This window comes from Nyctibius grandis, chromosome Z (genome assembly GCF_013368605.1).
Source record: "Nyctibius grandis isolate bNycGra1 chromosome Z, bNycGra1.pri, whole genome shotgun sequence".
In the NCBI taxonomy this organism is placed as follows: domain Eukaryota; kingdom Metazoa; phylum Chordata; class Aves; order Nyctibiiformes; family Nyctibiidae; genus Nyctibius; species Nyctibius grandis.
Window position 1 is genome coordinate 43,197,033 of NC_090695.1, and position 72,089 is coordinate 43,269,121.

Genomic DNA, 72,089 nt, shown 5'->3' on the forward strand with positions numbered 1-72,089 from the left:
TATATGAAAATCCCCAAATAAAACCTAGAATTTGTAACTCAGTGTGGCTGGTGTTTGGGCTGGGGGCTATAGTTATTTTAGTTCTATAGAATTGAGCTGAAGCCATCTGCATGTTAAAAACACTAAAAACACTGAGAAAATGCCTTCCTAAAAAGTCCTGAAAAGATTCCATCTGCTGGAAGACCGGAAAAATTTTACTGTTTATCACCTTGACTGAACACCTAAGTATCTCCACTTGTTCTGAACTGAGACAGTGGAGGGGGAAAAAAAAAGCACACTTAGCTGGCTTTGGTTACAAATCTGGTTCCATGATGTTATAGTGATTACAGCATTAAAAAAAAAAAGCCAAAAAAAAAAACCAACCAAAAAAAAAAAACCCCACAAACCCTGAGATTTAAAGGAAGCAAAAACAAGAAGACTACATAGTTTCCAAAAAATGCGTTTTGAAAATTCTTTCCTAATAGGCCAAGATTTGTGGCTGCCTGCAGCTGGAGAAACCTAACAAGACATGTTCTTGCTGGCTTTTACAGATGGATGGGGCCATGCACAGTCCAGACTCAAGGGTATCCATTTAGGTAAACACAGCAATCACTCATGGATTTTTTAACATTTTCTAGAGTTTTCTGAAGTTTTCTAATGATGGGGACATTCAAGATTGACTACCTTCTAATTAACAAGAACATGACATTTTGACAGCAGTCACATGAGAACAGATTTTATTTATGTCTGCAGATCCTCAGCTAAGATAAATCTTTGTATCTCTGCTGACTTCAGTGAAATTGCTTGTATGGCATTTAAAAACACTCTATCAATATGTCATAATAGTTTTAAGACATAGCCATCTATACTCTCATCAGATACACATCCCTCAAATTTAACCCAGTGGCCTAAATACAGTTGTCAGAGGAATCTTAAACTGATTTGGTATTTAACTGTGATATGAACTGATTCAACTCCTCAGTTCAGCTCGTACCTTTGACATTCTCAAAGGAGATTTACAAGAAAGAAAGGCTGAAAATTCAATTCTACTACAATTGTGGTGGAAGCAAACACAGAGTACAAACAAAAGTAAAAAAGTAAGGATATGCCAGTTATAGCAGGCATCCAAAACAATTTCTGACAAATCTTAAACTTTCTGACAGCTCCTTTATAAATCACACACAGCTTTAATGTCAAACTTAAAGTTTATTAGATGCAGAGGAATATAGTACACAGACTTACATATTAAACTTTTAAAGCTTCTTAAAACTTTCATAACAACTTCTTTGACCACGCTAATTTTTGCCCACAAGGAGAAGAGTATGAGAAGGTGAAATATTTCTGTCTGTATAAACCTTTCTTCTCTCATCACAGAGAACATACCATACTCAAGTTGGAAGGGATGTCAGAAGTCCAGCCTCCTGTTCAAAGCAGGGTCAATATTGAATTCAGATTGGAATGCTCTGGGCTTTGTTTAGTTCGGTTTTTAAAACCTCCTGAGATGGAGATACCATAACCTCTCTGGGAAACCTGTTCTACTACTTCATTATCCTCCATAGTGACTTTTTTTCCATATATCCAGTTAGAACCTTCCCTGTTTTAGTTTACAATCACTATCTCCTGCTGTGCATGTCAGCAAAGGGTGCAGCTCTGTCTTCTCAGTAACCTCCTCCTCAGCATTGGAAGGCTGCCATTTCGTCCCCAAAAGCCACCTTTTCTCTAAGCTGGACAAACCCATCTCCCTCATCCCCTCCTCCCAGAGTCTGTGCTTCAGCCCCCGACCATCTTGGTGGCCCTTGCTCTATTCTGGTTCATCAGCATCTTTGTTATACTGGGGGCTCAAAACTGAATGCAGTTGTCTCACAGACTCTAGGTGAGCCACCATATATAAGACAATATACCTTAAGTTCAGTTGATCAAGTGCCCCTCAGGGATCATGGGACTATCCCTTTCTGCCATTTTAACAGTCATTGACAATCAAGATGGAAAGCTGCAGAATTATCTAAAGCTGTCAAAGTTAGTAATTCATGGTCTTCAGTAGGCCAATACAGGTACTCTGGCTCATTGTGATCTGTCACCAAGCTTTAGTTTGCATCATGAATCCCCAAAAGGCCACCTGTATGAATTAAATCAGAAAGAGCCTTCTGTTTTCTGTTACTGCTTTTTGAATATATATATACATCATTTTCTTAAGAAGGCAGTGCACAGAGATAAAATACAGATTTTACTTGTTCTTTGACACCTAAAGTAATGATTAATGCGGTTGAACAGCTAGGCCAAGATAGTCCAAAATGTTTGCCACTTAGACTTTCAAATAGATACCAAAAAGCCATTTAGTGTTCCTCAGGTCAGTACCTGAAGTACAGTCATTTGGACATAAAACATATTGTATGGGTAGTAGATGTTTGTATTAAATAAAAATGCAGTGTAGGGGAAACCTTCCTCCCTCCCCTCACAAAAATCAGACAAAGGTCTAAAAGTAGTTTGTTGGATTCATTTTCCCCTTGTACATTCTCTCATGAGTTGTAGAAACCTTGATTTTGTCCCAGCTTAATTGCACATAGATTTAGTCTTGCTTATCCATTTTTACTTTGACAGGTAGCTTACCACAAGATGAGGAAATCTGAACGACCATAATGATGATATGGGTCAGAGAAAAAAGTGTAATTAGATGGAAAGTTTCTCTGGGATATTGCTGAGGACAAGGTCAATATCTAACCTTTTTAATTAGTGTTAAACTCTTTGCTTCTGGTGGCACTAGCACGTATTTACCACTATCTGTTTTATCAGCAGGAACTGCTTTATTCAAGAGTGTGCAACAGCCTGTATGTTTTCAGTCCTACCTGCCATTTCTTAAGTCCTGTATTTCCAGTGTATTTCCAGAGATGCCTGAAAACTGTTCTCCAACATTTGTCGACTGAAAAATCACAAAAAAGGAGGATAAGTGGGACACAGTTCTTATTTTACTCAAGGTTTCAATTGCATAGGGAACCACTGGTCACTCATGTCTTTATGCACACAGGAAACAATGTAATCTCAGTCATTACAGCATCTGTTTCATTATTTAAAAAATATCTGAACAATAATTTTATTTACTAATGCTGATTTTAATTTCTTTTTCCTAGCCAGAGAGACGATGTAGTTGATGAACTGTGTGGAAACAGACTGCCCATGCAAGATTTACCACAAACATCCAGTTAAAGTCCTAAGGGACTGCAGGTCATACACTGCTCCATTTCTACAGCTGAGCATTGGATTTATTATCCACTGCTACTTACCTGGAAATCAATCACTACACAAAATTGATTCAACAAAATTAAGCTGACTAAGCTTTCTGTGCTTGTGAGAAAGCAGGTGGTGATGAGTCTGTTTCATTAATTACAGACTTTTGGGACATATACTCATTTGTTACTACAAAATACCATAAGAAAGTGGCTTTTGCCAAAATCTCCCTCCTTTCTCTCTCACTGTATCACCCATTTATATGAGGGTGATGATAAGCTATATATCTCTTTTTGAGAGAGTTGTCTGTACATCCTCATTTATCAGAGGCAAATTAGCAGGATGATCTCTCAGAAGGCAGCGTGCATTTTTATAAACCAGCTGTACTGTTCTTTGGAAGAGAAATCATATTCAGATGCAATGTCAAGATTATGTTAAGCAATGCTATTAACTAGGTTTTTTTTTTGTCTGGATTTCTTTAAGTATGTATTATTTGGAGGTGGCATAAAGGTGGGAAAGGAAAGAAAGAGTAAGAATAAAGTGCTAGAGGTAAGTCACCAATATGGCATTAGCCATGGTAGAGAGGGATATTAATAGTTGTTCAGCGTAGGCACCTGAACTATGCAAAAAGGGGGTTCAACACAAACTCCTTTCAAAATTGAGTAAGTTGACCTATGTGTTTTAGATTTAGAACCCCCTAAATGACTGATTTTGGTGAGATATGTATAAATTTTAAATAACAGATCAGTAGTACCTTAAAGAGGCTTACATTACCTACATCAGTGATACCACAAAGCTACAGCCCTGCATACAAATGGTCTTATGTGGGTAAAGAGCAACCATACAAGCAGTGCCTCTGCTCTCCAGAGTAGGCTATACCTCACCATGGTAAAAATGTTGAGAATGACATTGCTGGATTTGGGGAATAGAACAAAATGTTGAAAATAATCCTGAAGTATAACTAATTACTTCTCAGGAGTTCAGATGCATGTATATCTTCCATCAAAAGTTTAAAAGATCCAGCATTTAAAATGTCCCAAAATAAGTTAGAAATCCTAGATTTCATACCAAGATTTAAACAGACATCACCATTAGTATTCTTTATTTCAATGTTATGACAGTGCTTTCGGATTTACAGACAATAGCATTTATTTTTATTACGGCTATATTTTATTTTTATTATAGCTATACTTTTATACTGTCACAATAACATATAGTAGTAGGTCTTTTACATTTAGACTAGCAGAAGTTTTTACCAGTATGGGTATGTAGTCACCCTTAAGTATTATATTGTGCAATCAATAGATTTGCAAATAGCACACTGACAGCTCTTTACCTAAATGACAATGGTTTCAAGGCAAAGAAGAAAAATAAAACTCACTTTTATTTGCAAAATGCAATATAAGGTACTATGTCATCACTGGCAAGAGTTGCACTAGGACATCTGATTACTGACACCCAGTTATGAAGTTTGGGTATCCTCAAACCACATCCGCACCAAAAGATCAAAGGAGAACAAAACAAAGGAGTAAAATACATACACAGGCCCTCTCTCTGCAATCTACATCTTGTGCTCTAGCATCTAACTTTTCATTTAAACTGCCTTTCTATATTTCACCTATGCTTTTCTAGCTGAAGTATCAGAGAGAAGCAGTTTGGAACTCAACATCGTTGCTCTTTTTCCAGTCTTGGAAGGGAAACTTACACATACCGACAACAAAGAGCAGATTACAAAGCAGTTTGAACTACACTGTGTCAAACTTTGCTATAATCTTTCCAAACTTGTTCTTCTGCACTGGATATCTTCCACCACACAGTTCTGTAATGCTCTTTACCTGAAAGAATAAAAATGAAAATCATGAATATTTTAGAGTGTTATGGATGACATCCTGAGAAAACAGCTCCACAGTCTGAAAGACATTCTGTCAATTTTCTTGAAAATCAATTGCTACTAGTTTAAGTTTCCAGACTTACTGCATTCCATCCGGTATGAAGAAATGTTTAAACAGTAAATGATCAATGATAGGAAACTGATCTGAATCAAACATATTTACAGGAATTCGTTAGAGGAGCACATTATTTCCTGCATTCAAGGAAGGTTGTTGCTGAAGACTTAATAATATGTATCTGTCACAAAATATTGCTCCTTCTGCCACAGCTAAAAAGGGTACAAAAACCAGCAAAACAAATTAATAAGTACCACCTTCAGCATGCATTATCTCACTTGTTATTTAAATATATCTTTGTTTTTCAACAATCCCTCTTCCCAATTGATATATATAGAAAACTTTTACCTAAAATCACACAGATTAAATTTTAACCATATTTGTATCATATAATGCTACGCATATTTTCAGGCCATACACCATTCTCACCCACATCAGGCCCCCTCCATCAGTAGGGCTTTAGGTCAGGGGTTAAAGGTCTGGATTCATCAGTGGAAAATTCTAAACATGAAGTCCTTCAAACATTGGATTGAAGGGGCTGTTTCAGTTCATCATGCTACAAATTATAATTTCAGTTCAGAGTTCTATAACACACTCAGAGATAAATGCTCATTATGCTATCAGAAATACCACATTGGAAGTTTTCTTTCATTTAGCATGGACTTTTGGAACTCTTCAATATGACTTCCTTATATTCCATAGTGATAAAGCCTGAGAAAGAAGCAATTGATATGTGATGATCTAAGTCTATAAGAAAGCAGAAGAAAACACACTTATCTTGTGGTGAAGTAATCTAAACTCTGGTGGAGTTTTTATGGAAAATGTTATTTTATGGAAAAGAACTATTTTTGTAATTTTGTCACCTTTCCTGAAAAAGAGGATCTATACTTCTTTATAAAGAATGCTGGAGAAATGGGCTGACAGGAACCTCATGAAGTTCAACAAGAACTGCACAGCCCTGCACCTGGGGAGGCACAACGCCACGCGCCAGTAAATGCCGGGGGCTGCCCAGCTGGAAAGCAGCTTGGCAGAAAAGGAACTTGGGGTCCTGGTGGACACCAAGTTGTCTATGAGCCAGCAATGTGCCCTTGTGGCAAAAAAAAAAAAAAAAAGCCAACAGCATCCTGGGCTTCACTAGGAGGAATGTTGCCAGCAGGTCAGGGGAGGTGATCCTTCCTCTCTACTCAGCACGGGTGAGGCCACACCTGCAGTCCTGTGTCCAGTTCTGGACTTCCCAGTACAAGAAAGACATGGACATACTGGAGAGAGACCAGCAATGGGCCACAGAGATGACGAAGGGACTGCAGCATCTCTCCTATGAGGAGAGGCTGAGAGAGCTGGACTGTTCAGCCTGGAGCAGAGAAGGCTCGAGGGGGTCTTATTAATGTCTTCGAATAACTGCAGGGAGAGTGCAAAGAGGACGGAGCCAGACTCTTTTCAGTGGTGCCCAGTGACAGGACAAGAGTCAGTGGGCACAAACTGAAACACAGGAGGTTCCCTCAGGAGGTTTCCAGCAGGAAACACTTTCCACCATGAGGGTGACTGAGCACTGGCACAGATTGCCAAGGAAGGTTATGGAGTCTCCATCCCTGGAGATATTCAAAAGCTGTCTGGACCTGGTCCTGGACAACTGGCTGTAGGTGTCCTTGGCTGAGCATCAGGTTGGACCAGCTCACCTTCAGAGGTCCCTTCCAACTTCAACCAGTCTGTGATTCTGTGAATACCAGCAAGCAGCTAACTGTCAGGCCATGAGTTCAAAAATACAAGCTTCTGTACACAAGAAAGCATGGGGAGTTTATTTTAGCCATAGTGCTATGGTGACTATGCTACTTTCTGCAATGGTGTAAACTAAAGTTTCCAGCGGAAGGTTCTTGAATGCGCAATGGTACCACAACAGCCCCTAAAACACATGCTACAACCCACCCCTTTGTCATTCATTGCACCCTTCTTACCTTCTCACACTAGTGTGGCTGCTGTGAGATCACTGTTTCTGGGCCAGCCCTCCACAACTATACGTGGCTTTTTACCCACAGTGCTTCTCCTTCCCGAAGACCCAGCTCAATATTAACGCATCAAATTCAGTTGTTATTTCAAGTGAAGACCACCGGGGAACAGTGGCAGACTCAGGCCTACTCAGTATGGCATTCATAACTGTTAACCGAAAACTCATCTGCATTTTCAGACATAGGTGAATATTCCCTAACAAACATACAGTTCCTAAACACATGAGGAAAGCAGTATTTCAGAAACCATCTTTATCACCATTTCATCTATTAGTAAATAAGCCTACAATCAAATCTATTTGGTGCAGAAAAATGTGCAAGAAATTGTTTCAATACAGGGGAGGCCCTGAGCAATATGCAAAATATTGTGTATTTTTCTGTCTCTTTGTTTTTGTTTTAAGACTAGGATTCAAATTATTCAAACATCAAATACTACCTGTAAATCAACAGGTCGTATCCCAGAGAACATTCTCATTAAGAAGAGTGTATTTCAGCCACTGCATTTTCTTAGCACAACAACATAGAGGAATCTATCTACAACCAAAGCTTCACGCCAAGGTAGGTCAAGTCTCTACAGGCATCAGCAACAAGGTTTTATTACACCCCCTGGTGTCTGAGGACAGACTTCTGGGTGTTTAAAAGTTACTATCTGGTAATCGTTCGAATAATTTTCCAGCAGCCACAGCCAAACTCAGGACATTATAATAAAATATGTGAAGTGCAAGTGCTTTTTACTGTAAAAGCCTTTTCATATTTCACTTTTTTTTTTCAGACTGTATTAAAATAGCATTTCGTCCTTTCACTGCAAGATTGAAGCCTTGAGTGACTGCTTCTGAAAGTATGCATTGAGAAGTTACTCCAAAAACCACAACTTCATAATACTGTTAAGCCTAAACCCAAAAAGGTTTGGAAAATGAGGTTAAGGTCTAATATAAATCAATTTTCTACCGTTGCAGTAAGAACTGCTGTTCCAATAGAACATAGACGCATGGTGTCTTCTTTTTCATGTTTAGAAATGGCAGCATATTACTGGGATTTAACAAAGAAGGAATGCAGGAATTGCTACACATCAGAAATTTACGTGCTATGTCTGTTTGCCCTGGACTTCAGAAACTTTTAATCTCTCCCTTCTGCAATGAGTATTAAATGCTCTTTCTACAAGTCAGATGATTCAATATGAAATGCAGCTTTGTCAGCCCTGCCTGAGAAGTGAAGTCAGAACAACTGTGCCACCATCTCAATTAATGATGAAACAAAACAAAAGAGCTCCTCCATTATATTTTACCACCACTCACATATTCTGCAAATCTGCTGAGGGTGCACTCAATCCCTACGTCTAGATCATCTATAAAGATATTGAACATATGACAGTGCTGCTAGATCAGTAGAGAGTGGTTTTAAGCTCATATTGTCCAGTATTTCAAGCAGTCACTTACAGCATTCTTTTGAAGTATGAAACCTTTTCACATCAAGTAGCAGTGGCTGTGTTTTATGTTCATGTTACACAGGTTCAGTGCAACATGGAATCAGACACTTCGGATAGCTCTTGGACCTACTGCAGATTTACCATTATTCTTCATATTTACTATGTTACTATTCTATGTGACAGCTATAACATTTAGATAAACATAAGCAAACCCAAACACATTAAGTCATATTACTACAAAAGAAGAGATAGGCCCTATTCTCACATGTAACTGAATTTAAGTTTGCATCCACGTAAGTGTAAATGGAATTGGGTTTGTGACTACAAGTTGGAGGATGGGTTACACAATCCCACACACAGCTGATGTAAAACTGTAATCTGTTCTCCTTGATTCTATTCTAAAGAGTGCTTTTCAGTTTTGTTTTTTGTAGAAAACGCTTCAGAAATTGTGCAAGCCTGATATTTCTTGTGTTAACATATTTCAGATATAAGAATGTTTCTAAAAATAAAAACATCATCAAATAATATACCTTTGTAGGCAACTGAATAAAAATGATAGCTAGTTTATTTAAAGATATATAGAAGAGAGATTTCTTGCCTAGCAAGAAATAAAAAATGCATAGTTGATATAGAAACAGCACATGTTTTACTTTAGACTTAGTCTGCTGAAGTAGTTTTGTTTCGTTATTAAAAGGGTGTCTAATAGAGCTCTACCAGCTTTTGACCCTTATTTCACTCAGCTTAGGAGATCCACAGAGTAACTCAGAACAAAAAAAAAAAAACAGGAGACACTCTCAGGGGGTTGTTGTCTTGGAAACTGCAGCACAGCCAACTACAGTTTCTTGCAGAAAGATTCCTATACAAATACCTTTGTTCCATTAATTGTTTAGCATAACTGCATTTTATTTCTCTCCATACTATATCCTATGAGCAGAGAGGTCTGCTTAGCCAGCATAGAGTGATGTAGACCTATTCCTCATGTTGCCTTAATGGCATTCCTATATGCCAGCAGATCTGACCCAGAAAATGTACAGCTGTGTCTGCTATATTTAAAAATCTTATTTTTGTGTTTTCTGTACACATCACGTGATTATTCACAGAGTGAATATATCTTTAGTCTTTTATGTAAAGAGGAAAAGCTGCTTAGTTTAATGGAAATTAATTTGCATTTAACTTTCTCAATGGAAAGTGTACATTTAAATGCTGTGTTTGTTGAATAAACTCAACCTAAAGGCCATGAAGATGCATGTTTCGCTAATCAAAGTTGGAAGCAGGCCTCACAGATGTGTGCACTTAAATTTCTGAGCTATAACAAAGGAGAAGGCACAATTACTTACCCCCTGTGTATTTCCTTGTATCAAATAAGGCCAGCATAAGTTCTTTGAATCCAAAGGAATCTCATTTATATCCTAGTCTTTGGGATCAGCCTCTTGGTGCCAAGGCAAGGCAAGGCAAGGCAAAAGGAAAAAAAAAAAGTACAAGTCACATTTTTGGAAAGCCAGAACAAGCCATTCTCCAGTTTCAGGACCAAGGTTAAAAACTAATCTTATTTTTAATACTATTGCCCTACTCTCTCTCTGCTACCACCTTGAGTTCGGATGATGTTTGCAGTTGCATCTCAGAGAGTGGTGGTGAATGGGGCAAAGTGCAACTGGCGGCCGGTCACTAGCGGTGTTCCCCAGGGCTCAGTTCTGGGGCCGGTGCTGTTCAATATCTTTATAGATGATCTAGACGTAGGGATTGAGTGCACCCTCAGCAGATTTGCAGATGACACCAAGCTGGGTGGGAGTGTCGATCTGCTGGAGGGTAGGAAGGCCCTACAGAGGGATCTGGACAGGTTAGATAGATGGGCTGAGACTAACGGCATGAAGTTCAACAAGAACAAGTGCCGAGTCTTACACTTCGGCCACAACAACCCCATGCAGCTCTACAGGCTGGGGGAAGAGTGGTTAGAAAGCGGTCTGGCGGAAAGAGACTTGAGGGTGCTGATCGACAGCCGGCTAAACATGAGCCAGCAGTGTGCCCAGGTGGTCAAGAAGGCCAATGGCATCCTGGCCTCTATTAGAAATAGTGTAGCCAGCCGGTCTAGGGAAGTGATCTTCCCTCTGTACTCGGCGGTGGTGAGGCCACACCTTGAATCCTGTGTCCAGTTGTGGGCCCCGCACTTCAAGAAAGATGTTGAGGTGTTGGAGCGATACTCCCACCCAGCTTGGTGTCATCTGCAAATCTGCTGAGGGTGCACTCAATCCCTACGTCTAGATCATCTATAAAGATATTGAACAGCACTGGCCCCAGAACTGAGCCCTGGGGAACACCACTAGTGACCGGCCACCAGTTGGACTTTGCCCCATTCACCACCACTCTCTGGGCTCGGCCATCCAGCCAGTTTTTAACACATTGAAGAGTCCACCCATCCAAGCCCCGGGCAGCCAGTTTGTCTAGGAGGATGCTGTGGGAGACAGTGTCGAATGCCATACTGAAGTCTAGATGGACTACATCCACAGCCCTGCCCTCATCTACTAAGTGGGTCACTTTGTCATAGAAGGAGATCAGGTTGGTCAAGCAGGACCTGCCTTTCATGAATCCATGTTGGTTGGCCCCGATGCCCCAATTGTCCTGCATGTGCCGTGTAATGGCACTCAGGATGATCTGTTCCATCACCTTGCCTGGCACCGAGGTCAGGCTGACAGGCCTATAGTTCCCTGGATCATCCTTCTGACCCTTCTTGTAGATGGGTGTTACATTTGCTAATTTCCAGTCAGCTGGACCTTCTCCAGTTAACCAGGACTGCCGGTAGATAATAGAGGGTGGTTTGGCAAGTTCATTTGCCAGTTCCTTCATTACTCTGGGGTGAATCCCATCCGGGCCCATAGCCTTGTGGGTGTCCAACTGGCACAGCAGGTCACTAACCATCTCCTCCTGGATTATGGGGGGGTCTACACAGCCCCCCGTCCCTAACTTCAGGCTCTGGGGACCGAGTCTCCTGAGGACAACCGGTCTTGACATTAAAGACCGAGGCAAAGAAGGCATTGAGCACCTCTGCCTTTTCCTCATCCCCTGACACTACACTACGCTCCTCATTCAGCAAGCGGTGGAGGCTCTCCTTGACGCTCCTTTTGCTGTTAATGTATTTGTTGAAGCTTTTTTTGTTATCTTTGACCATAACAGCCAAATCAAGCTCTAATTGAGCTTTGGCCCTTCTAATCTTCTCCCTACACAACCTGGCAACATCCCTATAGACCTCCCAAGTTACCTGACCCTTCCAGAGCAAGTAGGCTCTCTTTTTTTCCTTAAGTTCTAGCCTAAGTTCTTTGTTTAACCAGGCTGGTCTTTTTCCCCGACGGCTTGTCTTCCTACACACCGGGACAGCCTGCTCCTGAATATTTAGCAATTCCTTTTTAAAGCACGTCCAGCCTTCCTGGACTCCTTTGCCCTTCAGGACCGACTCCCAAGGGACTCTGTCTACCAACCTCTTAAACAGGCTAAAGTCTGCCCGGCAGAAATCTAAGGCAGAAGTTCTGCTCTTACCCCTCCTTACTTCCCCAACTATCGAAAACTCTAACATTTCATGGTCACTATTCCCAAGACGGCCACCGACCCTCACATCTCCCACTAGTCCTTCTCTGTTCACAAACAAAAGGTCAAGCAGGGCCCCTCCTCTAGTGGGCTCATTTACCTCTTGCATGAAGTTGTCCTCCACACATTCGAGGAACCTTCTAGATTGCTTCCTCTCTGCCATGTTGTATTTCCAGCAGACATCCGGCAAGTTGAAGTCGCCCACGAGTACAAGGGCCGGTGACCGGGCGGCTTCTGACAGCCGCTTGTAAAACACCTTGTCCACCTGCTCATCCTGGTTGGGTGGTCTATAACAGACTCCCACCGTAATGTCTGCCCTGACAACCTTCCCCCTGATCTTTACCCATAGACATTCAACCTTGTCATCCTCACCATCTTCCTCAATTTCAACACAGTCCAAGCACTCCCTAACATATTGCACTACCCCACTGCCTCTCCTGCTTCGCCTGTCCCTCTTAAATAGCTTATAGCTATCCATAGCAGCACTCCAGTCATGAGAGTCATCCCACCACGTTTCTGTGATGGCAACCACATCATAACCTTCCTGCTGTACAGTGGCTTCTAGCTCTTCCTGTTTGTTGCCCATACTGCGTGCATTGGTGTAAATGCACTTCATCTGGGCTAGCGGCCTTGCCCCCAACGCAGGCCTGTCACCCCTAGGTTTATATGTGGCTGCCCTGGTCTTATCCCCCTCCCCCATCGAACCTATTTTAAAGAGCTCATGATCAGCCCTGCCAACTTCTGGGCCATAACCCTTTTCCCCTTCTGATTCAGCTGTTCCCCATCCAGCATAAGCAGGCCTGATGCCATGAAAGCCGCCCCGTGGTCAAAGAACCCAGAATCCCACCTATGGCACCAGTCTCTTGGCCACGTATTAATCTTGTATTTTCATAGTCCTTTCCCTATTTTCACCTAACACCGAAGGAACTGAAGAGAATATAACCTGCGCACCTACCCCCTTCACCAAACGCCCCAGGGCCCTGAAGTCCCTTTTGATTGCCCTGGGACTCCTCCCTTCAATCTCATCCCTGCCCACCTGGAATACTAATAGTGGGTAGTAGTCAGAGGGCCTCACCAGTTGAGGAATCCTCCTGATAACACCCCTTACCCGAGCCCCAGGGAGGCAGCAGACTTCCCTGTGAGTTGGGTCTGGCCTGCATATGGGGCCCTCCGTTCCCCTTAGCAGGGAGTCACCTATAACAATTACTTTTCTCCTTTTTGGAGCTGGTTGCAACCCTCCTACTTGGTTGCTTCTGTTTACGTAGCCCCTTAGAAGGTCCTTTACCTAGATTTGTATCTTCCTGACGCTCAGGAAGACGCTCAGGCTCTAGCACCTCATACCTATTTTTCAGGGGCACGCGGGGAGGGGAGGAAGGTCGGGATGGGAAGTCAATATATTTTGAAAAGCTTAGAGGGGTAACCTTAGCCCAGGAGGGGGAAGTGAGGAAGTACTTAAAAAAAATCCTGGAATAAGCTTTATTTGTAGTCACTGAAAAGCAAGTTCCTGAACCACAAGTATTTAGTTTACATATAACATCGTTTTCTTCCACTCTTGAGAATTTAATTTGAACAGCATTATCTGACTTCTGAGAGCTGTGGATTCACAAGTTGAAGCCTTGATCTTAAAAAAAAGATCTTTTGCTCAGAACAGGATAGATGGTACCCAAGTACCTCTCAACCTGTTTGGTAACTGCACTGGAGGTCAAATTCCATTTAAAAATTGGAATTATTTGGAACATTTTATTAAAACAGTTCAAGAAGCCAAAGCAAATGAATTATTATGCACTGAAAAAAACACATTTGGAGTACTGTGTACAGCTTTGCGCTCCCCAGAACAAGAAAGATACTGACATACCGGAGAGTCCATGGGAGGTCACCAAGGTGGTCAAGGCCTAGAACACATGACGTGTGAGCACAGGCTGTATGTATCGCTGTCGTCTGAATATACGCCCAAACCTACAGAATGCAAAAAGCAGAGGGTTTAAGTCCCAGAAGTCTTAAAGTGCCAGAAAAAGAAGTCTTGTGTCAACTCTCCCTAATAACAGCAGATAAAAATCCCCACTCACTTTTTCATTGAGTGACCTGATTTCTACCTGTTGAGAGCAGAGCTTTTCTACTGAAAGCAGAGCAGTACCCCAGATCATTTGAGATACTTAACCTTGGGCAGCCACATCAGTCACTTGTATCAAAAAACACACACCCCCTAAAATGTTCATCTTAATTCCTATCTCCTCTGAACTTACATACCTTTACTGCTGACTGATATGTTACAATGAATCCGTTACTTTTAGTGTAATGACACTCATAATTCAGAAAATCATGATGCTAGCATCAAAAATTACAGTGAGTCAACAACTTACTCTTCACATTTTATCTAATTCACATATCTCTTCTGTAAACAAGAGAACCTGAACTTGTCTTATACAAACAAAAGCACAGCTATTTGTATTTTCAAAAAGTGTATTTAACAAAGGTAGGAGTGAGGAACTCAGCTGCGTGAGGAGTCTCATCTTTAATTCTGTGCCTGTTATGACATTGCAACTGATCTAGCAAATGTCAATAATGTTAATTAGATTTCACCCCTTCCTCCTCTAGACAGGTAAACAGGTAAAACTATCAAACTGCTAATTAATGATCCATTCCTAGTTATGCTTTCACTTTTTTTCTTTTTAAACAGCTTTGACAAAAAAAAAAGAAACACTGCAACAGCTTTTGATAGTGGGAAGGATGCAAGACAACTTTCCTAATCCCTTGGGCAAAGAAGGACTGTTCGTTTGCCCACAAAATTTATACACATAGGTACACGTACTGATTTAGAAAGGGGAGAAAAAGCCAGGAATGGAGGATGATGCAAAATTGCACATTTCAGAAGATCTGTGCAGCTGAAGACTGCCAGAATCCAGTAACTGACACAGTGTAAGCTCAATGGTATAGCCTCATTTGTTCCTCCCATCCAATACTGAGTTACTAAACCTCCTGGAAAAGAGAAATCAGAGACTACCCTCATCCAGGTAGAGATGACAAAGAATTTACACAGGTTCGAGGGAAGACTCAAGGGATTTTAACGAGATCTTCTGAGGGTTACTAACAAAACAAACTACATGGAGCTGAGGAATAGTCAGAAGCTAAGAGAGTACTCTAACAGGGGAAGAAGACAGAGGTGAGTATCACACGCACAAGCTCCTTTTAGTCCTCCCTGGATATTCATCTGTGACCTCTGATCAGTGACACACTCTTGGAGTCACAGTCGCTTGGTCTGAACCAGTAGATTTACTCCTACCTCTTGATTTTTAGCTATGTAGGCAAAAATGGGATTGTCTCATCTTTGGGGAGACTTAACGCAGCTTTGTGCTTACTACCCATAGCAACAATTCCAGCTCCATGGAAGAGGTACAACTGGTAAACAATTTCAGAGAAGAGTTGATCTCATCATGACTATACTTTAACTGCTGGAGGAGGGTACTGGTTCATGAACAGTATTTCTAAGATAAAAATAGCACCACATCTTCCCAGCACACACTCCAGAGGCATTAATCACCTGCAGAATCCCAGCTTAATCAGCAGCATGACCACGGTCAACACAGCAATGTAACCACCTTGTCATGTTTCAGGGACAGGGCTGCGTAGCACGTGTTATTTCTTTTTTAAGTACAACAGGAAAAAAAAAAGGAAGAGAAACTGACAGGTATATTCCAAGTCTCCTAAATTATAACAACTCTAGTGTTTAATCACAAATCTGGATCTCTAAAGCATGAGTTTGCATTAAGTTTTGTGTCACTGCTCAGCCTTTTCATATCTGTTTTTTATATTTGGAATGAAACAACTAAGAATATTCTCGCAGAATTTTCGTTTAACTAAAGCCAGAAAACATAGGCTTATCATTGCTTTCAACATCTGCAGGCCTTGGGAATGAGCAAGGGCTTCTGGAAAACTGTTCTGGTGTCTGTCAACATTAATTGAGCAGAACTCATCTACAGGAGATATTTCAATCAAGAAACACAGAGCTTTCATTCTTGTTAGCAGCAGGTAACTCTAAGAGCATTCAGACATTAAAATAAGGATAGGAATAGAAAACCATTGGAAGAAAATAAAGCAGGGCATTATGTTCAGAAAGGCAAAGTTGTTGTCATTTATAATACCTAATATTTCCGAAATGGTTTAACAAGCAAGGTTCCTGGTCATGCAGTGAAACCACGACATTGTAAGTTATTAAAAGAAGTTGCCTACATACTATTTGATCAAATTGTCATTAAAAAGCAGTAACAACTGAATTTTACATATAATCAGAGGACAGATATTTATCCTTGTCAGGACAACTGCATATGACAGGAAATACTGTTGTTCAAACCAGGATCCAAGGCCAGAATGCAATGCCAGACAATACTAAGAACTAGAAAGATGAAAGCTATGCTGTATACTTAATGCTTCTTCACCATAATGTTCGAGGATAACACACTAGGCCACCATCCAGTGAATATATAATTTTTGTATACATGCAAACTGACACAAGTGTCCTTAGTTAGCCAGGGCTTTTATACTTATATTTCCTTCTGGCAACATCTCAACTGTATATTAAAGAAACTAATCATATGTACCAGTAACTTCTTGAAAGTTTGGACTCAAGAGTACAGCACCATTTTAAACACTATGTAAAAGAAACACAAACAGACATATTTTGAAGCAAGATGCCTTCTATCTGAAAAAAACCAACCCAAAACCAAGTAACATTATTTTCAGACTTACAGCTCTTTATTTAACTTGACAATCAGGCTTGATTTCTTATCTGTTTAGTGAGCGATGAGCTAACAAGGTTGTCATACTTTGCGCAAAAATTTTATGTGCTAGTGATTCTTCATTCTAATAGCTAAATAAGAACTTGAAAATTACTTTATACATGGCGTGAATGAACTGGAAACAAGTCTGTTTTCTTAATATTTTACTAATTGCCTGAAGAACTACAAGTCAAAACGTTTCAAAATATGCAGAGCTACCAAGAGAATGTACATTTTACATATGTAGCTCCTTACATTCACTTACCTTATTTTACATGCATGCAAAACAAACCGTAAGATTTATATTAGAAGCAGCAGTTCATTTTTGCGCACATTTACAGAAGCTTTGCCAGTAAATTTCAGATTTTTTCATTTTGTTGGAGCCTACCATTACAAGCACTACTAGTCTCTTAGCAAAGAGACAATGACACCCCAGATTCGTGTAGCAGACATATAACCTTGGATTTTCAATTTGAACTGTGTTTCATGAGAATAATTGATATCGCTTATACTCTAAGAAGCAATGTTTACCTCCATGGATATGTAATTTCAGTGGATGCTAAATATGATTCCTATTATCTAGAAAGTTTTGAATATAGAATTGTCTCAACATAAGAACTGTAAGAAATCACAAGTATTAGTATGGGCCAAGAAAATATTTAAGAGATAAGATTTAAGAGTTAGATTAAGCAGGGCAAAATACCTGAATTTGGGACATGGAAGAAAAGGGTATTTCCTTTGAAATGTGTGAGACTCCTTATGTATCCAGTTCTCTGAATGCTTACTTCCTTCCATTTATCATTAAGCAGGATTGAGACTGGAAAAAACACCCTAGGGTGAGGAAGAAATTGAGAAAGTAGATAGGTGGACTGCCAGTACCAGTCTGGACTAAGAGAACACATTCAGTAGCGCTGGGATAGGCTAGCATTAGGCTTTGTGGACAGGGCGAGGATTCAGACTAAAAATTGTTAACACACAAATTCAGGAGAAGAAGACCAGTTAAACTAATTGTTGCTGTTACCATCACTCACTGGGCTACTACAGTTTACGGTTCAACCAAGAGATGTAAGATGCAATCATCACAAGAAGACAAGGAATCCTAAAAAGCTGATGAGACAAACTGACAGTTGCAACCAGCATGAGTCACTGGGATATTACAAACACTGCTGTCAGTTTGCCTCACATCTTGAGATCAGTGGCAGCAATTAAAGGTTAAGACTATAACTACTGTTTGGGTTTATATGATGCGGGGTAGTCACATTGGCCCAGAGAAAGGTCAGTTCTAATCTGAATTGTGGGCTGTGCTACAAGAACCCTGTGAACTAGCTTTTTTCAGTTCCAGCTGTAACATGTGAGGAATGGCAGCAAAAGAATTCAGAAGGTGTTGCCATGTAGTGAGTACCCCTGCAAGCACAGTGCATGACTAAACTTAAATGTGGTGTGGCCGGTTGTTGCAAAATCAGAGCTAAGGAGAAGGCCCATATATGGATTTAGGTCTGGGAGTCAGTTCAAAGCAAAGAGCTAAAGAAGAGGATCAAGAAAATCTGGCAGAGTAACAAGGAAACTAGCACAGGCATTAGGAAAAAAAAAAAACACACAACCCCCAAACAACAAGAAAAAATCACTAGTCTAAAGCTGCAAACACCTGGACTTCACCTTATCCTATATAGAGAGCAAGTTCTTGTGCAAGACCAGTGACATTTGACTAATTCAGCTTAAGTCCCCAGATCAGTCAAGTCGCTGTTATAAAGCACAGCGAGGGACTCTCCCTGCGGGACCCAAGGAGGCTCCTGCCTGGACTACACTTCTCAGCACGCCACACGGTACCCACTGCAGTGGTAACTGGCATTAAAAGTAGCAAAACCTTACCTTCCCCTTAAAACTGCTGGGCTAAAGCTATAAATACACTCCATTATAAGATCTCTAGAGCAGAACAGTACCATTTGTTATCGAATGATCACTTTTCAGAATGGAATGCTTCTTTAAAGACATATGTACATGTTTTAACTATGTTAATATACAGTTTGCCACACTTATAATTGCCAAGAGGACAGTTTTAAGCTGTCGTGTGGTTTCAGCACATGCATCAGCCTTTACAGATGGCTGAATCCAGCTGCACAATTATTCTTCTTTGCAATTACACTCAGGTCCCAAATGGATCCTGATATTCTTTAAGTCTTGAGCTTTCAGAAAAAAAAACAGTTAACATTTACAGAGAAAATAATGGATTACATGCCAATACCATTCCAAACTTTTGTTAACTTCTTTTTTCCCCAAATTGTTTATGTTTTCATTCTATTAAAAGGCAACTTAAACTGAATATAACTAACTGAGGAAGCTCCAGTCTTAGTGATGATACTAACTTCTGCCATTCTCAATACAGCAAAAAAGATGCAGTCATGCAGTCTCTGTACAAACAACTCCAGGATTCCTTGTATTATTTTATTTTTCTAGCTTTACAATTAAATACTGCGCTAATATGCTAATATGTTGTATTAGCATAATATATGCTAATATATGAAGGGCAAACCCAGTCTTTGTGTTCACTTCATTTGATGTAAAAGATAGAAACAGTATCTTAGGAAATTTTTTACACTAGACCAAGAGGTAAGGTTAAGGCTTTACTAAATGAAAATTTACTTAGTTTTTCTACTACCTAACAAGGTTTTAAACTTACTTTTATAATTTGTAAATGTATGTAAATTTATGCAGATTTTCTGAAACAGTCTAAAAACTCATCAACAGACATACTTTCAGAGCTACTGTGGATTCCACTTAATTCAGCAACACACATCATACACACTTCCAAGCTGATCATTCTATAATATTTATTACAAAGTTGAATTGGGAGAAAAATATTTTACGACTAAGAAAATCCATTCAATTAAACACTAGATCATTGTAAACAGTTAATTTTTTTTCTTTACTTTTGCAGTCCTTATCTAGCAGTCCATGACACACCCATTGACATCAGCAAGGAATTTGTTTCTTATCCCTTCAGTTTTCAGATGAAGGACACAAGGCTTTTTAATTTAAATCAGTGAAGAATCAGGACCACCGTAACTGATTCACTTACTTGTTTATATCACAAGACTGCTGTGAAGAAGCATTAGTTAAAATATGTAAATATACACCAAAAGGAAATCGAGTGATCACAGAATTCCATTCTCTACCATCCTTATCCTAGACGAAAATTAATGCTATTATATAGAAAATCAAGGCTTTTACATATAAGGAAATACTCTTGAGGCTGACCTTTGTCCTTCCCTAGCAAATGAGAAAGCATTCTCAAAAGTAGTCTAAGGTGGCACTTAGCAATAAGCACAAACATTTCAAGATATTCTAAACACAACACAAAATAGGCTCATTTACAAAAACAATCATCCCACCCTCATATTACAATAGGAAGGAAAACAAAATTGTCACATTTATTACTTCTCTGTATCAGTCCTTAGTGATTGTAAGCAAAATCATACTGAAACTAGAGGTAGGCTATACAGCTATTTACATAGGGAAAGAGTTCCAACACAGGTTTGCTGATATGGAACCTGTAAAGAAATCTTCATCTTAGCTAACATTGGACTGACAGTATGCATCTAGCATTAAAAACAATTATTTTCCCTTTAGAGAAATTACAATAAATAAATAAATTACATTTAAAAAGAGGAAAAATAAGGTGACAGACTTAGAATAATAATTCTGTTGATTGTGCATTGTTTGCTGATTCAAGTGCATATTGTAAACAATTTCTGCTAAAAAACATCTCACTATGTAGATAGGGTAGGTGTACTCAAACCACTTGGTAGCATACATATATAAGTGCTTCTGGAACTGCTCCAGACCAAATGCAGATCTTAATGAAAATAAATATACAATTTCCTTTTAAGAAAAATTTTGACTTTACTTCATGTATCAGGAACACTTTCTCTCTATTAAATATGTATTAATAAAACACAAGTGTAAGTTTTTATCAATATAACATTTTTTTCTTAAGGTTACTCTAGAATTAAAACCAAAGCAGCTTCAATTGTTACGCAACTTCACTATGCAACAAAAGAGAATGAATAATTCAGCACATGTGAGATAATTTTTTCTTGGCACATCAATTGCATTTACTTCTCATAAGAAGGGAAGATAATTAATTTGGAAAAACAGAGACAAACTAATATCCACAAATGAAGTCCATTATACCTAAACTGTAGAAAGTATGGGATGTTTCTCAGAAACTTTTCATCCAAAATTTTTCAGCAGGTTTCAGGGTGATGTTTGCTTCTATTACTTTTCACTTTCATCCATTTGATGACCATGTTTGCACTGTCCCTCAATGATGCTGTCTCCACTAGCCCACTGATGTTCATTGACCACATGATGAACTAAGCCACACCACATTTCCTACAACATTAAGAAACCATTATAATAAAACATAATTTATTGCCATTTTTAGTTTCGTCTAGCTCTAGCTCAGACAGGTATTGTGATTTTGGCTCAGAGCATTAGTTCCTGATGAGATGTGACTTAGCACAAATTCACAAGATGTGCACAACAGGGTTGATTTCAGTCAGGCCTATTTGTCAGTGATGCCTGAAGCAAAGTACTGTTAACTCAGTCAGAGTGGGTGCACCCATCACAAACAGATGGTGACAATCTTTCTGTTTGCTAGCCTGAAAAGCAAATGTATGCAGAACTACTAAGTATAAAACTATATATAGACACACCGTATTTTTTGATGTTAAAGAAACATCACTGAAAAATCTGAAGACTGATGTTTTCTGTTTTATGAAAAAAATGTGCTGTGCCTTCCTGCATTGGTACCACAGCTGTCAAATTCACAAATGATCTTTGTAATAAACACCAAAGCAAGGACAGTGGTGAAGCAATTCTCCTCCTGTTGGCCGTGCATTGTGGCCTATGGAGAAAAATCTTAGGCCATGGGAAATCACTAAGACTGCTATTCTCATTTCTCAGTGTGCTTGTATCCACCCTCCCAAAGTGGAGGACAATTAGTACCAACTGTGAGGGGTTTTCACACAAAATATGATACTTAAATCAACAGCATTAAAGTCAATTGGACTTGTCCATAAAGCTGTAACAAATTACAATAGCTGAGGGGCACAGAACGAACCAAGACCATCACGTGTATTTTGCAAAGGTGGCCATGAAGGCATTAATAATTATATTTCACACTTGGTGAATTGGACCTAAACTGAAAGAATGTAACCTTTTAGTTATTTATTAAGGCAAGCTTAATGTAATAGAAGTTTGTTATAGCAATTTAGATAGCTACAAAGATATATTATTCTGTACTCATCACAGAAGAACTACTTCAATCAAACTATTTCCAAGATTTCTGACACCTCCCCAGATGTCATAGGGATGGATTACCCAGGGAAATTTCTTTTCTGTGGATAACAGATATGTAATTCTTATATTATTTAATCATGATATATTTTCTACTGTTTATTCTTATGCCCTATGTGAAATTCAACGAAAGATATTTTCTGAAATATTTTATTGAAATTACCCCAAAATTACAGCAAGTAAGTATGTTTGGCTGACAACTGAAGAATCATTCACAAAAGCTACTGTACGCTATCATGTACAATATTAATACCAATGCTTGCCTTATAAGCTTTGACAATGAGTGTAAGTACCTAAGGTGTACGTAACAAAGCAGATGATGATGACGACATTGCAAGCTTTCAAATGAGAGACAACTAATTATGCATAGTTAATACTTTGTAAAACAGCTTGTTTTGGTATAATACATTAATTTGTAAATGACAACCAAATATAGCAATTATGGTTCACAATTATAATTGGCACTTCACATTCAGCCAGCAGAGAAGCACATCCATCTCTTTGGAGTCAGGGGAAGCTTTACATGCGCCCTTATGCTTTAAAGCTAGGCATAACGTCTAGAATGAACATTAAAATAACAAAGGCATAAACTGGTCATTTCATATATAAATTAACTATTGCTGCTGTGTTTGCTTGTTTACCTGTCAAATAAGGGAACGGCAGACGGAAAGCAAGTGCCATTTGAGTGTGACAGGACACCGCGACGCGGGGGTGCTTCTCTCAGATGTAACCGTGTCGGAGCCGCTCCCGGCGCTCCCAGCCCTGTCCCGGCCTCTCTGAACTGCATCACGAGGCACCTTCCCCGAACTCCGACAGGTGAGACCCCGGAGGGAGGAGGGCGCGGGCCCTACATCTCCTCCTCGTCAGCTGGGGCCGAGCCCTCCCGTGTGCGGCTACCGGCCATCAGGTTCATAACGACTCGCACCCGCGGCAGGAAAGCCCCTACGCTTCAGCGCATGGCCAGGGTCACCTTACAACCGCCACCTCCGCCGCCGCCTGCTCCTGGGCCTGGCCGACACTGGCTCGGAGGGAGAAGGCGGGGCCGCCGGTGCTCCCCACCCGCAGGAAGGGGCTGAGGCGGGGGGGAGGCCGGGCCCGCCCCGCCCCGCCCCTCCGCCCCGCCCTCGCGTTACCCGCGGCTCCCCGCGGGCCGCTGACCCGGAAGTGCTCTGCCCGCCCGGCGCGGCGCGGCGGGGCAGGCTGCGGCGGTGGAAGATGGCTGAGTCGCCGGAGGAGGTGGCGGTGCTGGTGCAGCGGGTGGTGAAGGACATTCGCAACGCCTTCCAGCGGAACCCTCATATGTGAGTGGGGCGGGGGCCGGCGGCGGCCGCGGCAGCGCGGCCCGCCCTCAGCCCTCTGCGTGCTCCTCGGCCGGCGGCGGCCCCGCTTCCTCGCCTTCGGGTGTGGGGTCCCCGGCGGAGGCGGGCCGGGCAGCCCGGCGCGCAGCGGTGCCTGTCAGGGCCCCGGGCCGGGCCCAAGGTCACGCCGCCGGGGACCGCGGGGACCGGCCGGGTTTTCGCACGCGGCGCAGGGGCTTCAGCGCGGCACCTCCCCGCGGCGCGCCCGCCTACGAGCGGGAGGGCCGGCGCCAGGCGGCTTCCCTGGCTCCTGCGCTTCGTCGGAGCAGGTCGCTGCTGCCACATGTCTTCTGTGCTCTCCTGCTGCCTCGTCTTTTTCTGGACAACGCCACGTACCTGCTCTGGGGGTTTGAGTAACTGCTGGGGACTCCGTGTGGCCGGCCGGCAGGGGAGGGCTCCATGTGGCCGGCTGGGAGAGGGGCTGCGGCAGCACCCCCGCTGCTGGTGAGCCCTGTGGCTGCTTCATCAGCCTGGCGGCAGAAACAGCCCTGTCAGTAAAAAGGAGCTAGCTGTGGAAAGTGGCAATGGTTCTAAAATCTGGAGGTGATGAGTATCCTCTTAACGACAAGCTCTTAGATGAACTCTACTTGAATTTGAGGTTTGGCAGTGTTAAACTCGTAGCGTAGCCGAGATGGGATTGACATTTGCCTGCGGCTGGGCTATGCGTGCGGAGCCCACGGAAGGCAGAGGGGTCTGTGTCTGTCTGAGGCAAAGTGTTAGCGCTGGTGGAAACAGATCTCAGGATGGAAGCCTACTGAATTGCACCCCTGTACAAATAGCGCAGTTTGGTGAATGCCGCCTTCAAATCTGTATCTGTTAATACAGATGCCAGTGCTTTTTGTTGTGTGATGTGTTGAAGGAGACAAACAGAATGACTGTGTAAATACAAACTACAGTTACTGCTATCTTGTGAGAATCAGGTTTATCTAAGAATCCGGGGGTCAGATGGTCTGTTTTATTTTCAGCTCCACTGCTGACCAGCTCAGAGACCCTGATTTAGAGACCTCCTTTATCTCTTTTTACTTCCTCATCCTTCATTGTTTTAGGACACAAACTGTTTAGGGAAGCATCTTTCTATCTATTTATGTAAACTCCATATTGGTTATGGCAAATGAGGTAGCATATAATGGATAACAACTTGATAATGTAAGTACGGTGTATTTGTGTCAGTCAGAAACACTGCAGTCTCTGAGGTGGTGGCCTATTAATCTGTTCCAGAAAATGGTATGCTAAGCAACTACGTAGGAAAATTTTACGGGCAGTTAATTTATCCCTTTGCTTAAAAGAGAGGATTAGAACGAATACCCTTATGTTTCTATAAATGTAGCAAGCAATTTGAGTGGGTGGCCAGGTTTTAAAATACGGCGTATGGATGCTCTCTAAAAAAGAACTGTGTTTTGCCATGAAGCTTCATTTTTAGGTTGTGAGGCATAATGTGCTGTAAACAGCCAGTATTTGTGAATGAACGTTCTGATTCTTCTTAGTTCCTACTCCTGCTTCTTATTGGTAGCAAGCTTCGAGCTTGTGTTTTTGAAGAATATGCTGCTGTTGCCATTTTCTTTCACAGATGCAATGTCAGAGATGAAAGTAGGCTAAGAGAGTTGTGTACTCTGAGACTGATGCACTGTGTCATGCTTTGAGTGAGGAAGCATGAGGTACTACTGCTAGTTTATACTCTAAAGTAGAAAAGGTGGCAATTCTGCCTCCTAGATTTCTGAACTGCAGTACTTGAAATGGAACTATGCATGGCCAGTGTAGACTGTGGGGCCTTTGCTATTATGCTTCTCTGCCTCCAGAGCACTAGGCTGCAGCCATGCTGGCCAGACGTTTTAATGTGTCTTGGAGACATCTTGTGTCCCTGATGGTGGCCAAGACAGTTGTAAACAGCTGCAGTCCCTGACAGATGTTATCTTTGTGAATTGAGGAGCCTGTTCATATCACAGATCCAGGTTTTAATTCTTCTACATGGCATCCATCTGGCTTCTCTGAAAAGAAGGGATCTGCCACGTGCATGATGTTCCTATTCACATCTCATACTTTTGTCCCCTACTCGTCTCTCTTCCAGCATTTATTGTCCCTTGTCTTTGACTGTTCGCTTTCCCCTTTGCATCTGTCAGAATGGGTGTTTTGGTCTGGCAGGTTTGTGGTTTTGTAGGTTTTAAAGGCGGTGTTGTCTCTGGTCAACGCTAAAAAGCACATAAAAATACAGTTTTAGACTAAGTAGTACATTGTATTGTTGTTTCTCTTTTTTTGCTTTAAATTAAATTTGTAGCAAGACTGCATCTTTTTAAGTGGAGCTTTCTTCTAACTAAATATACAACACAAAATTCTTTTTGCCTTGTCTCTCTGATAGCTCCATTTTCTTCAGTTGGGTAACTCTCAGCATGCTAGTTTTCAATTTTGTAAGGCCATGAAATTTACTGGAAGATATTTTTACCTAGTCCTACAAGCATAGGTCCTGATAAAGTCACGTAGTGAGCTATCCCAGTGCAACTGAATGGATCACTGACAGTGACCAGATCAATGTATACTTTCGTTTTGAACTTCACTGTTCTTTTGCATGTAAAGTCAAACAGAAATAGACTCACTTGTCAAGAAAAAGTACGTGAATTTGATGAGCGTAATTGGAAGGGTAAACTCTTAGATGTTAGCCCAGCATTTGTGTACAAAACCTGAGGATGCTATTTATGGTTTGCCAAGAATCATTTATGTCACTGTAGCTCAGATAACTTTTTCTGTCTCAATTCATCACATTCTTAATGTAGTAAAAATACCACTCTTCATTTTGTTAGATTTGAAATTCTGAACTGAGGTTTCTCCTGGTGTGATTGCAAATTTCTCTGCAGGGCATTCAGAAAGAAACATACTTCCTTAAGTCTACTGTAACTGAGTATGAAATATGTCTTTCCAATGTTCTTTTCATTAGATTATTTAATACCTTTGTGCAGCGTTGATGCTTCCAAATATACCAATAGTAAAAATAATTTGCTTGTAATGCTTAGTGAGGGGGGTCATCAGTGCAGAACTTTTGTTATTGCAGCGGAAGTTTCCAATGAGTGTGAGAGCAAACAAAAGGAAACTGTTAGAGAGTGGAAGTGTCACATTTTGCTTTAGAAGCAAATATTGGCTAGAAGGACTTTGGATTTCAGTAATGTATTACTGTTCTTTCATTTATGAAAGATTTTTGTTGTACCACTGAGATAATGACTAATCATAACATGCAAATTTATTTATTATTTGAAATTCTAAAAAACAATCGTGCATACGATGCACTACACAATAAGGAAAAAAAAAAGTTTCAGCTCTTGGATTTAGGCTCCCGATTCCCTGCCTTTCAAATGTTGTAAATTCATTTGCCGTGTAGTTATTTCATGAGACTTATTTTAATGTAAAAATATGCACCTTTCAAGTCTCCGTGCTCTGAATTGTCTTCCAGTATTAAAAACTTTTTATAATTGTGGAAATTTTCAACTACTTACATCCAGTCTTTATCGTTAGTAGAATCATGGTTGCATCGTATCCACTGATTGTACCTCATTCAGATCTCCCAGCCATTATTTAATATCCTCTGCCTAATTCCGTGGGAAAAGGTTGGGTTATTTTAAAGATGATCTTCCAGAACAAAAATCAGAGAAGGTCCCTTCACATGGCGTACCTAAAGCTGAAGACCCGTCACGGTAGCATCACAAGAAATGCCTCCTTCTCTAGCAGTACTGTGGTATTGTGGTTTTCTGAAGGAGGGAACTCTTTTGTATCATCATAGTTTTAAAAGTTTAGAGTAGGTTGGCTAGGGTTTATTACGGTGAGGGCCATTGAATGGCTGAGTCAACAGACTGAGGCTCTTGAAGCAGGTTCTGCAATCACTTGTCAGTACTGTTCTGCCACAGTGGAAGTTTGCACTATGACCAGGTCTGGATTGTGCAGCTGCACAGTCTCCCGGGTCTCATCTTGCACATCTTCTCCAGTCTCGGCACAGGTTGAAGAAGCTCTATAATGGCTGCAGACTTCATGACAACCCAGCTAAAATCTTCTGCTAAGTTCTGGCTGCTTCCACAGTATATTTTAGGAATGTGAACTAGCACGGTATCTTGTAAATACAGAGATAATTCATACAGTTTTTGGAACGTGACTGTGGTGCTTGATTTGAGAAAAAGAAATGCAAAAGCACCAAATAACTCCTAAAATTCACGAGGCGGTATTGGAAAACAGGGAACTCTAGGGAGAGTGATTAAGTCTTACTTTCATAGTAGATGGTGCTTCTGATAGTACAAAATACTGACAAACAGGAGCCCTCGATTAGTGTCTCCTTCAGTATTGTGAGCATCTTGCACCTGTTACTTGACCAGGAGGCATCCTCCATCTGTCAATGAGCTTGGGCAATCCTGTCATATGAACAGGCAGGTCTTCTGTCACGTGGCCAGGGACAGTTTGTGGAAGATGAAGGGTACTTCAGTCACTTCATTTTATAAGCACTAATTCAGTGGTGCCTGCATGCGAGTCCTGCTGCAGAAGCTTTCTTCAGGTACATGATGGACCAGAGGCTGCAGGCATTCTCAAGCAGTGTCTCCTGGTCTGACAGACCTGCCCTGTTACTTGCTCCTTCTGCAGATCTGAGGAGCCTTCAGGAGGAGAAATAGATGGTGGTTTGAATTAATTGTTTGCGCTGCGAGACAGGCACCCCACCTTAGATAAATATGCCTTCCTGGTATTTTGCATCATGAATTCTCTTCCTTCTCAGGAACTGAATGCAACATACAATTTCTGAACCACATGGATCATCAAAAACAATACCAAGGTGTTGGAGGCAACATTTCTACCACATGGCAAGTCCTAGTTTGCATCTTAGCAAAAACTGAGTAGTTACCAGATAAACCATTTTTTGTGTTGCACTGTATCTTGGTGAATTTCACTATGCCGTGGTCTAGTCCTCTGCCGATTTCAGCTAGCTTTCTGGAGTTGGGGGATTTCAGGCTGACTTGTCAGCTCTGTGCAAACCCTACCTGTCTGTCATTTTGACATGTTTAAAGCAGTGTTGTGAAACTTAGCTCATCTGAGTCAGACTTTTTGTATTTGGTAGTAAGTGAAGGTGTGGATGTATGGGTTGTTGTTTTTTTTTTTCCTCTCCTTGCTGTTTACCTTTGGTGTACTGTTTGTAAGCAACAGGAGGTAAATTCTTGGGGTTATTCACAGAGTTAATTAGCAAAGCTGTGGGTGACTGCATCTTCATTGCAGGTGGGGACTTGTATGTCCCTATATGCAAGGCCAGGCAAAGTTTGGCCAAGGACTGGGCTTAATGTTCATAAAAGAAAGGAGCCAGCAGTGAGTACAAACTTCAGGCTATAAGGTTAAGGTGCCGTGTTGAAAGAAGCAGACCGGAGTGTCTTTTTAGGTCTAATCTGACTAGTTTCCTGAAGAGCTTAACTTGTGTTGAGTGGAGCAGCAGAGAGGAGGATCTTGCTTTGATACCCATTGCTTGCGATTGGTGGGATAGGAAAATGCTAGTTTTCCTCTCTGTGTTCTCAGATGACCAGGGAGGGGTAAGGGTCCTGGGTATGTCTTTGGAGACAGAGCCAAGTGATTTGCAAACATCTGCTTTGAGTTACTTGTGCTCTTTGTGGCTTGTGATGTACGGAAGATTAAATCGGTTTTCTGAATAAGCAAATATATTCTTAAACAAGCACATGGTGTCATTTTTGATTACTTTAGTAATAATCCAGTGAGGACACAGAACTAAATTGGTATGCTCATATTGTCCAGTAACAAAATTACCTTAAGATAATTGAGTTGAGGTTGCGGGGTTGACACTTGGAGTGTATCTGTAGACCTTGTACTGGGAAAATCTAAGGTGGAGATTTCGCTTTCTATCTGAGATCACAAGAGATCTTTTTTTCCCACCTGAGATCTAAGGATCTCCTGCCCAGCAACAAAATTTTCCACTGAGCAGGAGTTGGTGGAGAAATCATGCATAATGGAAGGTATAAAATAATGTTGCTTTCTGTCCAAACAAGTGTGAATGTTGACAACCTGTGTTTGTTTTTAAGAAGCTGTTAAAGCTACTCTTCCAACATCTCTACACACTAGAGAAAGCTGAGGAAAAAAAAAATATGGTATGGCCCTTTGAAACTAAACAGCTGAATCTTTTCCACTTTGTTTGCTGGTATGAATTTTTGTGGCCATCAATATTCTTTTAAAGTCTTGACTGAAGCCTCTCATACAAAGTTGCTGTTTAATCAGACTGGCCTCTGTGTCTCAGATCTCCCCTGTTCAGCAGTCTGCCTTGCTTAGGAGAAGGAGAAAAGGGACACATGGAAATGTACATGTAGAAATGTGCACATTGCTGTCTATGTGACTTTCTTTTGCAGATCTGTGATTTCAGAGCACCTGGTCATGCTGCTGCAGGGCACACCTGGGTACCTTTAGGTCAGTCAGGTGCCTGTACTGGTTAAGGTGTTTTTGTTTCCCTTGCTTTAGCAGTTATTACAGCTCCCTTGCATCTCCATCACAAAGCCAGGGGTACTTATGTTAATTCAACTGAGTTAAACTGCTTAGGTGATAATCTAAAAATATAAAAAAAGGGACCTTACTCATTTAGGATCTTTGGGAAAGTTTAATAAAACTTTTCCAATTATGTTAAGGTGAGAAGAACCAGAATCACCAAAAGGAATCTTACTAGAGAACATTTAAAGGATTTTGAATTCACTTTGGCTCATCTAATCATGGCTGCTACTTCCAGAGTCTTCAGCAAGTCTTAAAATATTTCTGGTTTTCTATCACTACAGCACTGGGGAACTAATACAAAATTTTTGTGGTGGCTCTTAACTCAGAATCACAACTGGCATTTATATTGTGTCTGAATAAATTGTACAGAGGTAAAATACATTTACTTTTTCTGCTCAACATAAATCTTCATGCCTTAAAACATGTTTGAATCATTTATTTGCCAAGTTAATATACTGCATGAGTTTTGAAGGGGATGGCTTTATGAAAATGCATTTTAACATACGTGCAGTCCAGCAAGAATCAAGAAGGTGAATGAGGATAATGAGTACAGATTTTGGTAAAAACAGGGAAAAAGGTAATAGACTGACTGGGTGGGAAGCGTTGTCAGTCTGCTCTATTGAGAAAAATAATTAACATCTACTGGAATTAAGTTTAATTATTATTCTTTCTGTTTTTAAGAGATGAAATTGGATTAATACCCTGCCCTGAAGCCAGGTATAACCGGAGCCCTATCGTCCTGGTAGAAAACAAGCTTGGTGTGGAGAGCTGGTGTGTCAAGTTTCTTTTGCCATATGTCCATGATAAACTTCTCCTCTACAGAGAAAGAAAACAATGGCTGAACAAAGATGGTAAGTTACCCAGTTGGAGAACCATATCTTATGTGATTCTTAATGCACATTTTTTATTTGTCATAGAATCATTTATGTTGGAAAAGACTCGTAAGATCATAGAGTCCAATTGTAAACCTAACACCGCCAAGTCCACCACTAAACCATGTCCCTAAGCACCACATCTACATGTCTTTTAAATACTCCCAGGGTTGGTGACTCAACCACTTCTTAACCACAGCTTATTCCAACATTTGACAACCCTTTTGGTGAAAGAGTTTTTCCTGATATCCAATCTAAACCTTCCCTGGCACAACTCGAGGACGTTTCCTCTCATCCTGTCACTTGTTACTTGGGAGAAGAGACCAACACCCACCTTGCTACAGCCTCCTTTCAGGTAGTTGTAGAGAGTGATAAGCTCTCCCCTGAGCCTGCTTTTCTCCAGGCTAAGCAACCCAGTTCCCTCAGCTGCTCCTCATAAGGCTTGTGCTCTAGACCCTTCACCAGCTTTGTTGCCATTCTTTGGACTTGCTCGAGCACCTCAATGTCTTTCTTGTAGTGAGGGGCCCAAAACTGAACACAATATTTGAGGTGCGGCTTCACCAGTGCCAAGCATAGGGAGGACAATCACTTCCCTAGTCCTGCTGGCCACACTATTTCTGATATAAGCCAGGATGCTGTTGGCCTTCTTGGCTACCTGGGCTCACTGCTGGCTCATATTCAGCTGGCTGTCAACCAACACCCCCAGGTCCTTTCCTGCTGGGCAGCTTTCCAGCCACTCTTCTCCAAGCCTGTAGCATTGGATGCAGTTGTTTTGACTCAAGTGCAGGACCCGACACTCAGCCTTGTTTAACCTCATACAGTTGGCCTCGGCCCATCAATCCAGCCTGTCGAGATCCCTCTGCAGAGCCTTCCTACCCTCAAGCAGATCAACACTCCCACCCAACTTGGTGTCATCTGCAAACTTACTGAGGGTGCACTTGGTCCCCTCATCCAGTTCATTTACCTTTTTTGACACTACACTGGCTGTTTTTTAAAGCCAGTTTAACCTGTTCTGAAAGAATTGAGTGTTACTGTGGGGGAGGGCAGGCTTTGGATTGTGCTTCTTGGCAACCTAAACAAATTGTAGTGTTGCTTAGTTGCCTGAGCTGGAACGGTTAGAGAGAGAAGACTTATTTTGGTGAGTGATTTAGGGAAGTGATGTTAATCTTTACAGAATTAATTTTGTCCTGCTTTCCTGAGTCAGAAGGAAAACTGTGGTGATGTATGGATCTAAAGTAAGAAACAAGTGCAGTGTTTTTCAGATGTAGGGGTACCATAAATCATTAGTCCATACAACTCGGCAGTTGTAAAGCTTTGTTTCCTTCCTCATCTCTTTGCTTTGGTTTGGTTTTTAGTTTTACTTGCATGAAAAATACTTTAGTATATGTTGTCTATTTTGAATTTTTTTAAAGAATTATAAACAGATGTGACATGGGAGATATTTGACTGCTTACAAAGTGTTCTGTTCAGAGTAAGAATGAAAAAGGGTAACTGTAGTTTAAGAAACTTTTTTTTTTGTTCATGGTTTCAGGTCTCTTCTAAATAGCAGTCAGCATAAAAAATGTTCTTATTCTAGGCTTATCTCAGTGTCTTATTTCTGGTCTTTATTCATATTCTTTTTGAGGCTTCTTTCTAATATCTATGGCATTCTTCACCTTTTTTTGTCCCAGAAGGAGGGATATCTTTTCTGTGGAAGAATACGCCATGACAGGTCACCGAGCTCACATTGTTAGTATTTCACATGCACCTGGGTTTCAGTTTGAGGCTGCTAACTATATTTTAATTTTTTTCTGTTTGCAAGAAACTATCCTGATCCATAAAGCACTCACTGGCTGTGTCAGTTGTGCTTTTAAATGACTGTCTTGTACTGTCTTCCCCTCCTGGAACATACCGAACAGCCACCATCCTTTGGGTTGTGTTGATTGCAGCTATAGCAAAGGCAGTCCCCCTGGTTTCTTGACAAACTAGTGAGTTAAATGATAATGTTTTAAGTAATGGGATGCTAGCAGACATCTGATGCAAACTCTAGAGTCTAGTCATTGTATATGCTGTACCATCTTGAACAGATAGGTTTTGAGAGTAGGTCTGTGTAGATCAGGAAAGAGATCTGGTTAGTAACATCTCTTTCTTGATATAACTGCCATTTGCTTTTCTTTTCTTTAATTTTTTATTACTATAGTCTGTTTCACTTTAAAATGGATGAAGCCAGCTGTGCACTTACTGTCATTGAAATGTAGGGTAAGGGATGGTCAGGTGGTGTTAGTTAAGTCTATAAATGTGCACTTGAGCTTTTGCATTCAGGGACGATGTGGAGAAAGAAGACTGAGGTCTTCAGTGAATCTTGGCAAGGGAGCGTTCTTAAGGCAATGAATGTTGCCTGCATTTGTTTGCCTGAGGGCAGGGTCTAGAGTTATTAAACAGACTTCAATGCCTTATTACAAACACATGGATATATAATGCAAGCATTTTGAAAGGCGTTAAATGACAGAGAAGGTTCGTAATGTGAGCATGAATGTGCTTGCCTTCTAGTGGGTAGGGAGAGGTCACACACAGGAACCTTTTACCTCTTTGGAAACCAGATCATGATAAAGAGGAATCCATTCCACTGGCAACATACAGTCTTCCAGTGCTGGCTTGTGTACCTTGGGTGGTGTTAGAGTAACAAAGCACTGGCTCGATACTTGGAGTTAATTCTCCTTTCAAAAGAGTAGTTTAAGAAAGTTGAAGTGTTTTCATGTGTTGCTGGGTATGACTGACCTCTTGATTGTATTTTATTTTTGTCTAACAGATTTTTTTGTGTGTGTATGTTTCTGCACCCCCCCCAAAAGAAGGCTGATGTCATGTCACTATGTGATTATCTAGGAAAAGTGTTTTACGGACTTTCTAAATTTTACATTGCCATTTATTTTCTTGAATAATCTTTCTCGTTACAGACATCTTTAAAAGACTTTTATTCCTAGGGGTTATGTATTTCTAACATAAGTACCTTCCATTTCTTACTTGATCTCTGTGGTTTATGATTGGACCTAGTAAGACCTGGATCTTCTTGATAGCTGCTACTAAGTTGCTGCTGGTGCATTCAGTTCTAATAGAAGCCAGTGATTGTGATCTGAGTGCAAATTCAGAATTTATAATGCGGATGATTATGAAATTCAATAAAAAGAGCTTTAATATAAGGAATATAAGTAATGTTGACTCTGACATGTAGCCAAAAACAAATTTTAGCATTTAAAGAGATGAATCTGCTAGCACAGGCAGTCGTAGCAAGACCAGTAGTTCTCATTGCAGTGTTTTTTTCAGGTCTGAGGTAGGAGTTTGTGAGGTGTATTTTGATTATGCTGCAGATCTTCTGCAGGGAGACTTTTGGTTTTGGTCTCAAGTGTTACAGAGAAGTCTTCCCCTATAAACTGCCATGCAGACAAAAACTTGTTGTTTCAAGCCAGTATACAAACCACTGGGATTTGTGTTGCCCTTGCACTGGGAGGCTGGAGACCACTGATAGCTTTTAGCTAAAGGGCAGCTGGGTGCTAGTGTGTTGGCACCCTGCTCTGTTCACACCGGTCCAGGCGCTTCGTTGCAGTGACACTGTGGCATGTGCATGTTCTGCCAGGATGGTACAGTTCACTGACTGCTTGAGGAGTGTCTCTGCTTCCCTCCCAGATGAAGCCTTGCAGAACCCTTTTTCTCAAAATGCAGATCATAAAGCTGTGTCGATAAATACTGGAGTGGCATGAGAATTTAGATTACTGCCTGTTTGTTGAGCCTCACTTGGTTTTCTTCTTTTGAAAATGTAACTCTCTTCTCCTTTGTTTTTTCAATTACAAAAGTCAGTTTAAAATGTGTGAGAAGGTGATCTACAGCGTTTTCATGTCTGTTGAGGTTCTGTGTCACTACTGTAAATATGATCAGGACCTCCATGTTAATAACTTGTTTGTAAAGCAAGGTACAGCTTATGGAGTTTAGTATGTGTAACCATAATTGAGTTTCACATTTGATAGGATATTTTAGCAGAAACTGAACTGCAGTGGTGGAGGGAATGAAAGCGGAAGTCTTTCCTAGGTGGACTTACAGAATTGTTTCTAATGTGGCGTAAGCAGGCATACTCTATTAAGAGATGTTACATTTTCTGTACATTTGAAATATCCTCAGGGATTTTCCTCCAAATTCCTTTTAGTAGACAAAAGTGCATGCTTGGAATTTGGCAAGGTAGTTGTTTTCTTCTGAATGTAGAGAAGGGATAGCTTTGTTTATTACTGCTGCAAAACTCAATTGCATATTACGTTGATGCTTGTAATAAACAGTGATTGCAAATGTGGTCTCTTGTTACCTCTTTTGTGTTGTTTGAATTACTGTAAGCCATTTTAAATAGAACAGAGGAGAAAAACAGGGTGCTGATTCAACTGTCTGCTTTCAGATGTGGTGTCTGATATTTTTCTGGCAGGATCCTGGAGAAGGAAGTGCTTTTTAGTCAGTCATTGATAGCTTACTCTGACTGATGTTTAATTGAGTTATGGTTTTGGATACTTGGAATCCAGAATCATGACTAGTTCTCTTCTTGCTATTGTTCCAGTTTAGAAATCCTAATTTTACAATCTGTTTTTATCCTTTCTCCAATACTTTTTAAATTTATGCATGCATATTATTTTTATTATCACAAGATGGTTTTCTGAAATTGCTACAAACTACTTCTCCTTTTATGCAAAGTATTGTTGTGCATACTCCCAGAATATCCTCACTTCCCATAAATCTATGTTTCCACTTTTACAACGCTCTTCTGAAAAGCACATCTTAGTGTGATACACTTAGAAAAATAAAAATCTGGATACAGCCATATTTAAAAAGAAAATGAGCTAAAAACATATTGTCATATTTGTCCTTTTGCAGCTGGGGAGACTTTCATGTACAAAAGGACATGTATGTTGTGAGCACCTGTGATGGTATAGTTTGCTTAAAAAGTATCCAGCAGAAAGTACTTTTAAATTGTAAGTAAACTACATTGTTTTTTGTTACTGACACAGAGAAAACTAGCTGGCAACTATTATCAGTGTGTGGCAGATCTGCCGTAACACTTTCTATTGAAAAATGGCTCAGAGGTTACTAAAATTTTGTCATTTGACATCTCTCGCTCCATGAAACCTTCATCTGTTACTTGTTGCACAAAGCTGCACAGAGCATCAAAGAACACTGACATGAAAGAACTGGGTATTGCTTTGAGATTTTCCTTTTGTCTGCTGCTTTCCTTTGATAATGTTCAAGATGCAGTGAACCTCTGTAAGGGGAAAATGGACAAAACGGTAGACGAGCTTCTGTTTAAGTTGGGTTTGATTTGGTGCTGTTCCAGACCTTTGACATTACCAGAGTAGTCATGTTTACTGGAAATCATGACATGGTAGGATAAACAAACTATATTGTTCTAAGTAAAGTCATGTAGACTATGAAAACAGTTTCTAAAAAGTATTCAAAACACTAGGCTGTAATAAGCTTTTGCTTAATGTGTCTTGTCAACTATAGCATATACAGTGGTAGTACCTAATAATTGCTAAAACCATTATTGTATTTAGAAAATCCAGCACTCTAAAGGTCAGAATTTTTTATGACTTAATTCAGAACTGCCTCTTAATCCTGTTCTTTGTTGCGGCATTTTGCTGTGTCTCTATTTGTCTTCTTATCCTGCACTGCACACTTTCATTTACCTTTCCTTCCTGTAGCAAATGAAAAAGTCCTGCAGACATCTCCTTTATTGCACAGTCCTGTTGCATCAATACTTACCATGGTTGAGCATTGGAGCTTTTAGATGCAGCCTGCTGACCTCCTGGCAAAGTGATAAGCAGGTGAAAATAAAGTTCACCATAGGAAGTGTCAGTCAACCTAGATCTGGTGCACTGAACTCTTCATAATATGTTTCAAAAATTATACTAAGCCAACAATTTGCTGGCAGTGTAGGTTAAATATAACTTAAACAAGTTTAAAATATATATGTGACTTTTGTCTAGGGGAGAAGCTACTATTAAAGTTTTTTATGTTTGGGTTTTGTTTGTTTGTTGGGGTTTTTGTTGTTGTTTGTTTGTTTTTGTAAATAACCACCAGTTGGAGAGAAAGTTGGCTGGATGGGGTAAAAATGCAATTAACCGAATAAAAGTAGTTAGCCTTGCTTTGTGTTACTGAGAAAGCTTGTAATTCCTTTTTTTTTTCCTTGAAGAAACTCTCAGTTGCCATGTAGTAGATATAAAACATAGATATTTGACATAAAGAAGATCTATGTTACCTTGGAAGAGTTATTATTAGTTCTTGGCCTATTGCATTTTGAAAAGCAATTTGTGTCTATTGTTTATGACACAAGGTAATAATAGCAGAAAAATCAGCACATTTAATTATGTATATTCATGATATGTAAAATTGAGAGATTTTTAAAATATAGAATAACTACTAATATTTTGTGAAGGTAAAACGGAAAATCTACATGAAACAATGACAGCTCACAATTTTAACTATAGATCCTTATATAACTGGTGTTTTTTTAAATGTTGCCAATAAAGTTTTTGAATGTAAAATTGAAACATTAGCCAGCAAAACACTTGGCAGGTGTTTAATTTTACATATGTACATAACCCTGGATATTTCAATTGGGCAGTTAACCTGTCTAAAATTGAATAGGTGTTGAAATACTTTGTTGGTTCAGGGAGGGATCGGTAAGTCAAAGAAAAAGCATTGTACATTTAGGTGGCAAATTAGGAAGATGCTTTGTGCATATGAGAAATATTCATTCCCTGGCAACAGAGGGGTTTGAAAGGAAGTCTTTCATTAAAGAAAAAAAAAATCGCAGCTAAAACTCATGAAAATAGAAAGTTAAGTTAGTTTCTTGAGGTAATTTTTAAAATATCACCATAACAGCTTTGTGCAAAATCGACAGCATACAGTATAGAATTTTTTTTTCCTCCTGAATTATATGACGGCATAACATGTTCCTCGTAAGCAGGAACATCGTGGGAAACACAGAATTACTTTGGACATAAGTGAACGAGCAGTCATACAGTGATATACAAAGGTGTTTCACTCATTGACCCACTTAAGTATTAACTTCTCTCAAAGTCTTGGTTCAAAGATACGTGAAGCCGTGTTCCTTTGCATTTTGAATCAATATGTTCCATTATTATTGCATTTCATCAGTGACTTTTTAAAATTTCATTTTACAGTTACATTAGCTGCACTAACCAGAGATCTAGTTCCATGAGGTACCCTCTTTTCCCTTTTCCTTTTTTTCCTTAAAAAGTAGTAAAGTGCCTCTTATTGCTGGAAATCACCTGGAGTACAACCTGTTTAGTATGTTAAATGCAGGGTGATTAGGAGAGAATGTGGCCAAACTTTCTTGGCAGTAAAAGCCTGGATACTCATGTTCAGTTTTCAAGCAAGTTTCTTCTTCTTACTCAGTTGCAAAATTACCATGTAAATTTAAGAATTATGATTGAAGGACAGGTTAACTGATCTGATGCTGTGTCTCTTGAGAGCAGAGGTTAACGGAGCCAATGCAGTGACAGTCCTTAGTATCTCAAGCTTAAGTGGAGATGCCTCATGAATCTCCACTGTTACCCTGGTGGGACTCAAAACTGCTCGTTTGGTGCAGTGGAGTATGTGTATTTTTTGTAACAGTACAGTATATGGCGCATATATATATATGTATATATATGTGTGTGTATATATATATGCAGCTCAGACTTGTACTGAAATAGTAGGGTATATTTTTAATGGTACTATCTTATTTTAAAATTGGTGGATCTTCTTTGAAGAATTCTCTGTTTATATTATATACAGTGTGTCTGCAATTTAAACTAAATACTCAAGGATTCTATGTAATGGCTGTCCCTCGCTGAGGACATACTGTATGTTTGGTTACAGCAGTACAGGTAGAGGTCAGAAATTTCCAGCTGCAAATTTCTTAGGTGTGAGTTGTTAGCAAGACAGCAGTCCATTATTTTAAATAATGAAAACTGAGGATATAGCAGATTTTGCTCCCTCCTAAATGAAGCTAGCATTCCTCCTGGAATGAGATGGAGCAGTGCTTTGCAGAGGTGGGCATCCATAGGTACAGCAGCCTGCGGAGAAGAGACTTTGAGGAAGGACAGGGCATATGGGAGTGCAAGAAGAACACTGCTGTGCCTGAATCATTACTAATCTTTGTCTCTTGTTCAATCGTTTTAGAGCTGATAGATATCACGTGTACGCTGCTGCTGCTGAACCCCGACTTCACCACTGCTTGGAACGTGAGGTATGTTGTACTCAGCGAATGACGGTCAGAAAGACCTGGGCCTTATGTCAGAGTCAGCTGTAAGCTTTTTTTAAGTGGTAATCAGTGACACAGCAAAAGCTTTTCACCTAAAGAGTGCTGAAGGAATGTTAAAAATCACTTGTATCCTGTATGCCTTGCAGATATTTCAGACTGCCTTTTTTTTTTTTTCTTTTGTAGTGCAGGCTACAGATTACACTGCTGCATGTGAAGGCACGTGTTTGACCTACATTTTTGGGGGATGTAAGTCCCATTGAACTGCCACTCCTTTTTAATTCTGTCAATTAAGGAAGGCCATGTGTAACTTTTAGATGGGCATATCCTTTTCTCTGAGTCACATAGTGTCCAGCTAATATCTGCTGTCTGTCTTCACTTTTTTTCATTTTACCACTCTTTGAATGTTGTACCTGAGTCCTTTTGAGATAGAGTTCAATTTGCTGCCATTACCAGTGCAGCTCATCAAAGCTGAATAGCCCTCAATAGATACACTGCAAGAGAAGGGGAGGAAGACAGCTATCCTTTATTCTGGACATATTCTTCCCTCACCCTGCTTTTTTCTTGTGCCTGTTGGGATTAGTCTAGCTTCACCATTGGTCATGCTGCAGCACCTGCCCAGGAGTCATTGCAGAGGAGGAACAGGAATTTATCTCCTTGCTCTTAATGGAGCCCAGAAGCAACAGTTCTTTACAACTGTAATCTGATAATTTTTGTGTAAATCCCAGAGGTGGAGGAATATTCTCTTTCTGCTGCCTAGGTAAGAGTGCAGACAGTCTTAAAGGAATAGTTTTAGAAGGGCTGGAGGGCTGCCAGAAAATTGTTAGTGTCTAGGAGGGCTCTCATTAAAAATAGGACTTTTGTAGTTAAGATGCATTATTGCAGTAGGAAAAATTAACAAAATTACCTAGAAAGATGATGGCTGCGCATAGCTGTCAGCCCTAGCTATGGCAAATTCAGCTTTTTTTTTTTTCTTCTTTCATTGCTGGTGTAGTTCTGAAGGATTCTGCTGTGATCTGTGTCTTTCTAGCGTCTCAGGTCTAAGAAAAGGGGATAAAAGTGATAGTAAAGGGCTTACTGTCATGAAAATGTATAGCTTGAGTAGCTTTCAAGTGATAAAATGGAATTAGCAGCATGTGTAAATACTAGAGCTGCTACAGTAATGTAATCTTGTGGTACTTAAAACTGAATTCAGGTTTTTGTTTTAGGTTTTGTGGGATTTTTTTTAATGCAAATGCACCCATCCTTATCAGTCTGGCTTTTTTCTACCTGACAGCTGGAAGGGTGTGCTCTTGTGTGCATGAGAGGAGTAGTTCAAAGTTGTAAATGGAATTAAAAATGTTAAGGAATATGGATGAGGATTTTTTTCTTTTATGACGTTTATGTTTTACCCAATTATACAAATTACTAGGAAAAAGTGGCCTTGCTCCCCAAATTCTTGGCCACTGGCCTGGTTGGCGATCTGTTTTTGAAGCTCCGTTTAACATTCAGAGAGAAGCTGCTGTTGTACCAGCCAGTCAATAGGTGTGGAGTGTGCCACCAAGCTGCTCGAGGCAAGGGACTGCTTTGCTGAATCTGACCCTATGTTGTTTTAGGTTGCTGCTCTTTTGAAGAGTAGGAACTTAATTGGCACAACATTTCAGCTTCTCTTCTATTCTGTGAAATTCCTACTTCAGTAAATTACAGGTCAAGCTAGACAGGCATGTGGCGTATACAGTCACAGAGTAGAGGACAGACTGTGTTCTGCACAGATGCTGGCGGAAAATCCTTATTCTGAGCTAGTATAAATTGGGCACTAATTGTGTAGGACTTGCACTCTGCAGAACATGGTGGATCTGCCATGGTGTGATTGTTTTCATCTTGCTCAAAGGATATTTGTCACGCCAGATTAATCTTATGTTCTCCACACACAAGTTCACTCATTTATTTAAAGGGAAAAAAGAGTCAGAGACTGAGTAGCCTAAAAATAAATAGTGTAATAGTTATTTACTGAATAGCAGCCCTGCATATAGAGTGTTTCCTGTAGAATTTAATGACTCTCTCACTTTAGGCTGGGATAATCCCTTTTTCCTATGTTGAACTCTCCGCTGAGAGCTTCAGAAATAGTGGTTGACTCAATAGCACTGTATTTGAAGATACAGGAAGAGGGTTGTTCTTTGAGTGTGAAAAGGACATCTCTGAAAGGAGACAGGACTTGGCAGAGCAAGAAGGCTGGAGTGGCGGTGTGGAAGGCTAATGAGCATTTCAGCTCAGCTGACAATTGTAGAAGGTTGTATCAGGTTAGTGAAGCACAGGAGAACATAAAATTTCAAATGTGTTACCTGCTAGGAAGAGATAGATAATCTGTCTTGACTTTGGAGCTATTCTAAGCAATTGTAATATGCCTGCATAGGTTTGTCTTTTATTTATTTATTTTAATTAGAAGTGGCTGGGAAGGTACAGAAGGGCAAGGACTATAACCTAAATCATGAGAACTGAGCAAGAGCTAATTGTATGGTTTAGGAAGGCAGGAATAGGAGACATATCGCTTCTTAGAACTCGAAGGGAAATCCCTGTTATACTGAAGGGCCAACAAGACATCTCCAGTTGTTAATCATCATTTCAGTTATCCTGTGTTTTTAGAAGTTGAAAAATCTTTGAAGTTAAAACTACCAAAATCTTTCTGTAAGTAATTGTAAAGGAATTGTCATAGGTGTTTTTGTTCTTGCTGATATACTTGCTGGCACGTACAATTGATTGAAAGTCAAAAGACATCAGGTAACAAGATGCTCTGAAAAGTCACACTTTTTCCTATCAGATATCAATGATTTCACAGGTGTCAGCAAAAACGTAAGACAAGTCAGAATCATTTCAGATTACCTTTTATGAGAGCTAGGATTCTGAAAGCTGAAAAATTATCTATGGTCCACATGGCAAGAAAATGAGCTAGAAATTATCTATCGCAAGTTGGATGTTTGCTGAAAGAGCTTGAAAGAGGTGTATCTGGGAGTATATGATCCTTTAATCATACTTGGGATTGAAGTCCCTTACTTGTGAATGGGAGGATCTCTCATTTGAAAATCTATGAAGCTAAAACTGCTTTTCTACCACAGCAGTGAAAGTGAATCTTGTCTGTAATGTTCCTCAACTTCACAAAAGAGTAAGTTTACTTTAAGAGTAAGTATGTGTGAGCCTACTTATTTACAGTTAATGCTTTAATATAGAAAGAGGAATTTCTTCACCAAGAGTTTAGGTTTTGGGAGGTAGGTGGCCTGGTAGTCTAAATCTTTGTTAAATATGTACATGCATTTCTTCTGAGTGTTAGACTGATCTAGGCTGCTTTTTCACTGTCCATATGGTAAGTGATTTTTACCAAAATGTCACCTTTTGCATTGCAGCAATGGGGCAATTATTCCACCTACTCCAGTGCTGACATTCCCTGAATCTTTTTCTTGTCTCCTTTGTAAAAGTCAACACACTGGCACTGAACAGTCTGGTCAGTCTGCCACTCCTGGCTGGTATACCTGGATTTCCTGTTGAGCTGAAAGCATCCAGTCTGAAGCATGCTGGAACTTGATTCAGATAAAAATAAATGTCCCAGTAGCTATGTTTCTGATCTCTGCAAACTGTTCTCTACTGACTTCACTAGATATGAGGAGGAAAGCTTCCTTAAGGATTTGTTCAACTGTTGGTTCAGTAGCAAAAGAAGAGTCTAGGCTAGTGCTTACATGTATACATCTCACCATTTTTCTTGTATTTGAAATAGTATGTTGCTTGCTGTTAATGTTGCCACCATTAGCTTCTGACTGTGGGTATATAGTTCAATTAAAGCAACACAAAGCCAGCTACCACGTGGAGTCAGTTTCCCACTGAAAACTTCCAAAACAGACAGAAAAATGACAATAAGTGCTCCCGCTAAAGGAATATGTCAGTTTGTTTGTGAGACTTGGGCCATAACTTTAAAACCACATTATGTGTTCTGTGTCAGACTGCAAGGAGGTTTTACCTTCTCACTGGACAGCAGAGTGTATTTCCTTCCTGTCCCCTTCGCTATGTTTTTTTTTTTGTCAGAAAATGGATCATCTCCTCTTCACCTACTAGTGCTCTTCTTGCCAAACCTGGTGCCATGTGTATCTTTATGATGAACCATGAATTATTAAAAATACCCCAAAACAAAAAAAAAAAAAAACAAGACAAAACAAACCAAAAAAAAAAGTCCACAACCCCCCCCAAAAAAACCCCACACCAAACCCATGCCAAAATTGCTTCTACTTCTTGCATTCTCGGTTTTTAATTGTGACTTCTGGAGGTTCTGGGAAATGCATGTTTCTTGTCTGCAAATGGTAAATTTGGAACTTACTGTATCTTTACTTCAAAGCCGCTATCTACTAGATTGGAGAATAGGATATGGAGACTAATGTCCTGGGAGTAAACGGTGACGGGGTGTTGTCCGCAAACATGCTTGGGACAGGCAGTAAGAGTTACAAAGCTAGAAAGAATAGTGTATGGGGCAGGGAATTGTGTGCAAAGAGGGTGAGAAAGATAAATACGGACTTTCACTTTGCTCTGTCTGTGTCAGAGGTACTCTGGGAAGGGTTAAGTTGGATGAACATTAAGTTTTGTTTGGGCAAATTCTTTTATTTTTTTAAACCAAAGGTTGTTTTACACATAAGTAGTTTAGCGGTTTCAGCCTTTCTGTTAAGTTTGAAAACCATTCTACACACAAAGAGTATTTTCCATTTCTTTCTAAATTTAGGGATCCTTGATACTATGTCTTAAACCATATTTAAAAACTAAAAGTAAGTGTTGCAGGGGGTGGGGGAGGCTGTGTGGAAGAATAACTGTGTTTTCAGGTGTACAGGATGAACTAAGGGCTTAATTTCAAGAAGGAATGTTTAGTCATTATGTAACCCTGTTGGCAGACCTTATATCAAAGAAAAAACAAACTAAAAAAAAAGCTGCTTGTGTTAAGATTCTTCTAGAGTGTGCAAATGAAAGCAACATTCTCAACAGGCATTACATATAGCCCAAACTCCTTGATTTTCTGATTAGTAGCAGAAAATGTGATGGAGAGCCACACTCACATACAGTTGACTCAGTGATTTCTGGGTAGGTTTGGGAACCAATGGGTTGTATGTGTTCAGATTAAGATGAAGTTCTTTAATCTGGATTTATTTTATTGGGCCTGGTTGAATAGGGTACACATATATATAGCAGAGCGCAATGGGTTAATCCACCAAAGGCTTTTTAAACTGTAGTTTGACAGTGAAATTCTATTATGAGACAAAGGAAATGCCATGCTATTTGTTATTGCGATTTGTGTTCTGTTTTCAGGTTACTTCTTTTATTCATACAAATTTATTTTATCTTTTGTAGGAAAGAATTAATACTGTCTGGCACTTTAAATCCACTTAAAGATTTGCATCTTGGAAAACTGGCGTTAACCAAGTTTCCAAAGAGTCCAGAAACATGGATTCACAGGTTTGTTTCACTTGCCTTCTGTTGCCTCCCCAAACTTAAATGTTTTTCTTAGGGCGGTTTTTTCCTGTGCTTGGTTTAAGGAGAGCCATAGATGAAGGAGGACATCTAGAAATATATCAGATTCTTTGAGCAAGTCATTGTAAAATACCATGCTTTGTCTTTTGAAGACACCTGCCTATATTTTACACTTAAAACTAAAATCATATGCACCTCTTTTGCTGCATATATTGCGGTTTGTCATGGTTTAACCTTTCCTACATGGGAGCTAACACTGGAAAACTGTGATTTTTTGCATGTAACTAGTGCCAAACCTGGTGCCATCCTTATCATTATGATGGTCAATACATTTTTATGAAATTAGTCAGAATGGTAGGTTCTTAATATTTATTTACCTGTTAGAAATAATAAAAGATTCTGTCTATAACTTCTATGCAGTCTTAAATTAAGAGTATTTTGATAGTGTTATAACTTGTTATTCTTTCTCGTATTTGCCTAAAACAGAAAAGTGTATTTGAGGACGATTGTACAAATGTTTGTCTTGGATTTGGATGCCCTGACCTTGATGGATACATGTTAGAAAATAAGATGTGCAAAAATTTCCTTTCTGCATCAGCATAGTGATTAATCTTGTGTTTTCTGTTCCCCCATGATACCAAATTTCAGACAGAAGTGCACAAAAATAGAATGGGGCAATTATAAAATTCAGTAAAACATACCACAATTTTTTTTTTCTTACACATGGCAGATACACTCACTAAAGATATCAAAATACCTGTCTTATATTTTGCCATGTGGCCTTTTGCTATATGTTTTGGGTTTTCCTTCTGTTTTCTTTTAGTATTCTGTAAGTAGCCATGACCACTTACAGTGAGCAAACAAACAAATACAGCTAGAGTTAAATTATTTTTCAGTGTGATCATAAAGTCATAGCTTTCAGTATGAGAAGAATTCAGATGGTTATGTTTACTACTTATTCATCATCTAGTTACAGTGTAGTTCAGAAAACTGAAATATCAGAAAGGTTTGATTGATTTATATAAATGAAAAAACGTTTTTTTTCCCCTCTTAAAATTGCTTTCTCACCATTAATGTTGTACATCGTTTAACCAGACGATGGGTGCTGCAACAACTAATTCAGGAAAACTCCTTGCCCAGTCTTGTGACTAAAGGAAACTTGGGAGCAGCACCTGTGGAGAGAATTCACCGACTAGTGCAGGAGGAAATGAATGTCTGCTCTGAAGCTGCTGGGCGATATCCAAGCAACTACAATGCCTGGTCCCATCGCATCTGGGTTTTACAGCATTTGGGAAAGCTGACTGTCAAGGTATAACACAATAGTGAATAAAGTCTTAAATTTCCTTGTCTCAAAAAAAAATAATCGTTTGCCGAGCAGATCCTATGACCTGGGTGGAGAGTATCATATTAAGTTAGCAGAGGTAGCTAAGAATGTTTTAAAAAAACAGGCAAAACATTGCAATGGGTATGTTTTACATTTTTCTTGCCAGTGTAGGCATATTCTGCTCAGCAGAAGGAACAGATTTTTCTTGCCCGTGTACAAAGTTCTGTTTGTCTGTTGGTACTTAGTGTTAATAAACTTGTGGCAGGAGGGTAGATGGGACCGTGTGAGCTGAAATAAAGAAGGGGCAACTGAAAACAACTCTTCTATCACTAATATTGAAATTCCTAGTAGAGAAAAAGATAATACATGACAGATATTATGTTGATAATGTAATGCGATGTCTTGTTTTGATACCCTCATTCAGTTTATCTATAGTTTCAGAATATTAAAGAATTAAGTAAAGACAGCCGGAATTTCAGAGAAAGCGTAGAAGTGCTTGTAACTAGTTTCTTCAGCTCCAACATCTTTTGACAGCATTTAAACTGAGGGCTGATCAAGCTATTTCAGCTCTAGCAAAGACATCTTATGCGGTGGCGAATATTTCAGATCACGTGGTAGTATCTAAAACATCGAGACCTGCAGCAAACTGGATTAGTTAATGTGACATGGTCTAAAATTATATAGGCAGTTTTGTAATACTGTGTTTTCTAAGCTGTTAGGTGAATTCCTTGTGAATATTAGGCTAATACAGTGACACATCAATCACACTTTTAATGGCAGCTGCTGCATTTTGCCATCCTGTGAATACATAGGGGAGTGATGGAGGAATTAAGTGGAGATTGTTGAGTCGGTATAGCCGTTATTTTTGTCTTATGGGCCAGCTACTGCTAGCAATGGATGTTGTTTTGCTGATGTTTCCTGTTAATTGTCACCTGAGAAACTTCAAAAGCTGTATCAGATTGGTAGTAACTTGCAAGTATGTTCCAGACTCCATGAGGGAAACAGCCTGGAATTTGGACTCATCTGCCTAGCAAGTTTGAATGAAAAGGTAGTAGTGGAAAACTCAGAAGAATTACAGGATTGGGATAGTTTGGAGGTTAGGAGTTAGCATTAGAGGTCTATATTAATAGGAAACGTGGACTTTCACATAAGTCTTTAATAGTGTTATTAAAAAGAGGGGGGAAAAAGTTAGCAGTGTTAATTAAAACTCAACTTATTTTATGCTTTAGTTAACAGTAGTTTGAGGATCAGTATAACACCCTGAGTTCTTTTTGCACTTGCTATTCCTTACTGATTTAAATAAACAGAAAGAATGCATCATGATAGAAATAACTCTTCTCAGAGCTGGAATTATTCTGGTGGGTTTATTCATTGGCAGTTGTCAGTGCTTTGTGTGACAAGTCACAAGCATGCCTGTGAAGGAAGTGTTGCAAATTTGTTTGATCACTCCCAAGTCCGTTTGCCTTGTCCGCCATCCCAGTTGCCCTGCTGGTTGTCTTTTTCGGCTGATTACTAAGGAAGTGATAATTTTCTCTAGTTTTGTCCAACTGGCTTTCGTTACCTCTGGCAAAATTTCACTGGTGCTGCTTGCTGTTCCTTGAGCAGTGTGTTTAACGCACTGGGAAATGTCCATGTTGACTGTAGGTTTTTTTTCATGACACCACCAATGCATTTCTTCAGATGGCCTAGCAGAAGTTGTTTGGGATGCAGAAAAATTAGGAAGAAGTGTGCAACATAAAAGATATCAAGAATCTTGAGCTTAAAATTGTGTCTAGGTAACTTTAAAAGGCAGAATTAGAAAGTAATTATTCACAAGATGTGATGTGAGGGGAAAAAAAGCAAATACGAAGGAGGACAGGGAAAAAGTAGACATTACAGATTTTCGCAAAAATACACAATTTTTTTTCTTGCTTGATGTCTCATTTTGTACCTTCAGCCATTTGTGTGTTTGAGTATCTGAAAAGAATGGTAAATTTCACCGAGATGTAGACTGGAACTATGCTGAAAAAATCAGCAGATAAAACAGTCACTGTGATTCTACAGCCATTTAGTTCTTGCAAGGTTGCCTCAGTTTAGAGTACCCTTTATTATTTAGGGCCACATTTCTGCTATATACAAACTTTGCCTGTAGTTTGAGGTAGTTTTTGTTATGGTGTACAAGGAAACAGAGGCCAAGAAACATAATGTGTGTGTTGTATTATCATTGAAATAAGACTTCTCAGAACAGGTTTATCATGAAACTGTTGGCCTGCTTTGGAAGATATGAGGGGGTAGGTTGTTTGATAGGGTTTGGGTTCTTTTTCCTTCAGTTTGGTGATCCTAACGCTTCTGCAGGTCGAATCTCAGTTGAACTCTTGGAAAAAAATATAGAATACTAGAGGATAAAGTTTTGGCCCTGTAGGAAGATTTTGTTACAGAATATAGATGTTTCTTCTTTCTTACACTAGTCAGTAAAAAAACATTATCTTGTTTGAATATAGAAATCTCAATTTGTTTTTCCCGCAGAATTTGAAACACGTTAGCAAGTTTACGTGGTGTTTGAATAGTGTTAATTAATAATTATCAGTTAAGGATTTGTCAAGAACAGATTGCTCCAAACTAGTCTAATCTTTCTGGTATTGGAGTACTTGCCTCTGAAAAGGACAAGAAAGCTTGACTTCAGCTCTCTCACGTGACAGTACAGTTAACTAATGGGGGAAAAACATGGGCTCCAGACACCTACTAATAGGTGGGTGCATGAATAGTTGGAGAACCAGAGTAAGAGAATAATATTGGTATAGTCTGTTAAAATTCATACACATGATGATGCTTCAGAGAAATCGTGCAGGTGCAAAAAATAGGATGTAGTTCAGCAAGGATGGACAAACTTTTGTGTTTTCTTTAGATAGGAATACTCAAGTTCGTAATTACAGGAGTGACTGATCAGTCAATAAAAAAATCAAGCAAAGAGACAAGTGGTGGGGTGATTGTCATGAGGCAGCACCTCTCTTGTGTAATGCCCAGAAGACAGAAGTATGTTCATAAGACACAAAGTAATTTTTCCTGTAGACATCCCCAGTAAGGCCTTGGCTTTTTCTTAGATGACTGGACCTCCAAAGGTGCCTGTCTTTTGTGTGAGTGGACATTGACATATTTATCTGGTTATCCTTAAAAGTTCTTTCCCCAGATACAGTTCCTTTTCATTTCCCCAGTGTCCCAGACCAGGGAGGAAGTTTTGGTCTGCAGTTTATGGTGGGTAAGCACTTTTAAAAAGCAAGCACAGGGACAGGGAAGGTGTAAGAGGGAGTGCAGACGCAGAGGTTGAGGCAAAGGTCACTGAACGCCTATGTCCTGTTCTGGAGCAGGATGCCAGTTCCATGGTGCTGAGCTCACCACCAAAGGTAGAAGAGTGCCCTTTGTGAGAGGTTGTCACGAGTAGGGAGGGAGATGTTTTCAAATCATTTCCTCTTTGCTTCACAGAAGAATGGCAAAGGGCTTGTACCTTCAGCCATTTGTGTGTCTGAGTATCTGAAAAAAAAAAAAAAAAAGAGACTGATTTTTCTTATGGCGCCCTTGAGCCTCATGTTGTTCTTAATAGACTTTTAAATTTTAATGTTCAGAATTTTAAAATAGTAAGCTCAGTTCTGCTGAGAAGAGAGGAGAAGATCTTGTGGTTTAAAGTGCAGAACTGGAGATTGGGAGTTTTAGCCACCTTAAGGATCCCATGTGTGGGCTATTATTTAATAGTGCCCTTCAGTTTGCTGATCTGTAAAAGGAAGATGATGCTGATATCTCTTATCAAGACCTAAAAAAGCATTTTGAGTATCTCGGGTACAAGGCACTATTTACGTTGTTTATATTTGCTCTAATATCTTTTAGAACAGATGCACCACAAAAAAGATGTATAACTAGCCTTGTGCATTTCCATGGTTTTCTTTGTGAGAGTCTGTGCCTCTTGTGCTGCAGGAGAAAAGAGAAAGACTTGTGCCTATGAAAGTTGCTTTGCATCAGCCGGCCCTGTTAAATGACGTAGGTGCTTAGAAAAAGGGATTAAAAGCAAGAATATACCAGTAAGGTTATATCCAAAGTCTTTAGAAGCAAACAAAAAAGGTAGTTTTGATCTCTTTGCAGAGTTTAAACTCCAGGGGAGGAGCAATGTGAGGAAAGAAGTTAAAGCCTTTGAAGAAATACAACTATTAGTTCTAATAACTAAAGTAAAGAGATTTCTAATAGAGAAAAGCAGCTTTGCCCACTAGCCAAACTCACTTCTAGAAAGAAATTTTGAAGGTTTAAAAACGTTCAGAATTAAGAGAAAATTCATAGGTGCCAGCAGTGTTACAAATACAGCTGCGGTCACCAGTGTGAGTATTTACCACAGTCGTTGTGAAAGCCTTTCTGGGAGTTCACCAATTACCAAATCAAGCAACTTTATTATCGAGAATTGGTTTCGTACTCTGGGACTTGGAACATAATGTTAGTGGTTGACATTCTTTCCTGGAAGATGAAAGTGTAAATTACTCTAAATCCTCTTTTTCTGAGCAACTCGCCCACCCTCTGACACCCATATTGCACTAGGCAAAAATTAAAATACTTCTAACTAATATCCATGTAGTTTAGTGTACTCCCTGCTTCCTCTAAATAGTCTTTATTCCTAACCATTTTGAGATTCTCAAACCACTGCTTATTTCTTATCATAAGTGGTTTGGGTTTTTTTCCCCTCACCCTGTGGGAAGGTTTCTGAGACACCTACCTTTTCAGAGTTTGGAAGAAGTATAATTTCTTTTGTGCAGGGATGCCAAGATACTTGTCAGCACGCAGTGGAAAAGGCTCAGTGATTATTTTATTTTTCTGTGTGTGTTCTTAAACCATTACCACAGTGACTGAAATCCCCAGAGGAGAGGTTACCTTAATACAGAAACGGTGGTGGTAAATTCCTCGTGTATACTGGTTGATAACTGTTGCTGCTTTTTGTTTCAGGTTCTCCTCGATGAACTTTCATCCACTAAATATTGGGTATCCATGCATGTCTCAGACCATAGTGGATTTCATTACCGCCAGTTCTTACTCAAGTCCTTGATAGGCAGAACTGTGACTGACAGTAATATACTGATACAAAATCAAATGGTAAATGAGCAAAACCCTAGCCTTCAAAAGGAGGAGAGTGCAGGGGCAGAAGCTGCCTGTGAGGAGGAGCAGAGCGTGGATCTCCCCCACCGTTTAGAGGAAGAGTTGGAGCTCTGCACTGAACTGATTGATACTTACCCAGGGCATGAAACTTTGTGGTGTCATAGGTAAGAGGTCTTGGTCAAAAGAGCGTCCTTCTAATTTGTGGATTGTTCTTTGCTAGACAAATTGTTGTTCTGATTTTAAAAGGTACCACTCCATAAAAGATTTCTAAGCCTTTGGAAAACATTCAAGAGCATCATCAGAGCTATTGAATGGAAAATTTGATTGGGCTTCTGTATCTTGTTGATGTAAGCTCCACTTGTCCCTGTAGTTTATGCAAGAGACACAAGATACTGTTAATCAGCCTCCTCGCACTTAAATGTTTAAAGGGCAAAAGATGAGGAAAAGATAGGCAGAAGATGGATCAGCTGCAGAAAACCTCTGCTTTGCCAGCTGGGTGTATGTGCCTGACTAAGTAACAGCAGATTTGCCAAAGTGACACTGAGCCCTTTTTTGTAGAGTGTGAGCAGTGACAGCAGATTTTGGGTCTGTTTGTGGGGGAATCTGATGGGATGGCAAATGAACTGAAGCAGTTCAGCAGCAACAGCAGATTATTTTCAGTGCATGACTTTTTTTTCTTTTTTTCTTTTTCCTTCCTTTTCCTCTGAAGAAGGCGTGTGTTCTACCTTCAGCACGACCTAAGCAACAAAATTCCTCTTCTGAGTGCGGTGATATCATATGTGGACAGCAGTGATGAAACTCTGAATAATTCCCACCATAGTCCTGCAACAAGTCACATGGCACAACCTATGGATGTTGATGGTTTGAATGAATCCAGCAGCAAACAAAGTTATACCCAAGAAACAAAACGCCTGAAGCGTGCTCCTGTGCAGGACTCTCTTGGTCCAGAAATGGAAATTCGGTTCATTGATAAAGTATTATCAACTTGTAGGGATGCGGACCAAACCAGGTTTGCTATTGCTTATAGGAAATGGTTAGTTACTTTTTTAGGTCAGTGAAGGAAGAGTGTAAAGCCTTCAAGGTTCTTCTTTTAGTGCAATATTCTCTTTTCAGACACAAATGCATGTCTTGGTTGCAAGTGTTAGCTAACCATGTGTTTCTCACTCTTTCAATGGTCAGTCCTAAAGTTCATATTCAGAGTAGAAGTCTGTCACTTTATTTATTAAAGAACTGGCATACCTTTTTATTAAGCAAATGCAGTATGTTCTTTAATCTTTTTAAGAAATCACTCTCTTGTCAGCTTCCTACCATGCCATTTTCTTCTCTTTTAACTTCTGCATTAAGGTGGACTTTGAATCATTTGGCTTAAAAAAAAAAAGAAAGAAAAAGTCTGAAATGCTTTTGAAACAGTGTCTGGAAAAAAGAATAGGAGGATCTGTCAGTATCAGCTAAACCTGTTTAGAGGTTGTTCCTCTTTACTATCATGGCATCTTCCTAACACTGTGTTGGATTCAGACTACATTTGGTGAGGGCTATTACTTCTGTATTAGCAACCTTTGGGAGAACACCAGGCTGCAGTGTTTCTTTCTCAAGGCCCCAGTAACAGTATTGGAGCCAAGCCTTTTACTATTGTAACTGGGTTTTTGTTTGCTTATTAGTTGTCACATGAGTTTGATAGGAAAGACTGTGAAGTTGATATCCTGAAAAGCAGATACAGGAAAATGTGACAGAAAATAGTCCAAACACACACGTTCACACTCACACTTACAGTCAGAGCTATATTTGGAAATACTTTTCTTAGAACAGACTACTTTACCTGTATTTCCTACTTGGTATTTATTTATTTATTTTATCTCAACAATCCAGAATTAATGACACTTGATACACATTTCTGAATGTATTATGTACACTAAAGAATCTCAGCCTGCTATATCATGCATTGGTAACTTGTACTTAACCAAGAACATGCAAGTCCAATAGATAATGGAGTAAAAAGTAATTCTTCTGACTGGTCACTGAGACTATACAATTTTTAAAAAAGACAGCAGGAGGGAGCGATGTATTCACTTTTGTTCTTTTGCAGAGCTTAAGTCTTTGTTATTTTTTTCTTTTAACTCTTCCTTAAGAGCACTTCTCCAACCATACATCTCTGTTTACATAACTGTAAATTTTAAGGGAATTCGAAACACATTTCTATTCCAGTGAAATTAAATATGAATAATTTATTTTGTAATTTCCTTAGAACTTGTCTATATAAGGGATTTTTACACTAATGGAATTGTGCTGGTCCAAAGACCCAGGGGATAAACGTTGTACAACTGTAGGAGTTTGTACAATGGCAACTTCGCCTCTGTTCCAAACAAACTATTCACTGAGGGGATTATAGATTTTCAAGCTAGAGTCTTCGCCAAAATTGCTGTATATTTCTCCTGCCCAAAGTGCCTCCTGACTGGGGTAAGTTTCAAGCTGCTGTTTCTGTTGGGCAGAGAGCACAACAATAAGGGAGAAAAAACCCAGCCTGCTCAAAAGGTATCATTTGGAAAGAAAAAAGGCACTTGAAACATGTGGAATTCCAACAGTTTTAAATAATTTGATGGATGGGGATTACTCTTACATTTCAAAATGAAAATAGACCACCTGTAGTCTTAGATAGTATGTTCATCACTCATTTCAGGCACAGAGTAGCTAACAGAGACATTTCTAAATGTACACTCTTTTGTTTACGCTGCCTAGATAAGACTGACCTAGGCTTGAGCATCTCTATGGCAAAGCTTTGTCTCAATGGGCATCCACATCTGCCTCTCTGTAGCTAGGGACATATTCCATGGCTGTTTGTTTTGAGGTGCTCTAGGATGCTGTCTTGGTTGATGGTTTTAGTTGCAGAAGAATGTAATCAATGTGTGAAGGAGGTGTGGGAATGGCTTGAGAGGATAATTTCATCATAAGATGTTGTCTTTATGACCACTGACAAATGGGTAGGTTCAGGTACAAAACAGAGTCTGAACTTAAGAACTTAACTTGAGCAAGAACTTTTACCCATCCCAGAGGACCTGATGTTTTTTGAGTACGAAAGATACATTTAAGCATATGTAGTAGCCTGGGTCAGCTTGATTAACAATACCCTATTAATGACTAGTATGAACCTGGAAAGTGTGAAGTCAGCTGGCAGTGTATTAAGGATCACGCTCTTGGTCCTAGATTACTTAGCAACGTAGTTGTGTGTTCTGTTTACCTTGGCAAAAATTACCTGTTTGTGAGAAAAATATTAGTGGCTGGAGCAGACCGGGAAGTGGGAGCATGATAAATATTTCTTGAACTGTGGAAGGGAAGAGATGCTCTCTTCTTGCACTGGAATGATTGAGGTTTTTAGAGGAAGAGATTTATATTAGAATCTGACTAGAAACCCATTATATATTTCTTCCAGGCTATAGTGTGGAGTCTTAGTTGGCTTTCTTAGAGCTGTACTGTGGAAGTACTGTGCTATTGAATTTGACAATCTTTCCATCATAAACACTTAAGATCAAACAGCTGCCCTCATATACATGTGTGCAGTTCCTATTCATGTCAGCACAAGTTATACATGCTTGTCGGAAGACAAGATTTGGTTCTATGTAACTGAACAGAGTTGCATTGTATTTTCACGCTTGGAAAATGTTCTACGAGCTCTGATTAGAGATGGTGCTGATATTTTTATCACTTTTACAAAACACTGATGCCTGTAGTATGACTGTTAAGTATGGGTTTTTAAAGCCTACACCTGATGGAAATACTTCCCCCCCTCCTTTTTTTTTTAAAAAATCCAGTGAGAATAGTTACATTTAGAAATGTTTGCATACCAGACTCTGCCACACAGAAAACTAAAAAATAAAACTGAAATTGAAACAAGTCATATCTTCCTCTTTGAAAGAAATGCAAACAATAAGCTCTCAAAATGGAGCTTTAATTTTTTCATGGTAACAATATAAATTATATGAAAGAAGGAAATACATAATGAAATTACTTCAAGCTGTCAATGTCCTGAAGCCTTTTACATTAAATGATTGAAGAGATACTTCCAATAAATTGCATTAAGCCCACAACCATGCGATGTTCTGGAACTATGATATTTGGAACATGCCTGTCTAACTATTTGGTATTACTGCAGAGTCATATTTGGGCACTGCTTGGAAAAAAAGAAAAGTGGCTTCAGGCCATTGGTAGTTAACATGTATAAAGGTTACCGAGTACAGCTACTTTAAGTAATGTATTTTAGTTGGTTTGTGTTTCAGAGGTCAGAGAATTATAATGTAGTTAATGAACATTCATGCGGAGAAAACATCCAACAGAAGCTGCAGAATACAAGGCTCTCACTCTGAAGTTCCCTCGAGTACAAAATCAAACAAGTTCCCTCAAGTACAAAAGTTCAGCATCTTTACTGATTTTATCTTCTGCTGTAGTATGTGTCATTTAAATTGATGCAAATTTTTTTTGTTCACTGGATTAGTCTTTGTAGAAATTTCTTTGTGCTAGAAGCAAAGGGTTTTGAGGAACAAATGTAATTTGGAACTACAGAAATTAGAATAGAAGGAATCACATTTTTAAGGGGTTGAATTCTCTGCTGTTAATACATTATATACAGTTAATACATTAACTCTTATTTCATTGGCATTTGGTTTATCTTGTGTGTTACAGTCACTGGAGCAACATATGCAGCATCAAAGATAGCTACAATAACAAACGTATAAAGTTATTATTGGAACGCATTGCTATAGCTGCTCTGATTAACATTTGTTAATCTGCTCATGCCTGCATATTAGTGTTTTATTGACTTCTTCCACATTCTTTATACAATCAAATCCTTGTCATTTAAGAGGGGGGAAAGTAAATTGTCAGTTTATATTGTTTGATTAATTACCTTATATAGAACTTGTTTTAAGACAAATAAGCAAAGTGGTAATATAGTGAGAAAGCTTAGATTCTGTCTTATAATCAAAATTACTGGCATTTCCAGTTTTGTGTTAGTGCTATTTAATTAGAATATGTAGTTAGTCTTTATGAACAGGAATGAGTCTTTTTCATAAGTAGATAATTAATGAATTTTTAAAACAGTACTGTATAATATTGATGAGCAGAAACAAAGGATTTTGGAAAGGCTTGTCTGCATAGCCAGACTCAACAAGCATACTTTTCCAGAATAACATAATACAATGAACAAAATGTGACTATCAGAGAATAATTGAACTGATGAGTCTTCAGAGACTTGATGATTGAATTTTGGGACAAGGTGGTTTGCTTAGTTTTGTTTTGCCTTCTGTGAGGGAAGAGTGTTCCTTAGTTTTTTATAATTTAGTAGGAAGTGAACCGTTGCACTTACAGTGTGTGGAGGGGGAAACCCACAACTCCTGAATTGTATCTTCTGGAGCAATTTTGGAAAAAGAAGCAGTGAAGTGAAATGTAGATGTGACTTCTAAATGTTGGTTTGTCCTATACTCATTTGGTGATGAGAGGTCTTTACAATTAGATCTTGCTGTTTTATTAATATCAGATATAAAGGAAAAAGGGTAACTCACCTATTCTCAAATGCACTTAACATTCAAGTTAGTTTCAAAGGAAGTTCAGTGTCCCCATCTTAAGATAATTTTCCTTCTTTTTGTCCCATATTTTCCTTCCCGACCTCTTCTCTGTTCTTCCAACCAGCAAAGAAGAATGTAGCAAAGCATTGGTGAGGTTTAGGTAACTCTCACTACCTCCCAAAAAGTGCTCTGATTGATGTCCTTAAGTGGAGTTCATCAGGCTCAGTTCTTTTGGAACCTCGTGCTAGGCCTGCATCCTCTTTCAGAGGTGAAAAGCAAGAACTTTACCTATGAAGCCATCTAGTTTCCCCAGGAGAGGTTAAAGGAGAGAAAAAGAAAAGAAATCTTGTAGTTAAAGTTGGGAAAACTAGAATTAGCATAAACTTTCATTAGTCTTTTCCTCTGGGAAGCAATGCATTGCTGAAAAATGGAGGAAATATGTGCTTCCAAGAAATTCCTTGTAGACAGTTTATGCTTTTTTAATTATAGACCTGACACATTTAGTGGCTTTTACTTAGTGTGTAATGTTACTTCTCAGGGCATAGTCTATTGTAGTGAATTAGGGTACATTTTTACAGTTTATAGTTATTGATTTTAAAAAAAACATAAATGCTAAATTTGTAATAACTGGCTTTTAATTTTTTTTTGTCTGGCGTAGTGTTTTGTATCTACCCACAAGCTAATACTGTACCTCATGATTCACACTAGACCTTACCGTCTCATCCGCATCATATTCTTATTCTATATCTTAAATTGATGTTGTAGTCTTGCAGGAAGCTCCTGACAGTTGCTGGGTTTCCTCTCCAAGTTCCCTAGTACTATTGAGTAGGATATTCAGTATCTCATAAAGACATATGTTGTAATGATGGGGAAGCTTTTTACAGTGTCTGTGTTGATGCACTGTGTATCTTAGATTTATTTTCAGAGGGACCTAGACAGGCTGGAGAGTTGGGCTGGGAGAAATTTAATGAAATATAACAAGGGCAAGTGTAGAGTCCTGCATCTGGGCAAGAACAACCCCAGGTATGAGTACAAGTTGGGGACAGACCTGTTGGAGAGCAGTGTAGGGGAAAGGGACCTGGGGGTCCTAGTGGACAACAGGATGACCATGAGCCAGCAGTGTGCCCTTGTGGCCAAGAACGCCAATGGCATCCTGGGGTGTATTAGAAGGGGTGTGGTCAGCAGGTCGAGAGAGGTTCTCCTCCCCCTCTACTCTGCCCTGGTGAGGCCGCATCTGGAGTATTGTGTCCAGTTCTGGGCCCCTCAGTTCAAGAAGGACAGGGAACTGCTAGAGAGAGTCCAGCGCAGAGCCACGAAGATGATTAAGGGAGTGGAACATCTCCCTTCTGAGGAGAGGCTGAGGGAGCTGGGTCTCTTTACCTTAGAGAAGAGGAGACTGAGGGGTGACCTCATTAATGTTTATAAATATGGAAAGGGCAAGTGTTATGAGGATGGAGCCAGGCTCTTCTCAGTGACATCCCTTGACAGGACAAGGGGCAATGGGTGCAAGCTGGAACACAGGAGGTTCTGCATAAATATGAGGAAAAACTTCTTTACGGTGAGGGTAACCGAACACTGGAACAGGCTGCCCAGAGAGGCTGTGGAGTCTCCTTCTCTGGAGACATTCAAAACCCGCCTGGACGTGTTCCTGTGTGATATGATCTAGGTAATCCTGCTCCGGCAGGGGGATTGGACTAGATGATCTTTCGAGGTCCCTTCCAATCCCTAACATTCTGTGATTTTTTTAAAAAACTTCTGTTAAGAGTCTCAATACTAGAATTGCAAAAGCTTTTAGTTGTTGATAGCTGGCAGATGTTTATGTACAATACAACTATTCTGAAGAGCAGAACTCTTAACTGAAGTCTAGTTTATTAAGCATCTTTATCTGCACCATCTGGAACCTGCTGTTAATCCTACTGTATAGATGAAGGTGGGGAGAACCCACAGCAAGGTGCGTATTTTCTTCATGGGACGCTTTCTGAACAGAATGTAATTATGGTGAAACAAAGAGCTTTTCTTGGATGAGGTATTCTTGTATGTTCATTGTGAATAAAGTTATGGAATTGGTACGTCATTAATATAGTAAGATTTCCTGAATGGCTGCGTAGAATGAGTAGATAAATGTGGGTTTTTTTAAAAAAAGTCACATAAATTATATAAGGTACCAGAACTTGTTTTTACAAGACAAAATATATTTATGCTTACTGTGTTCATTCCCTTTTGTTCCAGTTTTTCTTTTTTTGAAGTGACTACATTTAAAACTGTGTAGTCATCTTGAAAAGTGCGCTGGGGAATTTCATTTTTAATTTAATGTGTTAGAAATAGTAGATGTCTTAAATGGTTTTAAGTAGCATGAAAATCCAAGGTAGTGACAGCACTACAGTATTTAAGTGAGCCATCAAACACTAAAGTTCTAGTCTGTGTAGGACAAAATGTTTATTTTATCAAGATGTGTGAAAAAAAATTTAATTCTCATAGCTTTCATATTAGGGGGAAATACAGTTGGTTTTAAACTTAATATTTTGCAATGTTTTTTCTATGAAAAATTCTCAGATATGCAGTTGTGACCATTGTAAATTTTATGTAGATTTCCAATGCAGATAAATGGTAACTTTTGTAGCAGAAAGAATAAAATTATGATGGGACAGTAAGACACTGGAAAGTAAGCAGATAAATGACAAGTGTTCTACAGGATAGTGAACGTAAAGCATTGGGGTTTTTTAGTGGTCTTACTTTGTCATAGGATTAATTTCTTTCAGACGGGGATTGTTTTCTTTTTTTGTCATCAGTAGAGATCTTATCTGTGAATAAATGATCTATATGTATTCTCCCACAATAAATGTGCATGTATGCATGGGTGGATGGATGGAGGAACTGTATGTATGTAATGCCCTGTGAAAAAGGTAAAATCCCCAATTACAGCTATTTTTATATAACACTGATGATCTGCGAACAGAACTCTTCCATGGAAGACCTGTCCCAAGCCTGAATCTAGCAGGATCATTGCCAATGTCAGGGGTTTTGCTGAAAGCAGCGAGATCTCTTGCTTCCCCTCTGGCTTAGTCTGCCTTACTTTTGTGATACTTGGGCAAATGTGTGCATACACAAACCAGATTAATAGTGGTGGTGTTTATTCCAAGTGCATGTAGGGAGTGTTTGAGACTGTGAAAGAGTTTAAGGTCTTGCAGGTGGGAGAACTAGGAAGTGCTCAGCCAGTGTCCTACCTGGGGGGATACCTTACAGGGGTCCTCCAGGAAGGAACAGACAGGCATTTTTGGTATTAAGTGCGTTAGGATCACAGGAGACTGGGAAAAGTATGTCAGACACAAACTAGCAATTGAAATAGGTATTTGAATGCAAACAACAAGTTTTTTGGTACTTTATTGACTATTTTTCTCATGTTCTTTTTATAAAAACGAATCACATTTTAAAAAGATTTTCAAAGTCTTCATTCTGAATGCTTTCTGATTTTGAATTACTGGATTTGAGTGCTCTCCTTAAAGGGCTCAGTTTTATTGGAAAATGCTAGCACCTTTCCTCTCTCCTCCTTGGAGGAGGATTGGAAATTCATTCCGAATGTTCTAAAATGAACAGCTTCAATCACAAGGCAGTACTTAAAATATTGCTCATCATCTTAAATGCAAAACTTAAAAAAGCAAGGACATGTTCTGCTTGTACAGGCTTTTTTCATTTTATTTTACTAGCTGCTAGGACAGAAGGTAGAAAGAATTTGTAGGGAAGCCCTGGGTTGCTATGTACAATCTTGGTTCACTTAATTTGGGGTTCCATAAAATCAGAAAGCTTAGTATGAGCAAGTAATAAACCGTCCAAGGTCCTTGTACAGAAATAATTTGCAGGATCTGGTCATTAGTTTTTCTGATCTGAGTGCTTTATTTTTACATCTGTTAAAAAGAGTGACAAATATCCCACTAACTTCACTTACGTAGGATGAGGCCATGCTGCCGAGAGGATATCAGCCATTACATGATAGCTTTGACATTTTTAGTGTGATGGATTGTAAGTGACTTCTTTGTCTTTTGCAAATGGTCATATTTATGGCTTTGAGGAAAAAAGCAGTTAGGGTAGTGTATATTCATTAGCACTGTGGTTGAGGAGAAATTGTTAAGGTTGTGGAATATTGTAGGTTTAAAAGGGCAGCTAGAGAGAAATATGGGTACTACAGGGTATCAATAGCCAAGAAAGCTTTTCTTTTTTTTCCTTCTTTATTTTTTCCTTTCTTTCCCCTCACCCCTTCTTTTTTTTTCCTCTTTCTCTCCCCGCCTTTCTCTTTTTTTCCCCCTCTTTTGTAGTGGAAAAAAGTTTCATACAACATACCTGTGTGCAAACCAGGTTAACACATTAGTTTGGGAAGTATTGCATATCAATAACATGTAAGTCAATCCCTGAGTTTTATGCAAGATGTTTAGGGATGAATGGTAAGCTTTTATGTGCCATGTGATAATTGATGTGATATTGAAGGGAGAAAGTCTTAATAAATAGTGAATGGCTTAAGTTTTACTGTTCTCTGAGCGTGCTATATAGATTTATGGTGCAACAATAAACTGCACGTTTGTCACCCTGTCATCTCACAAATGCTTATAACTAGGTAAGAGCTAATTTCCTTTTTAAGTGCATCTACTTAATGTTGATTTGAGATGTTCTAAATTATTTGTTGTTACTTAGTACTAGATAATTTTCTCCACACCTTTAATCCATCTTCAGTGGAGCCTAGCCAGGTATAGATTTTCATGGTTACAAGTCTAGTTTTGCTGTGAAGAGAAGTTGAAATTCCACCATAAAAAACATTCATTTTTCTGATGTCTAGTTAGAAACATAGGGGGGCATCCTAGCACTGCTTTCCAGTTGTGCACACTGACTTTTACCTTGTTTATCTCAAATATTTTGTATTGCATGTTAATTAAATTTTTACATATCCTAGTAGTACAAAATATATTAAAAAAAAAAAAGAGCGCACCTACAGTCCTAACTATTCTATGCAGATGTCTTCCAAAATTTACAGGTACAATTTTAGTGGTGGTGGTTGGTAAATAGATTTTTTTCACTTATTTATCTGCAGACTTGTTTTTATATGTATTCGTGACAGAATGGACTAAGCACAGCTGTAAGTTATTGTATTTCTGTAGAAAATGGAAAATAGTGTAAAATCGTTTTTGTTGAATGTTGGCAGTTTTTAAATAAACTTTTCATCTCCTAAAAAGCTATGTTTTCTGTGACAACGTATTTACCCTGGACTTCAGTTTCATTGTTTACCAACAGATATCCTTCCTAATTATTGCTAATCTCTTTTCAGTGGTAAGCTTCTTTTAACAGGAACTGTGTCTTCTCTTGTGAATTTAGGTGATGGCAGCAGACTTACTTTATAGTCTATTTAAACATCGACAGTCAAAGACTTTTTCAAATGCATTCCTACATCTTTTCAAGCTTCATTTATGAAGGGATGGAGATGAACAGCAGCTCCTCCGTATAAGAAATTTTTTCTGACAATAGACAGCCGGCTGGTTACTGTCTAGAGTTGCAGAACTTGGACAGCTGAATGATGCTTGTGTTTCTGTAACTTCTCTAAGTTTCAGCATGACATTCAGTGACGTGTTTGCCTTTTTAAAAATCTGGAATCAACTGGAATACCTTATGCCAGTCTTTCCAGGGTCCATACAATTTCTGTGCTGTCATAACTGATGGGAAAACATTTCATGGATCTTAAAAGCAGGTAACTGCCCTCATGTTCAAAAAATAGACTTTGTTTGATAGCTATCATATAGAAGCATTGGTACTTTGATCCCAGTTGATTACCTTTAGAACATAAATTTTGCTGAAGAAGAATCCTCAGGTGACCCCTAATATGAACTGGATGAAAAGATGCTTGAGGTATGCTCATTGTTTTTGTAACCTTTCTAATTATGCAAATACATATGCATTAACACCTGGATCCACAGTTTTAGATCTGCAGTTATGCTCCTCAAATAGCATTCTACTTCATGTATAGTTTTGTGCTTTCATTTATCAAAAATTGTTCATTGTTTATCAAAACTGACTTACATGTTAAGATATTCTTCATAGACTTGAGTTAATGCTGCAGTCCTTGTATATCAGAGCAATCATTAGCTCTCTAAAGAGCTTTCATTCCAGGCTGTTATCCAAATAATTCTGAGGTTCATACAATTTAAATAAATAGTTAATAATTTATTAAATTATTAAATATTAATATCAAAGAATATCGAATTATTAACAGAATGTGTGGCTGGGCTTTGTTTTTTTTATCTAAGCAATGGCTACATTAGGGTATTTCAGTGTAACAGCATATGTAAAAGATCATTCAAGTAAAGTTAGACAGTTGTATATTTTAGGTATTTTACAGTCCATGACTGGAATTGTAGATCCAGGTCAAATAATTCTCAAGTTTACTTAAATCTTTCTTGGATTGTCTTGTCATCCTGGTATCTTGTTCATCAGATACACATGCAAAGTAATGAGCAAACAACACATGAAAAGAAGTGAAAAATGTGATGTGTCTGCATGGTCATTCTCTTCCACTTGCACTTTGTAATATTTATTTGTTCTCTGGTATAGGGCTTCAAATCTTCTACTGTTTTCCAGTTCTGATAAATATAAATGTTCCCCAGCTACTAATAAGCATATGAAGACTTCTAGAACTCCTTTGCTGGATGCCAGAAGGCAGTGGTGGCCTTGTCTGGTTTCTCAGAGGTATGGAGCATCTGGCTGTTACCCTGCAGTCTGTTTGGGGTTGCCATACCTTTGAAAAGCAAGCCATGGATTCACCTCTTTCTTTGTAACCGAACACTTGAAGCACCTTTGAGAACTACTTTTTCTGTGGTATCTGATAGAGAAGTAAAAGAAGACAGGAAGTGGAAATGTTATGTTAAGAAGTATCTCATGTTGGTGGGGCACAGCATGAAAAAAAGCATGACAGAAGCAGTTTTGTCATTTGGCTAAGTCTTACCTACATGAGATGTATCTGACATGCACACACGTTGACAAGCTAGGAAAGCAGTGCCTAAGGGAGGAAGAAAGCCTTTTGAGGGAAAGCATATTTCAACATTTGGAGCGTTTGCAAGGGAAGGAGTTTTCTATTTCACTGTGGGACAGCTTTTTTTATTTTTCTTGCATATATGCTATCTAAACTGGCATGCCCTGTAGTACCAGTATTTCTTTCGCAGAAGTAAGATTTCCTAGTCACTTATAGCTCAAAAGAAAAGGTGGGTAACAAAGATTTTTAGATGCAGAACCTGTGGGGTTTCGAATGTCTTCTTTGCTTTCTCCGTATAAGTTTGCTTGTTTAAACAGAAGTATTAATCTGCCTGGCACCTCCACCTGATTGGAAAAAGTGACATCTCTGAAGGTGCACTTAGTGATTTCCACAGCAACTGATGATTGCCAAGTGGAGTCAAATAGAAAGCAGGAAGAGAAAGATCAGTCCAGCCTTTTATTATCATTATCCACCCGAAAGCTAAAAGCATACATGTTTAATAAAACCTGTACAGGCATGAAGCAAAGTAAGACTGAGGCATTCCAGTTCTATAGTGTCACTTCAGGTTAGCACATCTGTGTATGCATGTTTAGCTGTATGGGAGATGACTGGTTTTAGCCAGGGAGATTTATCAGAGCTGCAAACAAATCAGGGGAGCCATGAAAATTTAGTAGCCACTGATAATCTGTAGACCTTAATTTCTTTCCTTGTCAGGGTGGCTTTGCTACTGAAGGGAAATATGACTTTTTAATGAGGAAAATAGGGACCTTCCTCCCTTTGCATAACTGCTGTCTTTACATTGTACTGTCTGGCCCCGTTTTGCAGGTGACTGGTGCCTTTGGTACCCCTTGCTGTCTGCCACTGCTTTGTTCCTCCCCGTTCTAATGCCTGCACATTTCTTCATCAGCCTGCACAGCTCCACCCAGCCCCTCAGGCACCGCAGACCCTCGGGTTTGCATCATCATTGGTTGCAACTTTCCCATTTGCCTTTCTTAATAACCCATCAATTAGTGTGACCGATGAGGTCTGTTTCTTGCCTTTGTCTCTGTTAGTTCATCTGTTGGGTCTGTGTATCTGTGTGTTCTTGCTTACGGCTCCCCCCTTTAATTATTATTCCCTTCGGTGTCAAAAAGGTCCTTCACCAGCTACACTTAGGGGAGCAGAGGCTCTCTCCTCCTACATAGCCTTGCACAAACAAGTTTGCCTGTTTTTAGGGAAGATGAAAACCTTCCTTCAGTGTAGTTTATTGTATCCCTGACAGCTTTATTCTTTAAGTTCTGAAGTCTTTTCAGTTTGACTGGAAATGTAAAAGCTTTCAAAAAGCCTTAAAAAGGAATAGATTTATTGGTTCCTACAGTCCCAGCAAACACAGCCGATTTGGTTTATCAGTGGTTGACTTGAATTAATACAGAAACTAAAATATGCTTCCAGCTGCTCCATCTGTGATTGCATCATCTTACAGGGAAAGCTGCAACAACTGCTCTAATTGAGGAATTGGAGAGGAGAGTGGGTGGCAGAGGTGAGAAGTGGTTTCTGAGGGGCTAGAATGGAGATGGAAAGGGAACAACATGAAATATAAATAGATCCATTCCCTTTCTGTCCAACAAGACTTTGGGTTTTCTCGGTCAGCAGCAGGTCTTCAATTATAACACCCCAAATCTTCTGTGAGAAAGAGAACATACTTGTGTTAATGAAGTGGATGCCACCTGGTTAAAAATAGGGATGCAGACTTAAAATGCTGATTGGTACACAGCAGGGCAAAGCTGGCTGCAGAGTCATATTTAGGAACTGGAAAACGAACTGGGAAAATGTCAGTTCTTTGCTATCCCTGCTAACAGTGTTAATCACTGCAAACTTACCAGCCCATGGGTGAAACTGTCAGATTGCCTGTGGGAGCTAGTAGAAAGTGGCACTGGAATGACTGTTGATGACTCTGGACATTGAGGAGAGACAAAGGAAGGCGTGTATCTCCATCTCTTTCTAGAGGTTTCCATAAGGGAAGCAGAAATACGAAGCATATTTTCCCTTAAGCCTGGAGGGCAAAGGAGGGGATGAGGAGAAGTCTACTGAATTATTTAGGTCTTTGTCACACTGCATGTAAGACGGGCTCACTACCCCAAAGGAGAGTAACCACACAGCATGAGAAACCTGCTTTACCTCTGCAGGCAGGGGGCCAATGGACCTGCCTGTCAGAAGATCTCAAGCTTGATCTGTCCCTTTTGTGAAGAGTAAAAGCTGCTTTATGCTGAGTGTTTCTGAGTTTGTGACTATTTTAGAGAGGTTGAGCCTTCCTTACACTTCCCTGTATGGTAACTAGTTTGCAATATATTGTCATACTTCTTTTTCTCTCCCTTTATTATTTTCTGGACCAGTGAATATGTTTTTTCCTTTTTTTTTTTCTGTAGTGCCAAAGGCTCAATAGAAGGAATAAGGAGTATGTCCCCACTCAGGCAAAGGAGGTAACTGTGTTTGGATATGATATGCGATAGTTATATGTGCTAAGCAGTATGCTGTGGCACAAAACAGGAGTGATTTGTTATTTTAATTGTTGTTTGCGTTTTGATGAATCTGTAGGAGAAGGACAGGATTTCATCTGTGCTTTTGTGTTTAGCACCTGGCTGCTGAGACTTCCATTCTGAAGAGTTTAAGTCACGTTGCATGTCGTGAAAGGGCTTGTTAGTTATACTAAAACAGAGTATAACTATGATTCTGAGTATTAATGACCAAAGGTAATGGAATGAGAGAAAGGAAACGAAGCTCTATGATCTTAAAGGTGTTGATCCTCAGAGTGCCAGCACTTAATAGTGTTTTGACAGTCAACATTGCCATGGCCAGCATCTCTATCCTCAGGGAGTCTACAATTCATTTATTTCATATTGGAATGAATGGGATTTTGATATTGATGTTTGATATATAGGATCTGATATTTTGTTTAAGGACAATGAACCTAGCTATTAGTGCTTTAATTCCATATTTTGTAGTTTTCTCAGTTTTCCTGTGAAATAAAGCAATACTGCCCATGCTTTGTACACAGGTTCTTAACACAGTAAAGCTGTGTGTTAAGAGTACAGCTGAGAAAAATAACCATTAATTTTGAACTTGTTTTGAAAAACCTGAGGCCTTTGTATACAGATCACTTAATGATATACATCACATTTTACATAGCCCTTCCAACATTCAGCACAAAATTCCCTTTCAGTGGCAGTGTTCTGCACTGCTCAGCACACCACAGCTCCTGCTAAGGGTCCAAAAAACAAGGAATACTCAGTGTGCATATATTTAACACAATGCAAATTGGTTAATGCACTGTTGCACAAGAATCCTGTGGAGGAGGCGCCTGGGACATGGCGCTCTGGTCTGTCTCTTAGCCTCCACAGGTCATCTGTCATGCCCTCAAAGGAGACAAATTCAGTCTGCATGGAAAATTTTTATTCCAGTTTGAGTGATCCTTGTATTTCTATGTTTTTCAATAATACAAGAATACATATGCATGTATATATACGTTTTGTGATTTCAGTTTCTGAATTCCACGAAAAGAGTAGATGGAAAAGTGCTTAATTTAATGAGTAGCAGGCATAATTTTTAGTAAGACTACCATGTTGTCTTTGTTGCAGCAAAGAATCCATGGCATTTTTGTGATATAACACATATGCACCAGAGTATTCAGTCTTAGTATTGATACTTTTTGTGCGAATGTATTGCATACAGAAAAAACTTTTAATAGGTTAACTGTTTAAACTCCTACCTACCACAGTTTGCTTCAAAAACTGCTAGTGAAATTAATTTCTGCACATATTGTTTTCACAGCAGCCTTTACTCAGGAGGGTCTCAACACCAGAAGTTCTGATTTCAAACACTGTTTCCCTTTTCATGTCATTAGTTACATTGTAACAGCTAAAATGCAAACAGCTTACAAATAGCGGAGTCTTGTTATGCATTAATTATCTATGAAGCATATTATTTTCAATGTCGATCAGTATAAAGCAATAATAATATAAATCAATAAAACAGGCTTTATTTTAATAAAAGTTAATCTAAAAAAAAAAAGTGCTTCCTTCCTTCTTCATTCTTTTAACGTACTTCAATTTGTTCTTATGGTGACATGTTGTAAAACCATGACAACAAATAAAATCACAAGAGAGGTCAGAAATATCAGACTACCTTCAGCTAAAATTAAGCTAAAGTAAAATGAAGAGAGTACGCACAACGATAACAGTTGGCCACATCTTTACAGCAAGACTAACATTTTTTTGAAGGAACTGTGCTGTCAAATTTAAAGTATTGTCTATACTGTCTCCTGTAAGTCCCCTAAGAGGGACAAAGATGTAGATCTAAGATCTTCTCTTCCTCCTGTATTCATTCATTGTGAAAAAATGGTTATATGTGAACATACATTTATGTACCTATGTACATATTGTAAGCAGGGATGAAATTTCCTCACCAAAGTAATCAAAGATCCTATTTCTTTAGTGACATCCATAAGGCTGCTTTTCACCTTAACTTGGTTCATATGCTAATGCCAGAATATTTCTCAACTAGCCATCCAGTGACCCCTTTCACTCACTTGTACCGCCCACTCTTTTTACCTCTCCAAACCACAGTCATCCTTAAACCTGATCCAGCAATCTTACTTGCAAAAGGAAAAAATGTCAGTGGAGAGGAAGTGTGCATGAAATACATCATCCTTCGAATCTATTGGACTTTACATCTCATTTGTCACTGTCATCTACCATTTGGTGACAAGCATTTATGCAGAGTCCCCCATTAAGTGAAACATTTACAAATGGAGGGTATAAAAGGATCTTTCTATACTGAACATAACCGACATATCTGAACTAGATCTAAACAAGCAAGCTGCCTCCTGGGCTAATTTACTTTGACAAGGAAGATGCTCCATTTTTGGCCTACAGGGTAACACACAACATTTAGAAGTTGATTTATCTCTATGCTTCACCATCACCTTAAGAATGTGTTATAACAGACTTTTTATAACAGATACATTAATAGCTCTTACAATTTGAATGAATGCAATTTTTAGCATAAACACAAGTCTAGACAGTCCATTGTTTTTCATTTAGTCTGTTCCTTCTGTGTTCTCAGAGAACATGAAGACTATTTCAATTTTCCACAAGGCTTTATCATCCAACTCTACTCATCATTAAACCCCACAAATATCCCTGACTTCTTCTATGATATCTTCTCCTGTATATTTCAATTGCTTCATATTTCAGTAAAAACTGTTGACTTTTTTATTCTTATATTTGCTCCTGTGGTCTGAATGCAGGCCCCCACCTGGATGATTTCCTTATCGATTTGGAGTAAGTTAGGCTGGGTTGGGTTTTTGGTTTTATTTTCAGGTATTCAGTGAGCTTCGGACAAGACACTGACTCCCTCAGACTTGTCTTACATTCCTCCAATCAGCAAGGCTCAGGCATCACAAGTTAGCATGAGACTGGCACTTGAAAATGGATCACATACAATTAGTGGACACTTTAAAACAGAAAAAAAAAAAAAAGAAAAATCAGTTTTGCTGACACTTCTCTTTCAAACAGTGTTTAAAGGAGCACTTCCAGTCCTGACAGGCAGTGTGGTGAGGCCTAAGATGTAAATGGTTGCAAAGTGCTCAAAGAGCAGGTGTGATATAATGTGATATATTTTTTGCATGGGACAGCTACCACTGTGACATTTATGTGCTTCCAAGAAGAAATGGTAAAAGATCACACCTGGTATCTGTCACAAGCTTCATCTTGAAAAAATAAGATTTGTAGTGCATTCTGAAAGCCCCCACATGCAAGTGATCTGCTGGATCCAGAAGATCGCTAGCTGGAGGGAGTCTGGGTCTCTGGGAATCCTTCACTGGGAGTACCTCCTTTCGCTCTCTCTTGGACTCTGTGGGGCTACCAGTGGAAGTGCCTCCGTTGAAGTTCTTCCCACTTGCTGAAATGCAAAAGCAAAGCTATCATGAAGGATACTGGTGCCAAGTCATCAATTTTAAACCTGAAGTTGCAGGCAGGAGGCTATGGATTAAAAAACTGGAGCTGAGCCTAATTCCAGCCTGTTTTTGCCAAGCAGTTGGGCTGATGCCCTGACTGGTTTCTATTGCAACGCATGCAGTGCTAGAAGTACCTGACTCCAGGAACCAGCCCACCAGTGAGGGTACCATTTGGCTTGTTGCTGAGGTGACAAAAAATCCCCATCGAGAAAAAAATCTCCTACCTCACCAACAGATGGAACGGGCACTGACCCTGCAAAGTCCTACACTTCTTTCAACCAAGCAAACCACACACCACTGCTGCCTTCTCTGAATTAGGCTTTAAACTCACTCACGACCCCCTCCCTGAGACACCTCAGAAACTGCGCTGTAATGGAAAGGTGAAATAGAGGTGAAGCTATCATTGGCAAAATCACACTGCTAAAAGACACGCAGTCCAGAACATCTCTTTTAACTTTTTTTCCCTATATAGATGAATTTGAACCACAGGCTGGGACTCTGCAGAGTCGCTGTTAGAGAAGGTGATTTGGAGATGTCCTATCTCCTTCTGCTGCTAGGTCTTAGATGGGGAAGAACAAGGTAGTGTTGAATTGTCCCATCCACTGTGTAGATCTCATAAGCAGGTAAATTAACATATAAAACCAGCAGTGGAGTTATTTGGTGCCCTTTGGCAGCATGCTGGTGGAGGCTGCTGAGGGAAATAATTCTGGTCTGAAAAGAAAGGCCTGGAAAATAGGAGGTCAAAGAAATACAAGTGACATTGAAATGTCCTTGCTAATAAGCTTAATAGAAAAGATATTCAGAAGGAAGATGCTCGTGTCACAGGAGTTTTTGGTGAGGGCATAGAGAAGTCATTTTTAGCAAGACCTTATTTCTTATCTCTTGCCTGAAAAATGCCTTCATACCACACAGCCCCAGGGAGACAGTGTCAATGCCCGTGGTTGCCAGCAGGAGTCCCAAACCTGCACTCTCGGGTCCAGCAGCTGCGAACAACCAGGATGCTGCCGACTGGCCAGCCCCTCAAAATTCCATGTGTGATGGTAAATGAGGAGGAGTGTAAGGTAAGGCAAATCAAGCCAGTCTTCTCCAGGCTCCCTGTGCTCCCTTTCCCACTGCTTGCACATGCTGGCTTCAGTAACCTACTAAAGATCTACCAGGGTAAAAGTACAAGGGCAGCTGGCATATTTAACTTAACCTTTTTATTCCTTCTGAGAGGTTTCTGACATGTAAGTTTTGCTAGAGATTCCCTCCTGTGCCTGTATAAAAAATACGAAAAATCCCGGTTGGGTGTACAAAGTGCAAGGTACTCTCTCTGAATTCATTGGCTTCGGTAAATATCGTTCTGGTCAACACTGCTCTGAGAAAAAACAGGCAAAGCAGTATGAAGCCAGGTATTTTACACAGATAAATTCATCAATCTGATTATAAAGTAAGGTGCTTTATACTGACTACACAAATACTTCTTCTGACTGTTATACCTGGAAAACTAATTTTATTTTACATCACTTTGGTCATTAGAAGTCCTAGAGTGTTCATGTCATAGTCTGAATGTATATTACGATCTATAATACAAAGGAGGTTTTCTCAAATTGTCTTTAAACTGTTACAGCTTTTTAGAAAAATATACAGTATTGGTTTATTCAACAGTTCTATCTAAAGAACCACTATCAATCAGCTTTATTGCTTATCTATGCTTATGTCTCAAAAAACCTGTGAAAACAGTATGAAAAAGTGACTGATTCACTAGTGAAGTGGAAGAGTGAAGCAAAATTCTCTACAGTGTGTAAAAAAGGGTTATAGTAAATCGAGAGTGACCTTCAAGTAGATTATAGTCCTTTAGCACATTTCCAGGCTTTCAAAATTGCCTACTTCAATCTGTTGTTCCTGAATTCCTCAAATACTAGCACATATCATGATGTTATCCATATGGCTGATTACTGACTGATTATTTGTTCCCTTTTATTATACCTCAAGCTTTCAGAATTTTTTTATATCTTTAGGATTTTATTTATTTTGTGATTAAGTCTATTGCCTAGTATTCTGGAGGGCACAGTAGTTTTACTTTACTGTACCCTGAAGAGCTTTCTCCTTGCCAGCTGTCTGTTTAAGTCCTCTTCATAGACGAGGCTGCATTCTTTATAATTTAAATTAATTATATATTTAGTCTATGGCCCCTCAGGCAAAGAGAATGCTGCAATGCATAACTAGTGATATACTGTCCCTCAGATCATTATAACATTAGAAAAGGGACAACCTGTTTTTACAGGCTATGGGTGGGCAGGCTACAATAATTGCAACCCAACAGAAGTGAAGTTTTCTGATCTAACATACGGGGTGCCCACTCCAAAG

The 72,089-nt window shown here is 39.4% G+C and overlaps 1 protein-coding gene and 1 long non-coding RNA gene across 2 annotated transcripts; one reads left to right on the top strand and one right to left on the bottom strand.

Annotated features, from left to right (window-relative positions):
- Positions 1-1,165: 1,165 nt before the first annotated feature.
- LOC137676390 (uncharacterized) lies at positions 1,166-23,332 on the bottom strand. Its single transcript, XR_011050074.1, has 4 exons — positions 22,924-23,332; positions 14,008-14,108; positions 9,914-10,005; positions 1,166-5,036 (listed from the first exon to the last, which is right to left on the bottom strand). It is a non-coding gene; the product is annotated as an uncharacterized lncRNA (long non-coding RNA).
- A 140-nt stretch (positions 23,333-23,472) lies between these two features.
- Positions 23,473-53,198, top strand: PTAR1 (protein prenyltransferase alpha subunit repeat containing 1). Its single transcript, XM_068423722.1, has 7 exons — positions 23,473-23,583; positions 30,820-30,989; positions 39,207-39,273; positions 44,641-44,745; positions 45,856-46,069; positions 51,041-51,354; positions 51,900-53,198. Exons 1-7 carry the CDS (start codon positions 23,498-23,500, stop codon positions 52,246-52,248), a joined length of 1,305 nt encoding a protein of 434 aa, XP_068279823.1. The 5' UTR covers positions 23,473-23,497; the 3' UTR covers positions 52,249-53,198.
- The last annotated feature ends 18,891 nt before the right edge of the window (positions 53,199-72,089 follow it).

What these genes read in the sequence shown, in the direction of transcription:
- PTAR1 (XM_068423722.1), top strand. Translation starts at nt 23,498, where the DNA reads ATGGCTGAGTCGCCGGAGGAGGTGGCGGTGCTGGTGCAGCGGGTGGTG. An exon ending in TTCCAGCGGAACCCTCATAT is followed by an intron (nt 23,584 to 30,819) that starts GTGAGTGGGGCG and finishes TCTGTTTTTAAG; the next exon opens with AGATGAAATTGGATTAATAC. An exon ending in CCAGAAACATGGATTCACAG is followed by an intron (nt 44,746 to 45,855) that starts GTTTGTTTCACT and finishes TCGTTTAACCAG; the next exon opens with ACGATGGGTGCTGCAACAAC.